At 40.9% G+C, this 60,948-nt stretch overlaps 1 protein-coding gene across 3 annotated transcripts; it reads left to right on the forward strand.

The window, feature by feature from the left end:
• Positions 1-18,361: 18,361 nt before the first annotated feature.
• On the forward strand, positions 18,362-58,060 carry klhdc8a (kelch domain containing 8A). Of its 3 annotated transcripts, none has more exons than XM_047581884.1 (9): positions 18,362-18,849; positions 21,593-21,642; positions 39,572-39,768; positions 40,234-40,444; positions 42,933-43,097; positions 43,207-43,425; positions 52,131-52,232; positions 53,002-53,150; positions 56,892-58,060. In XM_047581884.1, exons 3-9 carry the CDS (start codon positions 39,604-39,606, stop codon positions 56,943-56,945), a joined length of 1,065 nt encoding a protein of 354 aa, XP_047437840.1. In that variant the 5' UTR covers positions 18,362-18,849; positions 21,593-21,642; positions 39,572-39,603; the 3' UTR covers positions 56,946-58,060. The 3 variants fall into 3 exon arrangements, with proteins under 3 accessions (XP_047437840.1, XP_047437838.1, XP_047437839.1); XM_047581882.1 differs by having other exon boundaries at positions 18,364-18,849; positions 39,360-39,768; XM_047581883.1 differs by having other exon boundaries at positions 18,364-18,849; positions 39,446-39,768.
• Positions 58,061-60,948: the final 2,888 nt, after the last annotated feature.

Genomic DNA, 60,948 nt, shown 5'->3' on the forward strand with positions numbered 1-60,948 from the left:
GGCTGATTACAAGCGCTATACCGGCAGGATGTAAACACAGCAACCCGTGGCTGTCATATGGATCTCATTTAGTCTCATTTGCTCTTACTAAATTTCTAATTTAGTTTCACAAATCGCCTCACTCCGGCCCGGTGATGGGGATGGGCCTCGGTTTCAGATCCATAAAAGCCAGAGGTCGTTCATTTCGTCTCCACGGCCGTGGAGCTGTTGCTGTTTTGTGAGTGAAAGTCTAGTGAAAATTTCAAAATAATATCTCGGGGTTTAAGGGATTAAGTGATGACAACAACATATTTTGTCCTGACAAGCGACCTTGCGCTGCCTCATGAGTAATGGCCGCTGGAGTTAAAAGTCACAGGGTAGGGGGGTTTAGAAAGGGGACGACTTCAGCACCGGAGACAGCGGTCAAGTGTTCGTTTTTATAGCAAAACAACCGGTCACAGTCATGTGAGCGCATAAGAAACCAACGATGGAGCAATATATTACAATATCTTATGTTTTACTTTTGAGTACGACCGAAGGTGATACATTCCAACAGCGAGCAGATACGGAACAACATTATCACTCATTTGCAGATGTGTTTCTGTTCACGGGGTGAAGAGCCCACAGTGGAGAAGAAAATCAAAAGAATTAGCTGAAAGGTGCTAAAAAAAAACTGAGGAACTGCAGAGTTAGGTGAGAATTCTCAATGGGGTTCATAAGCATGCATCTTTCACTTTCATTAACAATTAACATTTCATCTGTCGTTACTATGAAAAAAAAACGATAGCAGCTTTAAACAAGCTTGCACGTGTCTTAGTCCTAGTGATAATGTAGGTGTGCCAGATTTTGCCAGTTGAAGTAAAACCTGCCGCCTCCTTGATGCTGAAGCACTGTAGAGAAGCTTCTGAACATTCACAAGACCGAACACTTTTGCACTCTACCCATGGAGAGGAAAGAAGAATAAATCAAAGAGAGAGCTTCTGGTTCTCATTTAAACATCCACTCCATTCACCTGTTCCCCAGGCGTACTGGGGGCAGGGAAGAGAAAACCTCATCAACAGAGTCCACAGACGTGGATGTTACTGGTGGAGCAGGGACACCTAACGGCAGTTTGCAGTACTACAGCTGCCTCAGACATCACACACTGACTTTGACGGTGATGTAGTTTGGGGCGGCTTTAAGGTCTCGGTGACTCAGGTCAGACAAATACAAGCGCCAAATAAAACTTTTCCGTGTCGTGATGCAATCAACGCGCCGTTATCAAATTTCGGATCAGCTCTGTTCGGCTGTCGGTGCCCGAGCTTCTTCAGCTGTTATCAGAAGTCTGATTCCAGCCCAGGCTGCCTCTGTTCTCCACAGGCTGCGTCAGCCGCTTGGGATTCGGAGCAGACAGTGTGGTTACATAGATATCCAGACATCGGGGCAGTGGGTGTTTCCCTCAGGAGATAAGGGAGCTCGATGGGTGACTATATCACAGCGTGGCAGGGGCTGCTTTCCAGCCTGGGATAAGGTGCCGGGCAGCAAATCGTTTTTCATCGGCGAAGCTGAAGGTCAAAAACAAAAGTTGTCTGGTACCTTTTGAGAGAGGTTTTAATCAAAACGTGATGGACGTGCACAAATTAAAAGCAGCTTGGTGGAATTTCTGTTTGAAAAGACACATTGATCAAGTCTGTGCACGCATCTTATTATAATAGTCAGCAGGCTGAAATGATTGGTGTTTGGAAGCCAGATTTCTATTTACATAAAGCAATATGTTCAATGGGAGGAACGATATGATGAATATGCAGCAGAGTATGACATGAATCTAACTTCTATTTATAGCCACACTAGCTATAGGGCCAGAGTTTCCAGTTGGATCATCACTGTGGTCCAGACTGAAATGCACCGGGACCCATAGTGAAACTGTGCACAAGCATTCACAATCCTCAGAGGACGAGACCCTCTAAATTCAATGATTGCCGTGGTTCCACCGAGAGAATAGGATTAGCGGTTTTAAATAAAATGTCAATCGAAAAACGTCAATCGATCGCCATCAGATTTGATGAAGACGTCCTTGTTTCCGTGGGGACGAGTCAATAACTTCAGTGATCCCTTTTCTTCTGACACCATCATCGGAATAGTTATTTATGGCAAATATTAGCATGGTAGCAAAGAGCATTAGCATTAGCTGAACAAAAACACAAACAAAACATGGCCAGCTCGTTACATACACTTGCATTAATGTAAATTTGAACTGTGTCGCCGATCAATTTTGTGCATGTGCATACAGAACGTTCATACATCCCCAGACGAGGCCGATACTCGGATCTTATGGCACTGATTCTCTGAGCACCGCGCCGGCTAGATTTATTGGAATGTTTCACCACTCGTTACACTGCGGATTCACACTTCCAAGGACATAAAAAGACTGAAATGGTAATGATACATCCCTTGTCTCCCAGCGAGCAGACAGGAAGGGGATTTCACTGTCTTTCCAATTCTGATGCAATGTCTTATTCATTACAAGCCTATTGCAGCTCTCGCGTAGCCTCTCATTTCATTCTATTGCTTCGACTCCTCTGGGAAACAAACGCACATCAGATATCGACTGGAAATGGAATATATAAATATATATATATATTTTTTTTTATTTTTTTTTGTGAGTGTGTTGGTGTGTTGTGACGTAGCCCCCACCTTTAATGCACTAAAATGGCAAAGCTCCCTTTGGAAGTAGGTGTGCGCCGCTAGAAACAATTCCCCGGTGTTCCCCTCATGCCTGCTGTTTGACTTTCTCTTGTTTTTCACTCTTTAATCCTCCCACTCTGGTACATGGTGTGTACCCCATTCTTCCACCCTCATCTCTGTTTGTTCTGATAACGAGCATAGAGGCACACATGGCCTGCCCACAGAGAGAGCGACAGAGAGTGAAAGGGAGAGTTGGAGTGGAGCGCGAACGCTGTTTTCATACGAGACTCCTTGTGTTCCACTTTTGCCATAATGGCCTATTTGTGTACGACGATCTCGCTTCAACACCTTGCCTCTGATGCCTGGTTTATTTTAAACGAGGCAGCCGATGCTTCCCCAGACATAATTATTGTGCGCTTGTGTGCGCACACGTGCCCGCGTGTGTCTTTTTTTCCGACCGTGTGGGAGGCCGACTCCCGCGCCTCTCATCTGTCAGCTCAGCGGGGTTGCCATGGGAACGACGGAGGGGCCAACAGAAGTAATGAAGATGCTCTGAATTGTTGGCGAGGTGACCTTGAAAAAGCCGGAGCAGCGGGTCTGCAGGTAACGGGGCGCGAGACGCAACGTTGTTTATCACGCTCGCTAATGCGCCGCCACAAGTGCCTCTCGCGCTTCGCCTAGTTTATACCCCAGGACTTTTATTTATTTTATTTTTTTTTTGAAATGCTAAAACCTTCTCTTCACAGTCAGCAGATGCTTTCTTTAAATCATAGGTCTTCAACGGGGGTACTGCAGGGGGGTCGCAAACTCTTTGGTTGATTAGATATTTTTTATATATATATATTTTTTTAATGTTCCCCCACAAATTTAAATTCCTTTAATCACACATTTACATAAATACAACATATTTTAGTAAAGGGGTAAATGGAAGCAGAAGACGTTATATTTCAGTCAGCACTTCACTCATTCAGCGATACAGGAGCTGTCTCAACAGAGCAACATTTCACACAGAGCGCCACACTCGACCTGTCAATCTAAGCCTCCTATGGAAGAGAGTAGCAAACTAGGCCACACCCACATTTGGTTAAAAAACGAACCACTAGCTGGAAAGACAAATCCTCCTGTAGTCAGTGTTTATTTTGTGTTGCTAGCATTCAGCGTCTGGAAAATAAGGGCACTGTGTCCATCTAGCCTACTGACCAGGAACTGGGTGAACGACTCCACTCAGTGTTCGGAGGTGTTACACTGGACATTTATTCTTTTACCTCACTGAATCTCCAGGTTATGTGTGACATCTGTCATCAGTTCATAATCATTCCATGATGTTACATTAATTAATCATGACATAAATACAGCATAAAGCTTAGGCAATGTTAACCCTTTTCTCATATATATATATATATGTATATATATATATATATATATATTAAAAAAATCGTAGGTCAATGGATCCAGAGACTGAAAAATGTTTACATGATGGAGCAAATGACGGCAAGTTTGCACCTGACAATGGACACTTTTGTGCTAAGATGGACTTGTATGTCAAGGTACGTGGGTGTCAGATGGATGGGATGATGTGATGCTGTACTGTTGGGAGGAGACGCCCTGAATTCCTCTGAATTCCTCTTTGTAAGGTGAGATGCCTTAATTTAGATGTATGTTTGTCGGTATAAGTATAGGAAGGTATGTGTATGTGTACGTTTATTCGGTTTTTAACCCTCTCTCTTAAGGGGAGCAGAGAAAATCTGAGAGTTTTATCTTTTAAATGGTTTGAAGAACGATACACAACACAGCAACTTCTCCTTTGTTTTCACCGATAAGGGGGCGTGGCCTTTTCAGTGACTAGACTTTGTTACTAGAACTAAAAATACAAACAAAAGAACAAATATTTAAACCTGTGTATTATTTGAATAGCTTAATATTGAATACTGACTTATAAAAATAATGTATATTTATAATTTGCACTAGGCTGAGTTTAATAGAGAACACATATAGTAGGTAGGGGGTCTCTACTTAATCTCTCCATCAGTCTGGAAGTCCTTGGCCTGAAAAACGCTGAAGACCCCTGCTTTAAATGATCAAAATCTTCCTTCTATCTCGTTCCAAGGCGCTGCTTTACACCACACAGGAGTGCCCGCAGATCACCGGAGTGCTGGTATTAGCATTCAGCTTTTAATCAGAGGCTGATGGAGTGGCATGGCAGCCAGGTGGAGGCTCTTTCTAGGAAATTAGTGCCATTAACTGATCAAGTTAAGTAGCCGAAATGCACGACAGCAGCAGCTGTACTCCCTAATGGAGAGAAACTGCTAATAACCGTGTGTGAGCGTGCATGTGAGTGTGTGTGTGTGTACGTGGTGTGTTCATGCTCACGTGAGACTGGAAAACAGTACACAGTGACAAATGTGCTTGTGTGTGTCCGTGTGTGTGTAGTTATATCTTCATGCATGTGTGCACTAGCAGGGGAAATGAGGAATTGAGGTCGCAGGAGGTACAGACCTACTTTGAGAGAGTCCTGTTCGTTTGTTAATGTCAGGCAACCACCATTTAACACTGATTCCACCTCCTCATCGTCTTGTTCAGATTGACCCCTTTGACCCCGCATGTGCGTGCGGGCGCGCGAGTGCCACCCCCACCCCAATCAGCCACAGCGGCTGCTTTATTGATTGCGCCACACCACGCTCACCTTTCCACTTGTTTACTTGTTTTAGTGATTAGCCTGGCAGCCAACAAGCCCAGGCTCATCACCACTACTTTCCAATGTAAATGGGGGAGGAAGCGCTCCGTGCGGGAAGGTCAGGGGAGATGTGATCAAAAGCGAGGAGGCAAAAAAAAGGGGGAGTGAGAGGGAGCGAGAAGGACAGGAAATGAGGAGCTGAAGGAAGGAGGCGTGAAATCCCATGATGGGTTCTGCTCAGCATCCTGAGGATTACAGCGACGTTCAGATCCACCAGCGCAGTGGAAGGGAGTGTTCCTGGTGCACAGACCAGCGCTTTTCAAAATGAAATATCCACCACTGGAAAGAAAAGAAGAAAGAAAAGACCAGTGCATTACTGGACTGTTCTGCACATGCACACGGTAAACAAAACTAGTGCAATCTCAGAATTGCACTAGTTTCTATTCTGTATTTTTGTCCTTTAGTGTAAATTGTGTTATAGTTTCTGTTTATAGTCTACTCACATTTAATGCACAAATCCACGTGTATAATATGTTCATAGTACCTCAGTCAGCGTTAATGTATATCTTGCTCCCTCATCTGTATATATGGTCTCACCTGTACATATGTTTCCACTTGTAAATATTGTCCATATACTATAAAAACAACCTGTACCATGTCTCTTATGTATCTACACGCTATTTATGCTGCTTTATTCACTTACTGCTTATTACACTAGTTAGATGCTAAACCGCATTTCGTTGCTCTGTACCTGTACATGTGAAATGACAATAAAGTCGAATCTAATCTAATCTAAAACAGAGGCTTTCTTTTATAAAAATGATGAATGTAGACAAAGGTTTTGTGGGTTTTTCTGCACACAAGGGCTACAAGACAGCATACAGGAAGAGAAAGGTAAAAACAAATAGTACTATTTTGGTGTTTGAAGTTCTTATTGCTTCTGGTAACCAGGCCGAAGTGTTATTGATTTCTCTTAGAAAATATTAACAGTTTGAACACTTCCACTAGTACCCGGGAAAAGTATTCCAATTTGATAACATCAGATGGAATAAGAGAATCAAAATGAAAACCACAACAACCAAAAAAGAAAAACAACAACATATTGGAATGTAGTTTTAATTAATCAACTGTTAATTATAAAAAGTCTTTTTTAAATTAAATTGCTCAAATTAGATACATCAATCCCAAACTGTGAAATCCTAACAAATATGCATCTCAAAACAACAGAAAATAATTGTGTTCATGCTAGAAAATGCTACATATTGTGTCTTTTTTTCCTGTTCGAGCACTGTTTAACTGTACTTGTACTTCATCTTGTGGGCCGACAGGAGACCTGAAACTCTTCTTTGCGAGGTGAAGGCTATTTTAATCTTTCCTTATCCACCTTTAGCAGAGACTGTGGCTACAGAGATGTTAAATTACAACGTGCAAGAAAGAGTGAGACAAGAAACGCAGGATAACACTGTCATTTTTGAGAAAACTGGGGCCTCTGACACAACAAGAGAGGCTAACTAATCAGCAACACTACATCAAGCTGTTTCCGCGTGGAGTGTACTCACTGATGGCTTCGGGGCTGATTAGGATGTATGATGAATCATCTTGGTTATTTTTTAGTACCCTTGATTATGTCTGCACGCTTTGAACATGTGTGCGCTTCGCAGGCCGGCTTCTGATTGATACTGGTGTACGCGCACAAACAGCTGCATGCATTAGATCCTCGGGTTAGGCAGCAGGTAGTCACTGACTTTATGGGCACATGGATGAAACCTCTGTGACGTGTTGACTCTGACAGTTGCCATCTTGACATTAACCTAACGTCCATGGGTAAATTAATTCTAAAGACCCAAACACTTTTTATTAGATGCCAGGTTGTAAACTATTTCTGCAGTAAAGATGCTTTAACATGGGTTCTATGGGAATCAGCTCTTTTTGAGCTAATACAAGCCGCAGATGTGACACACCCCCCAGTAGCACCTATGACTAAGTTATTATACATAAACTTAACTAATATATATTCATACCAATGAATCCGAGCTAAAACAAAGCCACAAAGTCATGCAAACTTTTAATTTTAATGATTTCAATAACCGCCTGCACCTTCTTAACAATGATTTGGTCTACAGTTCATTCTTCCTCATGACATGAATTAAGTGAATGCGAGCAGGCGAGCGAACGAGCAGGCAGGCAGAAAGGATCAATCAATCAATTAACATGATGCCCCCCCCAAAAAACACAAATCTGAACACCAGGAAAGACTTGAGAGGGAGGCCAGGAGTAGGAGCAGCAGAGCAGAGACCCAGGACATCAGAGCCCAGTCATCATCGGGTGAGAGGTGGGCTACAGCTGACTGTATGTTTCACACATATTATCTCTGTCGACAGTACGTATTACCAGTCTGAAAATACCTCAGGATTGCTTGCAAAGTGCAAACTATAAAAGTACAAATCCAAACTCAACTAGGAAATGCCAGTGTTTTAAGAGCTCCATCACTTTAAAGGTCTAAACCGCAGCTACACCTCTGTTCATTGGATCATTTTGTCAGCAAAATCGGACGATGAAGAAGACATGGTCCTGATGTGACCATATTTTTGAAGTGGCATGTCACTTGAGGGCAGCAGAAACAAGATGTGACACAGGTTACCTTTCTAAAGCTAAAAAGGTACATACCTGCTTATACACACATCAGCGAACACTGGCCAACAATAGGAGCTGGGTCTCTGGTCTGGTCCAGTATTCACTGTCCTGTCAGCTCTGTTTGTGTTTCCAACACCTCCTGAGGGAAATATGTTTGTTTGCTTTTCAGCTGATAAATAATTTGCTGACTTTGTCTCTCTGTTATTTGGTGTTTGGCAGGTAGTGCATAGTAGGTTTATCTCTTTATGTCTTTTTTTTTTTTTTTTTTGCTGAAAACAGCAGTCTACTGCGGTCAAAAGTAACACTGTAAGTTAAAGCAGTGACATTCAACCTAAAACAATAAAGTTATGGGCTGCACGACCAAAACAATGATGCAAGACTATATTTGAAATATAAAATTATAATATTGAGAAAAGCATTTTTTTAATACAGAATCTTTTCTATTTTTGCAGTCAAAAGGACAAAATAAAAAACGATTACCACAGTGCATTTAATTTCCTCTCCTCACCCGTTCCAGAGGCTGAGGTATTTGTTGCCTCTCCTCATTGTTGCTCAGTTTTGTTTCATGTCAGATCAGCAAGACTACATATGTCGTACACATGCATAAAATACATTACCTAAACTATGTAAAGTGTTGACATATTATAAACGTGTCCACAAATATTATTATTTAATATTATTTGGTTACATTGCAATAGTCATGCAGGAAATTGCAATATAACTTTAAAATGCCGTTTCCACTGCCTCCATGTGGCCAAAAACGATCTATTGATGCTGCAGTCTGAACTGTGTTTTTGTGGCTCTATATTATCATGGAGATTCCAGCTTCTTTTCCAAGGCACTGGTGAGAGAAGATGAAATCTCTTCATACGATATGTGAAATAAGTGTAGACACCCAGGGGCTTCTGTGTAATGGAGGGCATCAGAACTGTGCCTGCTGTGTCTGTCAGTCCTCACAGGGAAACTCAGAGCAGTCTCAACTGTCAAATTACTTTCCCAAGTCAGATCGGAACAAAAGCTGTTTGACTCAAACTTGAAGGTCATAACTGAGGAATTTATTCATTGTTTCATCTCTGCCTGGGCCAGAACAATTACTTCTGTATATTCTAATCTTGCCATGCATCCATGTACACTTCTGGCAAACTTCAAAGGGGTTCTTTGAAAAACACCCTCCCCCTCTCCCCACCTCCATAACAAATTACCATACAAAAGTCTCCCAGCACACGAAGCTACACTACACTGAATCTCTTCACAGGCACAGCTCCGCAGGATGATTGAAGTCGAGCTCTCCTGAATTTCCTCAGCTCGCTTCTGTGATCAAAGTGGATGAAGGCAGGCGGTTAGCACGACGGCCCCAGAAGTGAAGCTCTGCCTGGGGCTTACTCTGGTCTTTGCATGGAGAAAGACTTCTCTGCCTTGTACCGTCTACTCTGCAGAGAATGTATTGTCTTGAGCTCACATGGGATGGGGCATGCGTTATCCTCTCGCTGTTACTGGTTGCAATGCTGTGCATAGTTGAACTTTTAATGTAAAATATTAAATATCGTATGTTTCTATCGATATATTTGCAGGGTTCTGAATATTATTAATTATTAGAAAAGTCTAAAATGTGGAAAGTGTCAGTGAGGTGGATGCTCCTGTTCAGTACTCACCCCGTCTTTACATCTCTTCCATTAAATATACCTTATATTGTTATTCTTAGTATTGCACTACGTAGCCAAAAAAAAATATTGCATCTATATGTAATCCTTTAAGGTCTCTTCCCAAAATATATTGCTTTTTGATTTTAAAAACTGGCTGAAGAGATTTGCTCCCATTCAGATTAATGAGGCAGAGGAAAAATATGTGTTCCACTTCAGCCCAAAGGTGTTGAAAGGAGGAGTTTTGAAAAGGACTTTGAACAGCACAGAGTCCCTAAACTTGGAAACTAATTCACTATTAAGTAGGAGGCACGCTACACTCTAAAAAATGATTCATGGGGTCAGTAAGTATGGCTCAAAATCAAGAGCTTTTTCTGCATTAGAAAAAAAAAAAAAAGTTTGTGTACGTGTATGCATTATAATGAGTTGATAATTTAATTTAACACGTTGGTCTAAATTAAAATAAGCAAATTATTCATGAATTTTCAATAGATATTTCCGCCTTAATTCAACATAGAGGTGTATTCAGTTAACACAACTTGAAATTTATTCTGATAAGTTATGTACTAAACTAAATAAGGTAACAATTTCCTTAAACATTTTTTAAGTATAATGAAAGGAAATGAAATAAGTTAGAATAGCTAGAAGGAGTAATTTGCTCCTTTCTCTGATGAAATCAGGGTACCAGTCACAAGGTAATAAAGCGCTATATAAAATTATTATTTTAAGCCAATTAAAATGAAGTTTGTTTAACTTAAATGAGCTTGTAGAGGAAAAGGCAAATCGTGTTGCTTGTACTAAAGTAATTGAGTTGGCCTAAATAGAAAAGTCTTGAAAGTCTTGACTTTTACAACTTTTGCTTGACTTTATCCTGTAGATCTAACAAAAGCAGTCTTTGTTGAACATTAATTCTGTAAGTAAAGTCAATTTACTATCACAGATGATGTTATTTTTTACAAGTTGACTTTACTCATAAAAGTGAGTTGAAAAACTTACTTTTGTGATGGAGCGCCTTATTTTTATCAGTGCATGGCTGACTTACAGCTAAAACGCCTTGCTAACGGTGTTAGCTCCGTAAGCTAACGTTACATAGAGGAAAAAACACATCTCTGCTTACTTCAAAATACAGTCATTTGCAAACGCTGGCTTGAAATTAAATATGAATCAAGTATTTTAAAACAACTTACTAACATTAGTTTCACATAAAAAAGTCTTTTGAAGCCACTTGCTATTGTTAATTCCAAATTACATCAACAGTCCCCAGTTATTTAACTTATTAATAGAAGACCTGAAAAACTGCAGTAATTAACCAACTTTTTTCTTCTGTTGTGGAGCTGGTTGGCCTTAGTTGGAGTAAATACAACAAGCAAACTCTTTGTTATGTGTTTCTTCATAAGAAGATTTGTTGAGCCACTTACATGCAGCTTGTTAATGAAAAAAATCTAAACGACTCATATTGTGAACAAATGTAGACAAAACATAATATATTCATGTCAAGAGACAAACTTTGTTTTTTATTGTTATTATCACAGGCTTAATTATGTTAAAATTACATTTTCTTAGATTGACAATTTTCAGTGTAAGGAGGCAATTAGCTTCGGGCACAAAGATGGAGGTTGTCTAGAATTAACTGAAAGATCAGTTCACCCTCACACAGTAAACACTGACATCACTACCGGGTGCATAGTGTTACTAAATAGTCATGTCAAGATATTATTGCTAATTATCTGTTATCACTTGTTCTCTGGAGGGTTGCAGCGTGACAGAGGTACGCTCTGTACAGGTTGCCAGTGTACTTACAGGGCTAACACAGAAAGACCAACTACCATTAAACAGTTAACCTGACTAGCATGTCTTTGCACTGTGGGAGGAAGATAGAGCAGAAAACCCACGCAGGCACAGGAAGAACATTCAGACTCTACACAGAAATGTCCCAGTTGATCAACTTTACTGTAGCTGCAAATGTAAAAAAGTGAAAATTAAAAAAGCAGTTGCCAGTGAAGGACATCATGGGTAGATCGTGTTGTTCAGTGCTGTCTCAGTGAGTGAATGTATAGACTTCTATAATGGGGAAACAAAAAACACATGGCTCAACACAGGAGAAGCAGCTCTTCAGGTCAGGATTCAGCTGTCCACCTACACCTGAAGGACAAGGGGGACACTTTTAAAGACAGCAACCTACACATTTTAGACAGAGAAGACAGATGGTGTGAAAGAAAGCCATCTACGTAAAATTGCAAAATCTCTTGATAAACTCGTGAGGTGGGCTGAGATATAATCTGCCGTCAGTTTGCAACAGTGTCTCGCATATTCACATAACTATTGACTAAGGAGGGAAAACGGGGTCAAAACAGAATCCAATCCTATTACATTTAGAAGTGAAGAAGCTGCTTAGATGATTGAGTCTTAAAGAAACTCAACAGAACCAGCTGAGTTTCTGGTTCACCTTATCTTCACATTATCTGAGTCTGATCATAGACAGTTTATGAGTCAATGTCACTTTTATTTATATAGCACATTTCAAAAGCCTATGGCCAGCCAAAGTGGTTAACAGGATAAAATAATCACCAACAATAAAGACAACAAAAGCAAAATAGTAAAATACATACAAATAAAAGATCAAAACAGGGGAATAGCAAGTGTGTGGAAACGTTAGTGGAACATATTTAACCCTTTAAAACCGAATGACTCGCCAGTGATCCGTTAGAGCATGCACTATTTGAATGACTGTAACTCACTGATTTGCGCTACTGACAATATTCACAATAAAAGTGCGGCTGAACACATGGGAAGTTGTGTCTGGAAGACCTTCGTGACATCTGAATTGGTAAAAACTGGTAAAAATTGTTGGTAAAAACAAATTCCTCCAACAACTCTCTTTTCCTGGTCTCCTCAGTCTTGCGTCACTTACGTCATCATTACCGTAATAGCAGCTTTTTTTTTCCAGAAAGCACAACTTGCCAGTGTTCAGACACTCTTTGAATTTTATCCATCTGTGAGTTACGGTAATTCAAATACCGCAAGCTTTTGTTCGTTTGTTTTTTATGTGTAGGCGGATGTTTAGGTCTTAAAGGGTTAACAGCTAATTTGTGTGAGAATGTCGCAAATTGATCAAAATGTGTTATTTACCCAAGACATTTGACTAAATATGCCTAGATACACTCTGTAAAAAATAAAATAAAAATAAAAAACTGGTGTTGGAAAGAAACTGCCCCATTTAGTTAGATGGGCCACTATACTGGATTGCACATCTTGCCTGTGATATGTGCTAAAATTTCTCTTTCCGTTGTCAGTTTTATCATGGGAACAGGTTCTATTAAAGAAACACAGGTGTAGACAGGTCTTATGGAGCTGACAGTCGCTCAGCGCTGGGCCCGGCAATCATCAGGGACAGGTGGATCCTCCTGGAGCTTGAGTCAGCCTGTAACAGGTAAGAATACCCACAGAGTGCTCTCCTATGGCTAAGGCTTCGTTAGATTACTTTGCACAGTCTGAAAAATGAAATCTTAGTCTCACAATTAGTGCTCATGTGGACCTTCACATGAAACAAAACCCTGCAGCCCCGTTTCTTGGTGAGACTCAGCCATGTGCCAAGTACTGTAAGTTCCAAGTTTTGCCAAGTAAAAAGTGCTGGCTGTAGACAGTTTGAGTCTCAGTTGAATTATAGATGTAGCCGTGCATTCCTTTCCCCCAGACCCGTGTTCTGCTCCAATGCCAACATCAGTAGAAGCGAGTGACACGTCGGCAAGCCAATTATGTGACTGACCAGCTGTCATCCGCAACAATATCTCCACAGTTGATCTCTGTCTCACACTCCGAGGCTTAAGAGGGCCTGAAGACACGGTGACAGGAGACCACGCAAAATCCGAGCTGCTTTAGAAAATAATAATGCAGTTGAAAAGGCATATTCAATGAGCTGCAAAGTACACATGTGCATCGAGAGAGTGGTGCCGTAACGCTTCTGTGTGTGTGTGTGTGTGTCCAGAACTAAAAGAAAGAAAATGGTGGCGCTGTAATCAGGCTAGGTCCCCGGAGGGGGGACAGCAGTGCTGACAGTGAATTGGTACCCATCTTCAGTGCTGGATTTCTGGGCCACAGTCCTGTCTGGCTTTTTTTTTTCTTTCTTTCTTTCTGCAGGCCAGAAGATGTGGAGGCACAGATGGAAATAAATAAATAAATAAATAAAAAAAAAAAAAAAAAACAGAGCATAGAAAATAGGCTTGATTTTCTAGAGGCACTGACAACAACACAAAAGCTGGGACATCTTTCTGATAGAATTACACAGGCCTCGCAGACGAAGATGAATGTGGATTATTTATTGTGGCCCAGAGCGTGGTGACGACAGAAACAACAGTGAGCCTTTTAGGCTTTCATTAATGCATGGGTAACGTTTAAATATAAATCCTGGCTCTTATGGGGAAGATTAATACTGAAATAAAATCATATATATCTAATGTAATTTATGAAATCATTCACAAACATCTTTATGATATCTACTTAAAAGATGGAAGGCATGGAAAGCCAAACTAACTTCCCAGCACACAATTTCTTTTGTGATGAAAACACTGGACTGGACCCCCTCCGTTGGGGATGGATTATGCTCCGGCAAAGATCTGAAAGGCCAATCAAATAATAATTTGTAATAATGGACTGAAAGGTAACATCCTCTGAGCACCATGGAGCAGAAGCTGTTGACACCATTGAGACTCTGGTTGGTTGTAAGACTATTCAATGGCACCCAGCGCTGTATTGGTTGAATCCAGACAGAGTAGAACTTGCATTCTGATAAGAACTGCGTGCGGCTACGCTAAGCTAATGTCATATACGCCTGTTGCACGAGCTGTAACTGCTCATACGGTGATGATAATGCATCTGTTTTTATATAGCGCTCAAAGACGCTTTATATTGGATACATTATTCATTTGCTCACGCAGTCACACGCTGGTGGTGGTAAACTACCCCGGTAGTAACAGCTGCCCTGGGGCAGGAGGACGGAAACTAAACTACCAATCCGCACCTACGGACACAACGGACAGACTAGGGATAGGACAGTTATTGGATGGCCGGTCTTCCTCCAGAGCTTCTGCCGCCCACACATGATTTAATTTTCCTTTTTTTTTTTATTTCTTTGGCACCTTTTAAAATACGTTAAACTACGACAACAATAATGGAAGTACAATAACAATAAGCATTGACTTTATTCATTTATTTATTCTTTTTAAATGTCAGGGAAACCCCAAAAAACCCTCAGGCGGCTCCCAAAAAGTAAACAGTTAGCCTTTAAAGCAATCACGAAAAGAAATCAAGACAGAAAACAGAAGCAGAACAGAAGACAAAACCTATATGAAGAAAAGAAAAGAAAACAAAAAGTGATGGATTATTCACAAAGCAATCATTTTTTTTTATAGAATTTTTAAGTGAGCTTGGAGAAAGTTTAACCAAGTGAGGAGGAAGTGAATTTCATATCCTGGGACCTAAATCGTGATGACGTGGCTGGTGATGGGGGAGGCGAAGCTCAAGAGCTGTCGGGTTGGATAATTATGAAATTGATTATTGCATATAAAGAAGATGAAGAAGAAAGAAAATGGGGCAAGTGTTTCATTTAATGAACCAAATACAAATTGAGCAATTTGGAGTTTGTTGATTTGATAAATATTAAGTTTGCCAAGTTTGTGAAAAAATGGTAATGAATGACTTGTTGGAGCAGAGAAGGAAATAATCCTTTTTTTGCAAGAAAAGAACTGCTTCCAGTTTAGTTGGGTGGCCCAGACAATATTGGAACAACTAATAAAAGCATAAACCATTGAATAATATAGATTTGGCGAGACTTTAGAATTTAGAAGATGATCTTTGATGTAATGAAGGGGATATGTTCATAAGTATTCATGCTGTGAAGAGCTGCTGGCTCAGGTACTCATGCTAGCTACAATATCAGTTGTGAAGAAGTATTTAAAAGTCAAAGATCTCACCGATCCTTTTCCACATTCCTGCAGCTTGATGTTTGAAGCAACTAATCAAGATTTTTCAGTGTAGCAAGCACAGAGGACAAACAATATGTCTTTGGATCATTAATACTAATTTAATTGCGGTGGTATTCTTGAGGTTTTATTTTGTACTGCTGGTTAACATTAACACGTAAAGCCAGATAACTGTGCACCTCATTCCGAGTTTGAATCGGTAAACTCAAAATAAGATAAATGGTGCAGCTCCCTCACTCGTCAATGTTCAGTCATTATGAGAAAGACGACTGATAGTCAACCTGTGTAACTAACAGAGTCATAATGCCAAGAAGCGTGACAAGTGGCTTTTATTTTAAAATTTGGCAAATTTGTGTTGTCGTCGTTTGATTTGCTTTCATTTTGTCCATTTGTGTGTTGGCGATATGTGTTGTCTCAATTTGTTGCGTGATGCACAAAAAATTATGTAACAATGACCTACATACATTTTATTTACCTTTATTATCCTGAATTCTCCACAGGATTAGGTAATGTTCGTGTAGCTGTTCTGTGAGCAGATTTCTCCTCCGGGGACACGTTTTCTCACACATGATCAAAACAGGATAAGTCACAAAACCAGTTAGTCTGCACTTAAATGTGCTTATATCAAGTTCAGGCAGATATTGCAATTATTTGCTCACACAGCGGTACGCAGATTATACAGAGATACGAGTTACTGGGTTGTTACGTAACAAAGATATGAATATGGATGGGATGTGGATGAATAAGTGAGCACGTACAGAGAGACCTTAGTGGATCATGAATGAATACCAGGCCCAAAGATGGTTAATGTTATTCACTTCTACTGTCAGTGGTCATAATGTTATGCCTGATCGGTGTGTACCTTTCTGAAAAGTGTATGTGTAAGTGTGGCTGCTTTACTTACATAGTGTTTTACTTCTGAATTTTATATTTTCTCGATTTGTGATGGAGGTCAGCTGCCATTAAAGCAGGAGTAGGAGAAGCAGAGTTTGGAGCTACAGAGGTTCGATAATTAAAAAAAAAAAAAAAAAAAAAAAAGAAGCCTGCTGGATCAGCCTGGATATTGATCTCTTGATATTGATCTCCCGATGGCGATCAGGACACCCCTGGTAATTATAATAAATTAGAATGAAAGGATAATTCCTGTGCGGTCTGTTCTAAAGCACAGGAAAAATGTTCAGACTATAACCGTAGGCCGTGCCAGAAACAGAATAGAATAAATAGAAATAGAAATTCCCAACACCTTACTTCTATAAGCACAGACCTGGACCAGGGGTGATTCTAGGGTCAGAGCTTTAGGGGCGCTTTAATGTCAAAAAGAAAATATATTGCATTTAAATGAGAAGATGAAGTAAGAATAATAAGTGCAAAACAAACTTAACCTTGTGTGTGGTCAAATCTGATCGATCTACAAGTTTCTTTCATCTGTTTGTCATGTATACACCCATGGTTAAAAATGACCAGTCATTAGAAATGAATGGGTAAAACTACAACTAGTGTATAAGTTAGAGTTGAAACACAAACACCAAGTCACACCCCAACAACTCTGGTATATGAAGGTTTTGGGGGCTCACAGTTCATTAACTAGGCCTGTTCATTTCAGCTAATACTAATAATGTTCAAATCTGACCAGAGACATTGTGTTTGATTATAAGGTTTTTTATCAGCTTCAGCTCTTGTGAAAGGTTTTGAAATTCTTCGTTGGCCCAATTTATTTTACAACGGAGTCTGTAAAGAACAGGACTTTATGGCATAGGTCTTCAACAGGGGGTCTGCGACCCCTAGGGGGTCTGCGGAGGTACTGCAGGGGGGCTCGCAAAACCTCTGGTTGATTAGACTTTTTTTTGTTGTTTTAATCTTCCCCCACAAGTTTAAATATCTTTCTATATTTTTTATTAAAGGGATAAATGGAGACAGAAGATGCTTTTTTTTAGTCAACACTTCACTTACCTGTCAATCTAGGCCTCCTGCACACAGTAGGCCCCGCCCCTATCACTGCTGAGCCAATCACGAGTCCACATATTACCTGCTGGCTCTGTTCAGGTTTCTCAATTGGCCAAGAGCCTATATTCAGCCTCCAGGTGAGATCCCAAAGGCACGCTGCAATATTAGCAGAAGAGAAGCTAACAGTATGATTAGTTAGGTTTATTGTACGGCCACTTACTGTTGCACATTGAATATTTGAACATGTGTATTATTTAAATAGCTTAATATGGAATGCAAAATGATAATAACAATGTAAAGAAATAGCACCTGGTAGCAAATACCCATTTTTAGGCTAATAGGTGACCATAGATGAACAATGGATTTGTCTTGTTTGTTATTGTTGATACTGAGGAGTTGGTAATGTTGGTAACGGGAACAGAAAAAATGTTATTTTGTGCAGCTATTTAAAAAAAATTAAATGTTAAACATTGCGATAAAGTACTCTGTGATAAATAGGACAATATGTTTCATCTGATAAGTAGCTATGGTAAAAAAAAAAACAACAACAACAAAAAACGAGTTGTATGAGCTGAAGTAAATTGGACCTACAAGGACATACATGGACAATAGAACTTCAAAACTTGAGGTGGTAATGTGTGTATTATTGTGAATTCATAATCAAATACAGTGTCCAACACAACACAATAAAGAGGTCAATAAAGATGCATACTTTCTACTATTGTGCCGAATTAATCATAGACAAACCTTTTTAAAAAAAACTATTTTTAGGGGTGGTACACACGCCCATGGGTCCTGAACTATATATATATATATATACCTATAACCTATTTATGTCACATGTTCCCTAATAAATCAGTAAACAACTTAAGTTCAGAACCTGCCCTACAATCCAAACGCTCGTGTGAGTGGGCTTCCCTTTACCAAATATAGGACAGCCAGCCAGGCTCTGCAGCCGCTCTCTCTCTGGATTGCACCATCGCAGGGAATGAGTCTGAACTTGCGATGAAAGCCGGAGATGAATTCTTCATCTGTGACCCACATAATGGCGGTATATCTGGGTGGGTGAGCGGAGCCCCGCCGCGTTTCCAGCCCGCTCCTCCGCCGGTGCTGCTGGAGCTTTAAGCGGCGCACCTCACCTCGCCTCGCCTCGCCTCGCGTCGACTCGCCTCGTCTCCCATCTTCCTCCGCCTGGATCCGACTCTCCTCCTCCTCCTCCTCCTCCTCCTCCTTCTCCTCTCTCCATCTCGCTTCCAGAAGGAGGAGAGGAGCGGGAAGCAGAAGAGCCGCGCGTCGAGGAGGAAAAAAAAGGGGCCGACGGACGGAGACGGGAAAAGTAAGTAGCTCGACGGGAATGGAGATGTTGTCGCTGTTGCTGAAGAGGACATCACTTCTGGAGTAAAGCCAGTACTTTAGCGGCTGCCAGTGTTTCCGTTACTCGTTACATTATTTAGGCTACTCGATGGAAGTTACTATTACCTATACTCAGCTTCACAATGAGGCAAATACAGTTGAGCTAGTGGTTCTAAAAGTGTTTGGTGTTGTTGCTTGCTCTAGTTTGAACTGTTTTATCTATTTTTACACAAAAGATTCCTCTTCCACTACATTTACAGTTCAAGATACATTTTCAATGTAAATGCTGTTCCCACATGTTAAAACACACCTGTCAACAGTAATTTGGCACAAAAACCATAAATTCAATAAGTTAAATTAAATCGATCATTTAAATCATCTTGACATAATGAGTTCAGAAATTTAATTTAATGAGAACTTATTGGTATTCCAATATGTGGGCTTAAGCCAGTTGAGTGAAATGGAAATTTCAACGTGTCAACCTAATCTGACAATGAGTTTTACAATGGATCCCTCAAAGTTTCTAATTTCTTCGAGGTATTTGAGATTAGTCGGACCTAAGTATGTATAAAAACTAAGCATAATCTTTAAACAGGAAGTAGTAGTTTTTGATAATGTGGACGCTGGGATTATTTCATTATTTAGTTTATTTTACCTGAACATGGCTGAGTAATGACAGAATTGCAAACAAAACCCAACGTCCTCAGTTTGCTAATTAGCAAAAAGTGCTAATTTGTTAAATTTGCGTGTCATATCAAACTAGAAACCTTTGCTACCACTACATGGCAGAGTAAAGTGTCCACTAAAGAGGACAATGGGTTTAAATGAAGCAGAATGAGCTGCAATAAAACCTGAAACGTAACGTCCCCATACGAGGACGTGGGGTCTCAGGAAGTTAAACCAACCTGAAATTTATTACAGTGCACCATTTTTCAGAATTAAATACAAATTAAATTAATAATGTTTGTAATAATCCAACAAAGAATAGTGCAAAGTAGCTGCAAAGGAATTGTGTGCCAGAATATTTAAGTATCATAATGCAGAGTGGGAATGGCAAAATAGCACGAGCTGGAGGGTCACTGAAGATAATACAGTGTACACAACACTTACCTACACAGTCCAGTTAAATATCCATAAAATGTCATGAAGATGTATTTCTAACAGTCACTGAGGACAAAATATTAACAAACCCTCTTAATACCTCGTAATATCACACATTTAATAGAATGTTATAAATATCCAAAACCATTCATGCAGGTATGAGGTCAGCTTACATTAGTCCTATTAGTCCTGCTTTGAATAGATTTGAATTGTTTACATCATTTATCATACTTAACTCACTTTTTTTAAACCCCTCTCCATCAACGATGATTGATGATGATGGATCTATTGTTACAGTGTCCCTGACAGTGATGACAGTGAATATGAAAACCTCCCAGGCCTTATCTGAAAGGTCACTTATTCAATATTCACCGCGCTTGTCTGTCTCCTCGCTCTGTCTAGGTTCCAGCTCAGCAAAGAAGTAAAAGAGGAAGAATGACATTTTCGTTCCCTTCCCTTCTCCCTTGGGGATGTTGTCACTCTCCTCTGCCTTCACATTCTGCGCTAAAGTTCTCAGCTCAACTTAAAATTGCATAATATATGCAGAAAAGCCCATGGAGGAATAAAAAAAACAGATCCCAAACTTTGCTAATTGTACACTGCTGCTTCGAGTGTAACAGATGTTACGTGGTACAATTTGATGAGCTACGTGACATTTCATCTTTTAAAGCTGCACAAATGAATTTCTGGCCACTAGGGGGCAGATTAACTACAAAACAAGCAGAGCCATATATTAGACAGAGTATGGCCAATTTAAATCATGGGCGCCATGTTTGCTACATCGGAGGGAAGATTCTACAGTGTAACCCTTTTGGGCAGACATAAAACTACATGAACATAAATGACATGAACACATGGGTTTCACAGTATATATGATGGTTTTTCTAAGCCTTTAGTCTAGATAACTAGCTACCATAAGACTAGCATAAGGCTTGGTTAACTTCGTAAAGCGGTGTTGAGCGTTTTCAGATCAAGGTGCACATTAATGATGATACGACTTTATTTGTCCTATATAAAAATATATAAAAACTTCAAAGAAAGACATTGACATTTACCTCACTTAATAGGGACAAATCATCTGACATCCAGTTCTTCCTTTTAATCTTCTGCTCCCATAACTTTGTCCGTTTTTGTTCACTGGGGAAACGGTGGAGTTTCTCCTGTGCTGGAGCGGTAGCCTGAGCTCTATGGTATGTTTTAGCTTTTAATCCAAGTTAGTCTCTGTTATTGCCACTTCTGCGAATGAATATTGGTTAAATGTAGCAAACATGGCGCCCAAAAAACACGTGACCAGCTCAGAACCAATCAACACAGAGGGATGGATCAGACGGTCTATTCCTTAGTTGGTTAGACTCTCTCTAATATACAGCTCTGAAAACAAGCTCACTTACACAGAGCCAGTTGTTGTGGCTAAAATGTTAGCAGTGCTTGTCTAATCTTCACTTTTTGTTGGTCTCCACCAGATCTTGAGAGATTATTGCCTTATTTTACAAGCCAAGAGTAAAAAAGTGTATGAGATTACTGTCATACACTTGTCAAATAATGCAGTTTTGAACAAGTAGGTATCATTGAAATGTGAGACAGTGTGATGTGGAGTTTAAATTGCCGTCTTCTTGACTTCGCAGGTAAGGCTGAGAAATTACCCAAGGTTTTCTGCGTGGGATTCAAGCTGAAGGTATAGTGGTGCTATTGTTTCTCTTCTAGTTGTAGAGCCTCACCTCAGGCACCTTTGCTTTCATTCATTGATTACTTTCTTCCACACAGGCTCGTCAATAACAGTTCAGTCAGCTGCTGTGCCGTGTGTGCGGGCGTGTATTATGTTAAATCAATGCCGTCCTGCTCATTTGCTCGTCCTTCCTGTCAAAATTAGGAGGAAATTTGAAACTGAGGTGCTGTATGTTTGTCAGTCATCGCTGTTGGGACGGTGGGCCCATCTCCTCCCCCTGACAAGGCGAGTGACACATGAGAATTTTTAACTGACAGCAGCGCTCTAAAGCCACAGCTTTATTTGACAGCCGGTGGCTCATGCTGTGGATCATTTCATCATAATACAGAAACCTGAATAGTAACTAAACTGAAGCGCTCAGTTTATATTTGTGCATCCGTTTTACAGCAGTGGAAAGTGCTGGCCGGTGCCTCAGTTATAATAAACCGTAGAAGCTAATGTTCTTCTTTTTATGAATGGTATCCAAAATTTATGGTTGTCCACCATGAGGCAAATGAGGCTTTATAAACTTAAACTGAGCTCAGACCAGTCGAGCTTCGAGGTGATTTATTCATCAGTTCTCTCCTCTCAATCAAAGTTTGACCCAGACCGTTTGGTTTCATTCTTTTCAACACATTATGTTTTCATTTTGACAAACTGTATTAACACATTGGACCTAAACTAACACTAAAACCATAAAGTCTGAGTAGGAAAAGGTTGGATTTTTCACTGTTAAAACCACAAACATGTTTAACCACAAACCATTTTAGCAATGACAGAAATTAGACCACAAAGATAGAGAGCAGCTGTTTTGTCAAACATATTCTAGTCTAGAGGCTACGTTAGCAGACTGCTTTTGACAGATATTTTGACAGATGTTAAAACCGACTGTTAAAATCTTGGCTCCCCTTCCTGCTGAAAAATCGCCACCCTGTGTTGACCCCATCTCCCCAAACATTTTCTCAGCCCGACTCTTTAAACTTTCTGCTATTTTTTATTTTTTTTTGCTGTAAAGTTACAGCAAGTTGTTGCACCGAAGTCTCCTTTGTCCTCTTTGTGCTCATATCTGCTTCCCTGTGAGGTCATCTGAGATGGTGCATTCACCACTTTTCCATCTGGCTCTACAATCCAAAAAAATAATAAAAAGAAATAATGCAGTGTTCTATTTTCCAGTTCTTTGTAAGAGCTGATATTGATCAGTCGAGTCTTTGGATCAGTTTTTTAAACACATACCATTTTCTCCATCGTTAGAAACCTCTTTTGAGACGGCACAATGAGATTAGTCCGTCTCTGAGGGAGATCCAGAACATGACAGAAGCTACAGCTCTGAGAGTAGCAGCCTGAAAGATGACGAAGAGCAGCACAAAAGTAAAGCAACACCCAACTAGAGGTCAAATATTGCGGAGCGTTCATAAATCTCTGGAACCAATGAAAGCCTTATGTAGTTTTAAGATTTAAAATTGTTTCAAAATTAAAATATCTCCAAATGAATGGATATTGAATCAAATCCGGACCCTGTGAATCCATAGTGTGCAAGTTTAAACAAGAATATCTATGATGTTTTGATGACCTGATTTCAGAATTTAATCTGGTCAATCTGAGTCCAGATTGACCATATTATCAGGTTGAAGATAGTAATACAATATAATTGCTTAAATTAGGGCTGGTTGAGATTTTTAGTTATTTTTCTTGGAAAAAAAATGTTTCATGGTTCCAACTTCACCAGCGTGAGGATTTCCTGATTTCCCTCTCAGTTAGTTAAATAAATAATACATTGTAGGTTTACACTGTTACTTCAAACTGTTGCCATGTTCAACACCTGCTTTGCCAGTTGTGCTTGTCCACTGGATCGAAATCATTCTGACTTATACTTAACATTTTTCCACAAGCGGCTGCTGTCACTACTAATGCGTGTCTGTTCCCACGTTGTTGTTTGATGCAAAGCGTGGATTTCTTTATAATATATATGAGTCATGTTTTTGTAGGTACCTCTGCAGCAAAAAAACTGCAGTACCTCTATCCTCAGAGGCAAGGTTTAAAAATATATACATTATGCTGCTTATATATATATAAACACACACACATCTATGTTGAATTATTAACAAATCCCAGAAAAAGAATCTACTCGGTTTACCCTTTACAGACTGTTCACTTCACTAAAAACTAAAAACAGAAAGGCTGAATGCTATTTCTGCATCACTGCATTAGTACATCCGCTGACTTGGTAATTTATAGCTGCTATATAGAAAACCTGTGGCATCACTATGAGTTAATATCATAAAATTTTGCAAGGTAATTCTTGGTACAGAAGTTCATTTTAGGGGCAACAAAGGCATTTTTTAAAAAAGACCAGATCAGATTGTGCTCATAGCCAAAAAACGATTGTTTGTATGAACTTGTCTGCTGCATGGAAGTACTTTACCCTATGAGGCCGATGGGCGACACCCATAGTGGTAGACAGTGAAAGAGAGAAGAGAAAAAAAAATCCATATTCCCATATCTATCCAACACCATGTAGCGTGTGCTTGGTTTATATTGCATTTTAACGTGTTGATACAGCTAACTTGACTCACCTGCTACAAACGGGGTGTTGCAGTGTTTCTGTCTGGACATCTTTCAGTTCAAGCATTGCCACTTTTAACACGTCCATATAATGTGGAAAGTACAGGACAGACCATGGACTGAACGGTCCAGCAGGTGGACTCTGAAAAAGTGGCATTGGTGTACAATAGCCACACTGACACCAGGTAGTGCTGCCAACACACTCTTCTCTCCAAACCACTGGTTTCACCACTTCATCCACTCTCAGTTGCACCACTTCTCAGTTTCCACACATTATCAGTTCAAAAGCATAACCAATAGGATTTATACCGGCAGTACTAGATCAGAGTAGAGATCGATGTTTGCATTTTTTTCTGGTATCGACATCAACCGTTAAGCGTGTGCATTTGCTGACACATATATATATTTTTTTCCCATCTGCGGACCGTGCAGCCCATACATTGCCCCTCCCCCACTAACAGAGTGCGTGCAGCTGGAAGTTTTGGACGCCTCCCAACAGCAGAATTAAGTGCACTGAACCCTTTTCTGATTTAAACGTGTATTAAGTTCAACAACGATGATGCTGCAACACTACTTATGTTCAAATATGTTCAAAGAAATTACCTGCAGGAGAACTAAGTGTGTTTTTGACAGTTTCCATTACTTGTGCTCTACCTCTGGAATATCAGCTGCAAATATCAGAAAAATCAGTAGCACACAGCGACCATTGGCCAAGGCTGTTGTAGAAAATATCAGAATCACATCTACCCTAAAAAATCTGTATCAGTCGATCTCTAGTTCAGAGGGATCCAACCAACTCTGTGAAATAATGAAAAATAAATGTCTTAAATCTTTGATTTTAGCAACTTTTTTTAACATTTGACCTTAGAAAAAGTGTTATTTCAAACACAGTTTGCAGTACAAGGAGGAACACATGTACGTTTCCCCTTTAAGTGGAGGGCAGGACACCATATGCAGCTTAAACTCAATGCACGGCTTGGGATTTTTATGGTTACTCAGCAGGTCCATAACTAGATCAGCTGTAATAAATAACTGCATTCCTTCAGCTCAGCCTTAGTTTGGATTGGAAGAACATCCTGCTGGGAGTCAACACCCCGCATGCGAAATTATTAGTATGCAGCACCGGAGCCAGTGATCCACAGGGACACATAATGTCGGGGTTTATCTTCTTCTGCTTAACAATGCGAATGTTTCCGTACCAGACTGCAGACGCGCAGCTCGGTCACTGTGTATCTGTAGGACAGGTAGATGAAAGCCAGCCTGCTTGCTGTGTTAAAGGCCCAGAATACACTGTCCAGACCTCACGCTGTTTTGTAATCGACACACACAGAGGAGGGGGACACACACTCTCTCTGTGTTATATATTTGTGTGTCCATAAACACGTCTCCGAACCTAAACACTCTGTAGAAGTGAAGCTGGAAGAAAAGGCCCCTTAACGCGCAAATGCTCTTTCTCTGAAAGTCAATCACTCAGATCCTGAAAGGCTAGAAGTGCAGAAAACACGCTCTCTCTTTCTCTTTCTCTTTCTCTTTCACACACACACACGCGCACACATAAATGCATGGTGCAGTGAAGGAACCATTAGGGAGTTAATTCCAATTCTGCTGACAGTAGATAGGTTTCCCCATTCTCTCTCTCTATCACGTAGTAATTACTTATAAGGCCACGGGGATTATGATGTCCCTAACTCCCCTCTGTAATAGAGCCTGTGCTCCATATAACCCTTTAGCTTTGCTATCCAGTCTCTATCACCCCCCCACCCCCCAATTAAGCCGTCCCTCCCCCTCATTATCCCTCCATGTAATATCCTCCATCCATTAATGTAGCCCACTTCTCCCACTCCTCGCCATTACTTCGCCCTCTTCTTTCTACCTCTCCTCCGTCTTTCCCGTGCTCTTCTTCCCCCTCTGCTCTTTTCTTCGCCCGAGCCTCCGTAACACTGGATCAGCGCGCTATTAATTTCACTCCTACACAGCCGCAGAAGCAGAACCACTATGCCCTGAATGTGTGAGGATTTGAGCTGGGGGGGGGGGGGGGGGGGGGGGAGTGGGGGGGCAGTGCTTCAGGGACACAATACAGTGCAATTGTAGTTGAATGTACTATACTGTACCCGGGGCCTTACATAAGCAGGCAGGCATGGTCTTTGGTGCAGACGCAGCACGTCCAAGCACACATCCAGCTTCGGTTCCTTGGCTAATGTTTTCGCTTCCTTAGCGCCTGGGTCTATTTCCGTCTCGTCTCCATGGCTCCTGAGGCGGCAACATGCAAAATGCAGCAATGTCTTCTGATTAGCCTCCACAGCTTGCACAGATGAATCCTGTAATGTCAGATGAAAACTCTTGTTTGTGCATCTCAGTATCAAAGAGCAAGTCTGTGTGTGTTGTGTTAATTTGGGTCCGTATTTATTGCATAGCTGGCGGCTAGTCTTTTATGCAGTGGTCACAGTCCATCATCATCAGGAGATAACTACCCAGTAATACGATGAGGAGCCATTTCCATTTTTTCAAAGGCAGTAATTTACTCCTAATTTCTCCGTTGTGTTTTGATTTTCTAGTTTTTCCGGTGCATGTAGATGTAAATATATGCACCACCTCCTTTAGCTTCATGGAGTTTTCATGGTGATGGTTCCGTTGTGTCTAGGGATGCTGGACCAGCTCCTGTTTCTAAAAACTTTTCTGTAAGAAGTGGCCAGCTGAAACACCGAGAGACTATTTACAAGAGAGCAGAAAACCAGACCCACTGTCTGGTTTCCAACCGATTAACCTCCTGCTCTAGTTGGTGCCTTTTTTTATTCCTTCGTATCTCCTCACACTTCATTCCAACCACCACAGGACTCCATCTGTTACAGGACATAAAGCACACACCCATATGATGAATTCTGTAAATATAAGATTCTTTTACACCTAAGGTTGGAGACTGGGAGGGTTGATACCTCAGGCTGCAGACTGGACTTGAACAAATCTGGAACAAATGAACCAAGCTCAGGACGGCTGGAGAGGTTACTGTCGACTGCAGTCGCTCCCCTGAGCGGTTCATTTGCAGTGTTACACACAGTCGGATGCGGCATCACTTAAAATATAACACTGCTGCAAGTGATGTGAGGTGTCTGGCTGCACCCTGCTGCCCGTTTGGAGGTGGCAGCAGCAGCAGTGAGCCTCCTAAGCATCCGTAGCCAAACGCTTTCTCCACATGGCCCAGTGAAGCTTGATCGGACTCACCCTGTTGTTCGTATACAGACCTCAGACGCGAACCACAGAACAGCCGAAAGCGAATGCGAACTGAACCAACGTCGAGTGCAGCACTGTATTGTTTGTATTCAATTGGAACTGGAGTGAAATATGAGCATGAAAACACCTGTGGTCCGCTTAATGTGCGGACCATGTGGTGGTAGAAACTCTCATTTTTCAAGAAAAGCAATATAATGCCACCCTTGTGTTCTATTTACTTAAGAACATGACATGAACCAGTACAGCGAGGATTAGATTATTAACATCTAACCTATGGTACGTTTAGATGAGGCGTTTTTACCATCCATCACAGTGGGACTCGGGCTGATTGATGCTCGCTGTGTTCAGCGTTGATGGAGGACCAGAAATGCCACGATATGCGACAGAGGAAGAAGTAGGCTTCCCCATTCTTCTCCTCTTTAAAATGATGGAACAGTCGAGTTGCTACGGCGACAGTGTTGTCACTTTTACAGCATCTGCCAGCTGAACACACAGACACATGGCCGCGCGGAACGCAAACACCGCAGACACACAGAAACGTGTGCGGATCGGCAGAGGGAGGGGAACAGAGTGAGCTGTTTGCCTTTTAAAGGCAGATAAGAGCAACACCAACTGCTCCGCGACAGCCTCGGCCAACAATCAGCCACAACTGATTTAGTCTCGGCTCCCTCATTATAGAACCTGGACCTGGAGCTGCCAGATTTAGTCTGCTAATTCACTTCATCAGTACCAATACAGACACAGGAACAGCTGGGCTGGAGCGTTTTGCCATTTCAATCTTGTGTAAAATATGTAAATGATAACATCCACAGTGAGGTGGCCAGCAGCAGCAGCAGCAGCAGCAGAGCTGAAAGAAGCTCTGGTGACAACAGCAGGTAATAATGCTTCTCCCGGGGTTGCGCCTACATTATTGCGCCTCTTTGTTATTTCTCTCTATAGAGTCTCTTTGTCTGCTGAGAGCATTTATTAACGGTAGCACACAGCGTGTTGATCTGTGCACAGAGGGGACACTATTCACAGAAAGAGCAGCCATTTGCTCCGTGCACTCTGAGGAATGGCATCTCTCCTTGCGACCTATTGATCGAGAGGTCAGATCAGGCCCAGAGGAGAGTCTTGGTGGAGCAAACCTCTTTGCAGCCCACGGGCTTTCAGGCTTTATCTTTCGGCCCCCGTCTCTGTTGACGCAGCACATTCACCTAATCCTGCCTGGGCCATTATATCAGTTACAGCTGGACAGCCAGGTGATCCAGAGTTTCACCTAATCGTCCGGGCCGACCCACGGCAGGACGTCTGCTGCAGCGGCGGTGGTGATACTGGCTTACTGAGAGGAGCTGTGGGTCCGTCACGCTGACGTGAGGCTGATGCTTCACTCTGGAATGTGTCTATGTTCACATTAGAGCACCTCGAGCCATCGCAGCTAAGCGGCCCTATAAATGTCCCGCACCATTTACTGCGCTCAGCTGAAGCAAAGGAGACTAAAGGCTTGCCGCACTGAAAAAAGTTAATTTTAGCTCTGTCCCTAGTGCTCAACTGTCTTTATTGTGGCTTTTCTGCTCTATGGACGTCACCTGTCAATGAAGCAGTGTAGGTTATACTGCTTTTCTTAACATGGATCTCAGCTCCCACTGGTTTTTCTTTTCTCTTTTAGTGGTAGCTCTCACAACCAGTTCTTGTACTTTTCAGTAGAAAGCTGCTAGAGACATAAATAAGCCACTGAAATAATACTATATGTGCAGGAGCTTTAACAATTTACCAAAGTGAGAACTATGTATCTACATATCACAGGATGGGGTCATTCCCCCGGCAATCGACCTGGGATTTTATCTGCTCAGCATTGATGTGAACAGGAATACCATGACATTGATGTACCTTCCTCTCACATTCTGATTTTGTCACTGGACGGACTGTGTCAATGTAGAAGCTCCAGGGCTGTGAGCAGCTCAAAAGCAGAGCAAAGTTTTGGTCTAAACCCATAAGAAACCGATGAAGAGTTTTTTTTTTCTTTTTCCATTTTGTCAGTCAAACAAATCAAATGTGTTGTTACATCTTTGTTCAAATCAAATCACAATTTATTTATATTGCACTTTTCATGCAAAAAAAGAAAATGCAACACAAAGTGCTTCTCAAATAAAAACAAAACATTACAGGAGACAAATCAAGAACCCCCAGAGGGTTTTAAAGAAATCCTCTGCTTTGCAGAGATTGGTTGTACAATTACAATCCTTTTCTTTTGCGTGTTTGTTCAGAGGTCTGTTAGGCAAATGTGACTTGAACATGTGATGGACCAACATGTTACAACCGTCACAGTTGCAGACATGATTGGGTGGCAGGTTTCACATTAGCCAAAGTGAATTTTCACTGTGTCTGGCAATCTGTACTGTTTTCCCCATTAGACAGATTAATCTGGGGACATTAGCGATCACTGTAGCTCCATTAAAGCCATTCTGTTCCTGCTCGTGCCTTTCACATGCCTTAAGTCTAAGGTAACCGGGCACTTTGCTTAAAATCAATAGATTAATGATGTAATGCAATTGGGTTTCAGCTTTGTCTTTATGTGTCTTTAAAGATAACTCTGATCCGTGTTATGTTCTGTCTCTGCAGCCGTCCACCCTGAGATTTACTGCAGCCAAATTCACAAAACTGTTGTTCTCATTTCCATATATTCCTTTGTTTCTGTGGTCAGGCAGCAGAAAGAGAAATGGAGCCAGAAATGCGATTGAACCTCATAAATACCGTGTTGACCAGCCGACAATAACAAGCTGCTTAGCTGTAGAAAAAGTGATCAATCGTGACAGTGAGTTTCTCGTTTAAAGCAACAAAAGATTTTCTTGTTCAGCTCAGCCTTTTACTGGGAAACGTTGTTTAGGCTTAAAGTAACGAATAACTTATTTACTTGTTTACCAGATCTGTTGCATAGGACTAGATGTTAGTATCTCTTATTGCATACTTGAAATACCGCTAAGACTCTGTGGGATGTCAAGTGAGTGACAGCATCCTTTGGGTTATCGAGTGCCCTCCTTCTCAGGTGTTTCACTGATAGCCATCAACTCACTTGCAGGCCCAGGTGGAGTCCTTTCTCTTCATCCACAGCCACTGACTCCCCTTCCCCGTAGCTCTGGAGAGGTCCTTGTCTGCCAGCCGGGGGGCTTTCCCTCGCGCTCCCATGTCCAGCGTGACCTAGATGTTGAGGTGGCTACAAACCCTCTGCAGCCTCCTCCAACTGGTCGGACCCTCACCTAAACGGGCTGTTTTCTAAACTCCATCAAGTACGAATTAGATCCATGTTTTCGTGTTTCATTCGTGTTTTCACAGCAGATAACTCAAGAGGTTGAAACTTCTGCACACTTTAGTTGTTGAGCCGATTATTTGGATGGATTTTTGACTTTCGTCTCAGTGTCTTAGCGTCGTTGTTGCATGTGACACAGACTTTTTGAGCAGTTTGTTTCTGCACATACAGACATATTAAACTCGATAAAGTAGATTTGGATTAACCTTCTGCTCCAAGTAGGTGCAGTTATTGGTTATTTACACCGATCAGGCATATCATATCAAGGATAACTTTAAATTAAAGACTTTAGCAGTGAAACAAATGAAACCATTTTTTTTACATAGGAGTTCTTTTTTGTTTGTTTGGTTCTGAAAGTTAAACAGATGTGTATCAATAGCAGTTCACTGCTACAAAGTAGTTGGCTTGGGCTGAACTTTACCAGATAAAGGTTGTTTCAGCCAAAATTGTCCTGATTGTATCAGACCGTGGGCTGGGAAACTGCTGGTGGACAAATTCTGCTTTGTTAAAACCTAGCCAGTGTGAAAAGCTGTTAGTGTGATAAAGCCCCCCCCCCCCCACACACACACACACACACACACACACACACACACACACACACACACACACACACACACACGTAGCTAACACTAACAGATTTTGGCAACTTTGGCAATGTACTGAGGTCAGCTACAGACTGCGGCACAGATGTGCTATTTGAATACTGCAGACTAATTAAATACAACTCAATAAATGATCCCTTGCTGAAATGCCTGCGCCCACAGAACTAGAGAGTGGGCACACAGAGGGCAGGTTGTAGACTAAAATCAAGCACTGTGGGCGTTTCACTTGACCTGTTAATAATGGAAAATAGGGTGCTGTGCTAAAAACAAACCAGAGTAGGAGGGTATTAAGGCCTCTTCCTATATCACAGCCTAACCTGTAAAAGACTCTCGAAAGGGGTTATTAAAGGAGAGACTCACATATGGTGGTTTTTCAAAACACTCCAGCCGTAGCAGGTGGAAGATTGGTGCTGCATCCAAAAAGTTGTTGGTGCAGTCGCACAACATTATGGTCAAACTTGAGTGTATTCTTGAGCCCGTGATTTCCATAAATCGTTTTTTGTCAATGTGCAGCGTTTGCCTTTGCAGGTTATCCAATAAAAAAATAAGCTGTGACACATGTGTTAAGTTAGAGCAGTGCAATGTCGACATACTCTACACACCTCACCACCGTTTATTAAATTATATTCTGAAGAATTTCCATCAATCTCAAAGCCTTTTTAGTGTTTTTCGTAAGTAGTCCATATTTAAGGCGTCTAACTTCAACCTACTGTCGACCATCTTCGTTTGGATCTGTTGCCAGATGGCAAACCAGCATGTGCACCCCCAGGTGTGTTACTCTAAAGATTGTGTCAGCATCAAAGTATTTTTAACAGCAAAAATCAGGATATGACACCTATGTGTGCTGAGGACTTCAACCAATGTGTCAGGTTTATGGAAATTACAACTATGAGACTCTCTGCAAATGTTCTTTTTTGATTCGATTGTATAGGACTACCCCTCCGGATTGTTACGTGTGATCACGTCAGATTTGTTTGTTATGTAACTATATTCATTGGTTGCTGTGGCAACAACCTAGATCTGTGTCTGTGTGTGTGTGTGTGTGTGTGTGTGTGTGTGTGTGTTAGCAGTATCTTGTCCCAGTCAAGGAGAATCGTACAGAAGAAACAGAAGAGAATGAGAATTATGAGCTAATGTCACTCTGAATGGTCTGTGGTTTATGTATTTTTAGATGCACAGAAAAAAGGCCAGACTCAATGCGCTTTTTTCAGCTTATTTTTCAACTTATTCAGCTTTTTACCAACTTGTTTGGTTCAGTTTGGTGTGCTTGCCTGTTTAGAGCATAGACTGTATAACAATGGACTAAAACTTGTCACTTTTCTTGGGACTTTGGAGTCAGAGTCTGATCAGTACGGTCTGAGAGTGCCATGAACGGCCGCGATGTCCATGACCCGACCACACTTCCACCAGACTCACTCACATTTTCGTGAAGGAAAGGAAGGAATGAAATGTTGGATTATATACACGGCACTTGATTTGCAGCTCTCACAGTGTTCAGTTTTCGGTCATCCAGGTCATGGTTAATCCAAAAAGGCGTTTGAAAAAAGGCAACTGGACTTAGTTTTTTTCCTCGTGCTCACAGTTTCTGGAATTCACTAACCAAGGATTTATTGATGCAAGAAAGTTTATTGGTAGACAGGACGTGAGAGAAATGGATGAGGGTCGAAGGGATAGATGACATGAGGTGGTACCCAGCTCACTACAGGTCAAGGGGTTGAACATTAAAAAGAACCAGGTTTGAGAATTGGATGGTGATTGTATAATGAGAGCTGATTTAAACAAAAGAAGAGCATAAATAAAGAGGGAAGCTTGCAGAATTCATAACTAATAAAATGTGAACTTAAGACGAGTAGCATTGCTAAACGTAGCGGTTCACAATATGAAACTGATACGTGTAAGCAAGAGGTGAAGTATAAAAAAAAACAAAAACAGACAAAACTTAAACCTTGTCCTAGCTCCTATTCAAAATTACTTTAATCCTGACAAAGGTGGTACAGAAGCTCTACTCAAAAACATGAAAAGAAACATCAAGATTTAAACAACAAACTGAGGCACGCTGCTGTCCATGAGGACAACAGTCTGAGTGGTCGCACTTGGACACCGGACGAATTGTTGGAAATGAAGGTGAATCAGGGGAGAAACCTGGAGGGATCCTGACTTTGTCCAGGCCAGATAATTTACAGCAAATCACTCATACGCAGAAATGCTCTGACAAGGATGATAATAAAGGAACCCAGGGAGTGAAGACTCAGGAAGCTTTGGCTCCTTGTCCTCCCAGGTTCTTATAATGAAAATGGAAGAGGAAGAAAAGACAGGAGAGGGATGAGGAGGGTGGGCGTTAAGAACTGAGATGAACAGAGAGTAGGACGTTCAGTTGTGTTACGCCGGTGGAATGTTATGGAGCCTTGAACCTCAGGCCGAAGCTGCAGGCATGTTGCTTTCCAGGGGATTCAGTAGGCTAAGGCACTCCTTGACAACTAAGACTCCCATATTGTTCCTCAAGGCTCCCATGGTCTCCCTTTCTTTCTGTCCATGCTTCAGTTATTTCAAGGCTTAAATATCATACGACAGTTATATAGTATTCAATGAATGAACCAAGGATACATACGTAAGTCTCATTTTAACATTTCCAGTGGTTTCCATTAAGGGTTTACACTACAGCTAATAGAGGTGATTCAGGCCGACATGAAGAGGCTGAACATGACTGTGATGATGATTTGGTGCTTGTGGGAGACAATGGGGTGACTGTGGCTCAGTAGGTAGAGAGGTTAGCGGTTCAATCCCCAGAAAGGGCCACACGCCAAAGTGTCCTTGATCAAGACACTGAACCTCTGTGACTGAAAAGAGCTTTAAGTACCAATAAGTAGAAAAGGGCTATATAAAAGCAAGTCAGTTTACCATTATTAATCACAGACCTAACGAATGCTAATTAAGACAAATCCTAACATGAGAGAACCTGACTGCAGATGTCCCACTACGAATGTAGCGTAACAGAATAATCTCAAAAGATATTTGCTGCCTCCACGACCCAGTTAAGGTAAAAAAAAAAAAATAAAAATCTATTCGACAAAAATAATGATGCAGTTAAGTCGTGTTTCGTCTCCTGAACTCCTGAACTCCTGAACGTCACTCAGTCCGGGCAGACGCACAAATATTCACTGAGGTCACATGACAAAAGGCAGCTTTTTTTATGTTAATATATGAAATAAGTATTTATAAAAAACAAAAACAACACAAAAACGAGAATTTGCGAGTGTAAATTTGCTGAAAACGCCCATCAACAGCGTTAACTGTGTCTGTACTATCGATACAAGGCTCAAACTGATGCTACGTCAAATGACTTCACACACTTTACGACATGTTTTCTCATACCAAGTAGTAGAACCAATAGAAACACTTGAAAATTGACATCGTTGATTGTGGAGGCGGCACGGAGTTAGACTTTGTTCTGACTCGCTCTGCATAATAATAACTGAAACCCATGCGCTCAGCTGAGGGTTTGTTGCATCTGAAGTAGAAACTCCATTCACAGGTTAACCTTCAAATTCCTATTCAAATACTTATTTCCTATTCTCTTCAATATTTGTGGAACGTGGCGCACTGTGTAAAAGTTAACAATTGTGTGACAAATAAATGAACGTGAGAGCATAAAAGTAAATTCTGTCAGACTCCCTCATGTGTGCTTTTTCCCGAGCTGGATTTCTGTCTTGATTAATAAGGGATTAACTCACATGAAAGTGCAGTTGGATCCAGTTTAGTCATCTCAAGTGTTCCAATTTGCTGTATCAACTGGTATTACTGGCTGAATCTGTGCCTTGGCTTCCGGTTACCTTTTGCAATCACGGTATTTGCATATTTCCGTGTGTGAGATGTGCGAGCAGAGCATCCGAGGGCTCAGTTCAGACCTTCCTCCTCCGCTACGACGTGTTCCTCATAAATTATGTTTATTGTCATTATCGAAGGTTGATAAGATACTAATCAATGGTATGACACGATATGACATTAACGTGCACTTCATTATCCTTCATTTAATGAATGAAGCTTTCAGTGGCGGTCCCTTTACAGAAAGAGGGGAGAGAGGGGAGCTATGCAACCTAATTAAAAGTTTCAAGTTGGAGGCATGCTGATTGTAAATGACTTGAGATGATGCTAGTGGGCTTACTGTTGATCTCAAGCTGTTCAAGCAGTTAATTAAAAAAAAAAAAAAAAAAAAAAAAAACGATGTGGTGCACCAAATTGGTTACAGATTGCAATTAATGCACTCTGTGAGCCGGGCCGTGCAAAAGCTACCCTGTCTCGTTAGCAAGCGTCGCCTGCTGGGGTCAGCCTACAGGAAAGCACCCACTTCCATTTGTTTTTTCATCCTTTTTTCATAAGCCGTTATTAACAGCAAACCAAGCGATAAGCAATCACGTGCGAAACAAAAGCTGTGCCTCCTGATGACAGCGTGACTGTTGCTATGGCAACCCGTCCTCGCGCGCTAAAACGGATGGGGGGGGTTGGGTTTATTCTGAAAGACAGCCCTCTTTATCTTCACCCTCCCTCCTTTATTCCTCCCTCTTTGAGGTGATCAAAGGTGTGACAGGTAGATAAAGCGCGGCAGTAAAATGGACAGAGACGAGGGGAGGTGGGGGGCGTTTTCCGAGGGGAGGGGGCATGTGTTTAAAAAGAGATGTGAAGGTTTAAAGGATAAACTTCTGAGAGACTGCGTTAAATCACAGCTGGATAGTTTAACGGCAGCCACATTTATACTTAAATCTCCTTTCTGTGAACTCCAAACACAACGGACTTTGGCTGCAACGACTTCTGTTATTCCCCCTTTCGTGGCACAGAGATTTGTGGCACCGGGTGCATTTGAGGTGATGGAGTCCGTGATGTAGACGGAATTAGCCTCCCGGTGCATCGTGGGCTTATTTCTGATGCGCCCTCCCACGCCACTGACAGACTTCCTCCCCTGTTCCTCGCTCGAAAAAAAACGTACGTAGGCAGAAGTGGGTTACATGCAGGAAAAAGAGAACTCCTGAGGGATGACACAGGAAAAAGCAACACATCAACACAGCGACAGGGAAAGAAACTTACACCCGAGGCACGCCGCCTCAGTTCAGTTCAGACTGCAGCCGCTGTGCACCCCAGAAAAGCACTTGGGTTCACAGTAAAGATGGGATTTATGTGTCTTTGAAGGAGCCGGATCTTACGGATCCGTTCCTTTCAAAGAGCCGTTCAAGACTTTGATATTCATCGCTTTTTAAGGCGAGACGCTACAGGTGAACAGGGTAAAAGTTTTAACTAACAGATATCACCATGAAACGTCTCCTGTTGATTACTTACATGAATACAATATTTTTTTGTATTACAAGTTCTCTGTGAATTTGTATTTAAATATGCAAATGTAACTTAAATGTGCAATAATTTGCATACATTTCCAGACCACAAATCTGAATAATGGCTAAAGTGAGGTTCAAAATTGTTGTTTCATTTTGTCAACACATTCGATTTCTAGGTATTTACAGAGGGAATTTGGATATCTCTTTTTATCACTCCATAAATCACAAAATACTGTCAACAGTCCAAAAATGCTATATAAATTATGCAAATTTTGCAAAATGTTATATAAAAAAAGGCTCTGAACAATATATAAAAAATCCCCTCTGTAAATACCTGCAGAATGTAGTTAGGAATAAATCTGTTAAGTTTGGTTTGTGTAAGTGCTACTGAAGTGGATATTTCTGGCTCAGAGTATGAAGAAAAACTAATTTTGAGAAAACGGCCTTTGTAAGTTTTACATTACAAAATTTAGGTATATTTTCCTGTTCCATCATCTCCATCCTTCCCCCCGGCAACATCATTCGCCACCACGGTCTCAACTTTCACTGTTACGCTGACGACGTTCAACTATAAATCTCCACCGAATCCATCACCTCCTCCACACTCTCAACCTGCCTCTCAGAAATAAACACATGGATGAAAACCAACTAACTTCAACTGAACTGCAATAAGTCCGACTTCCTAATCATCGGCCCCAAACACCTCACCCAGTCAGCTCAACACGCCTGCCCTTAAATTGGATTCATCTTTGACACTCAGCTCACCTTCAAACAGCACATCAAACAGGTCACAAAAACAGCTTTCCTCCACCTCAGAAACATTCCCCATCAATGCCCATCTCCCCCCCCCACTGAAGCTCAAACGCTCATCCACTCCTTCATCACCTTCAGACTGGACTACTGCAGTAGCCTCCTCTATGGTCTACCTTTCAAACTTCCCAACAAACTCCAAATCGCCTCCTCACCCACACCCTTTCCTGTGACCACATCACCCCTGTCCTCCAACATCTCCACTGGCTTCCTGTTAAACACAGAATCAACTTTAAGATCCTCCTACTCACCCTCAAAGCCCTCCACCACGCCAATCATATCAACATATATAATATCAAAATATCAGAATCAATTTTCAGTTAATTCAAGTGTGAAAAGGATATGACCATATTTGGACTCAACAGACTTCTGTAGGACAAAAAGAGCTTCACAACGTAAGCACAAGATTTGAATCAGAATCGTTTAAATATTCTCTTGGTGGGATATCTGAGATTATCTATGATGTGTATTCTCGATAGACAGATACTCACCACTACAACATCTCAAAGAAACAGGAGCTTATTTGTGCAAATGTGTGAAACGGCTCAAAAAAAAAAGTAAAAAAATAAGAACGACTCCTTACTGCAACTCGGTTCCCGTCGTTCATTTGAAAGAGCTGGTCTGTAGTTTCGATTCGGTTCAGTTCACATTCAAACACTTGTAGTTGCAAAAAGCTGCAAAAGTAATTTATAATCAGGAGAATTTGTGTCATGGACAAGACAATTCGGTGTGTGCACTACACTAATTAGCATTATCCTCTGTGTAAAAAGATCAGAGAGGATGAATGTTAAGGAGATACTGTACATGACTCTGGTAAAACAAATGAACTGACTAGTATTTGAAAGAATTCTTGTATCTCCATGCATGTGAATTGAGGTTTCTTCATGTTTATTTATATTAATGATAATAAGGTAGATTACATGCTTGCATCAGAACATTTAGTGTGTTCACTTTTTTAGTTATGTCAGTTGTACTCATAGGGCCTATGTCTGTGAATGGTCTCAGTTTTCCAGACCTCCAGAAATTGTAAAAAAAAGGCAACAGGACTTGTAGACTTTCTTGAAGACTTTTCAACATTTTTCCAATAGCTTCTTCCGTTCTAAAAAAAAAAAAAGAATTTATATAGAAGCAAATGGGCAGAGAACTAGTACTGTACATATCTCAAGTGGTCCAGAAGGCCTGAAATCCATTCTTCAAAATGGAATATTAATTAAATTGAGACTAGGAATGGGAAGAGGATTTTTTATTCTTACGGATCTTGATGCCGTAAGCCAGAAAAAATATGGAATTACCAATAAAACTGTATGTTTTTTGTATGTGAATAGTAAAAGATTAAAAGCTGGTTGCACGTTTAGTTAAAACCAAATAAACAATCATTAAAAGAGGTCCTATTCCTAGCTGGATGGAGAATTCCCTTGATTAACAGATTAACAATGCTAAACTAGTTCCCTAAATATCAGCCTCTGTCTAGACATCAATCCTATCACAACTAATTATAAAATAATTTGTCCAAAACTGCTTTTAATCACCTGTTGCCATGAATGATTTGATGCTTGTTAGTTTTCTTGTGTTGTCCACTTTTTCATTTTTAACTGTGTGTACTTGCGTAGGAAGGCCCAGCATTAGAGACTAGCTGAAGCCATAGGTGATAATAGATGGTACTGGTGCACGCTGTATGCCCTGCTCAATAAAAGATAACAACCATATTTTTACACACCGCTTCATATGCTGTAAAAAGTACCACATCGCCCCCTGCGATGTAGTAAACTGCCCAATGTTGTAACTCAGCAGAAAATGCACACGCTGCATGAAATGGAACCGCACTGTGCCCTGCATTACTAAATTCATTCTCACCTCACGCTGTATTATCTTCAGGGCTCAGCGTGAAGCGGCTGACCACACAGAGGAGGGGAGGCTTCAGCCCGGCCTTTATCTGACCTGACACTTCCATCTCTTACCAGCACCACCTTCTCCTCACTCTGGGGCCCCGACTCTTACTCCACCAACTCGTTTCTCACCTGCCCATCCCCCCGCCTCCCCCCCGATCGATCCGCACCTGAACCTCCTCCGTCCTCCCTCTCCCCCAGCCTCGGCGACTCTACCCCGAGCTGCTGAGGCCATGGCCGTGCCCGGGGTCCACGAGTTTCACTGGCAGAGCCTGGCCCGGTTGCCCAGCGGCCGTGTCTACCACACCCTGTGTGATGTGGGGGGGCAGATGTTCATGCTGGGTGGCTGCGATGCTGCTGCAAGGCCTTGTCCAACCGTTGAACTCTACTCCCCGGAGGTATGAAATAAAAGGCACCCGGACACTGGATGCACACATGCGTCATTGTTTATTGAGTCGCAGTCGACGGCATAAAACTAGCAAATTTGATGAAACACGTTTTTATAGTGTGTTCTTGCGATCGATAGCGCATTGAATACTCTGAAAGGGTAAATCAATCTGGAATATTAAGCATATAAATCCCTGTGCAAATCAAGAGAAAGGTGTTATCTGGGTGTGCAAACTGTAACATTAATGTAACATCATTTATTTAAGCATAAATTATGGATGCAGATAAACAGAATAAATAGAAGTAGTAGAAATTCAACCTGAAGGTGAAATCACAAATCAGCTTATTTAAATGTATAATAAACCAGCGGTGAACAAAAAGCACAGAAAAGTTACACTAAATAAGCAGAAAGTGAGAAGAAATGTTATGAACGGTGAGTTAAATATGATACTGTGAAACCTGCTGCCTGTTGACAGGGCGACCGGTGGATCAGCCTGGCCCCCATGCCCACCCCTCGTGCTGGGGCGGCCGTGGCAGTGCTCGGAAAGCAGATCCTGGTGGTGGGAGGAGTGGGAGAGGACCAGAGCCCCCTAAAGGTGGTGGAGATGTACAACACGGACGAAGGGAGGTGGAGGAAGAGGAGCGCTCTGCGGGAGGCACTGATGGGTGTGTCAATCACTGTCAAAGGTATGGATGATGACATACTGACATGGTAATCAACATCTGTGAGTGCTGCAAAGAAAAAAAAGGGGTAGCTCAGTTGTCTCTGCAAAGTAATACTGGAACGAAAGCGAATCTCTTTAACAGGATTTATCTGTCAGGTCACAGTTGACCACTAATTTGACCTGAAAATGTCGCCTCAAGTGGGTAAAAAACCACAGGCATGCACACGCAATTTAAAATGTGTGTAGAAATATGGTTCCTTGCCTCTTAAAGTGTTTTTTACTTCTCCTCATTCTGGTACAGGTTGAGCTTGGCTTAATAAGACCTAGGAGTGCTAATCAATTAAAATATGGCATATAAGTCTAATCTGGTCTTTTTATTCACTGTTTGACCCTTGCAGCAATGACTCTATTGATTTTGTGACATCTTCTCTTACATATTGATATGTCTACCTCCTGTACAGTACTTTGAAAGGATGCTGTGAAGGTGATGCTTTTTTTTTTCTTTAAAATGGAAATGACCCTGAGCTCATGATGATCAGAACGTATTAAACTTGTTCTAGCTGCTTCTAATTATCCTGCTACTCTCCGATTGATTGGTTTTGTTTTTGCATCTTAAACGTTTCAAATGCCCTAAAAGCTAATTTGAAAATATCGCTTATTAGCTAATATTCTCTAAATGCAAACTCACTCGGAATCAATTCCAGACAATTTATGCGCTTCACTGATTAAGACAAAAAGAATTAACATCCCATATCTGAAATAGAACCGTTTTCTGGGCGCTTGTCCAGTCCATCTTAAGCGTCTGATAGTAGGGACTGTATATACAGTGTAAGTGGTTGTAATTTGGAGGTGAACGCCCTTGAATTAAAGCTGAGAATCAGCGCTTTAAAGCAACCGTAATTCAGTTATTTTTTTGAGTGTGGTTTGCCAAGCAGCTAAAATAACAAAAACAAATGCAAATTGCATGGTTAAGTCACATTAACACAAATGAATTTTTAAAATGTTCCTGGAAGGGATATTTTTCAAGTTACTGTTATGAACAATCTCAGCTGCTCAGTTCATACCTCAGTTCACAATGACCGGAAATCCAAATAACTTTAGCCCTATATTCGTTCGCACGGGGTTAGTTCTACCTGAGGACGTCCTGTGATTCAGATATTACCTCTAACGTCTGAGTTTCATGTGGTTCATTCACACGGGATAAACAAACTCTGTGTTTTACTCAAACTTACATTGTGTTGCTATGGCTCTGCTACTTTCCGCCTCACTTCACTGCGTGTCAGACGCCGGTTCAATTACTTGGCAAATTATAATGGATGATAAAAATATATTTCTGATACTATTTATACTGGGGAAGAAATCTTCAGAAACAAAACTTTGTTTCCCAAGACGATATCAACTCACGGGAAAATGGAAAAAAAAAATAAAAAATATGTGAACGCATGGCCACTTAGGGCTTCCGTACCTAATAACAGAACATACGTGAATAATCACTTGGTTAAAAAAGACTTCCCCTTTGGTATAAAGGGGCACATATGAAAAAGCTATACGTAAAAAGTACTGCACTCCACTGTGAACTTCAGATGAACACTTGATTCCACAAAGCCTGGTGCGTTTTCCTGCCTGATATCAATTGAGTCATTTTCGGGCTCTGATTCATCCTCATTTTGCAGTGAGTATTAACTGTCTTTTCAGAGAGCTACTTTTGTGTCTCGGATGAGCTTGAGTTCAGCGGCACATCTGTCAGTGTCTGCTGGAACATGCTGGAGATAGATGCTGCATACACAGACTTATTGGTTGTGTATAGGCTTCGTCGTGCCGCTCTCTCCATCTCCCTGACCAGTCTTCGATCTTCGGGGCCCTTCACTCGCGGTTTTATTTTTAAACCCATCCCCAGCAGCCGCAAAAAGAGACAAATAGGCTGACAAAATGATCAATAGAGCCAAATTAAAACAAATATGACATTTTGGAATGGGTAGTCAGTCAGTGAATTGACTAACTAATGCTATTTTATTGACATTTGTAGGATCATTATTTCCACATATTAGGTAATGAACTGCAGGTAATGAGCTATTCTTTTCCTCGCGATGAATATAAAGTATTTTGGAAACTTTTGTTGTTTATGGTAGTAATGGGAGGGCATTGAGTTTAGAATTTGAAGTAAGTGGCTTTTTATTGAAACACTTGGAACAATGAATAAAGTAAACATAATGGAAATGTGCACTGTTTCCCTGCAGCTCTTTTCCTCCTTCGTGGTTCTCATGCATAATGCTGCATTTTCTCTTGTTCCATTCTTATGCTGGAGGTGTCATGCCAAAGTGCCATTGTTATTCTGCTGCTGAACTCCCCGTCCTTCTTGTGTCTGTCAAGAACTTCTCACCCAGCAGATTTTTTAGCACTTCATAAACTAAAAGTGGGATCAGCTGGACTGACAGAAACTGGTGGCCTCGCTTTTTCAAACCGGCTATTACGACATGCCTGAAAACCCTGTGTGTGTGTCTGTGTTTTAGATGGACGGGCTCTGGCTTTAGGGGGAATGGGTGCTGACCTGCTCCCTCGTAACATCCTGCAGCAGTACGACCTCCGAAAGGACGTGTGGGGGCTGCTTCCCCCGATGCCGACTCCACGCTACGATGCCAACGCCCATCTGCTGGGCGGCAAACTCTATGTGGCAGGTACCAAGAGACCAAGCTGATTGTACTCACTGTACACCCGGTTCTTTTTTTTATCTTTCACTATTTTTAAACTTCTAAAAATAAATTGTGTGATATTTATTACTGAAAGGCGGCCGTCAGTGTAAACGTCCGGTGAAGGCCTTCGAGATGTACGACACAGAGACGCGCACTTGGACTACACTACCCATAATGCCGTGTAAACGTTCATACGGGGGCGTCATATGGGATCCGGCCGGGAGGCTGTGTCTGCTAGGAGGACTGAGGCAGGGGGGAGGACACCAGAGCTCCAAGTTCACCAAGAACGTCAACATTTTTGACACCAACCAAGGTACAGCAACATCCTTTTTATATTGTGTTGCTCTCCTCGTGTTAATTTTATTCGTCCTACACATGCACACACAGGACACCGTACTGGGTGTCCAAGCTTTGAGAAAAATCTCTAAACTTAAATTTAAATTCTAACTTTCAGAAGATGCCAAATACTGAATGTCACCAATAATCACACTGATCCCACCGATACAGAAAACGTCATCTTGAGCTTGAACATTTTACTCATTTTAAACAGTGTGTGACTTCAGTGTGGCGCTGGAACAAAGAGAAAATGTCAAGATGTAAAGGCATATATGCATAATGTTGCTTTACATGCAGCTTTCTACCCAAACTTCTAAACGTGAGGATTTATTAACTCATTAAAGTTTCCATTCTCATAGAAGAAGAAGGCCTTAGTTGCGACTCCCTCTCCTCCTCATTTCCTGCCATCACTCCACTATGCCTGCATAATAAAGACCCAAAGACTAATTAAAACGAAAAGCTTTTCTTATCACTCTCACCTCTGTTGAATGACTTGTGTATGATGTAAAAATTACTGTTTGTAATATTAAGGGGAAACATATCTCCACAAACAGTAGTTTATAGTAAGCACACTGCACGTTGCCAGTGGCACTCAGTGGGCACATGTCATGGTTTGGCCTTTGTAGAAACCTGTCAGCCTCGCTCTGAAAACATGACGGCAAAGATTGCACACAGTGATTGTACCTTTCTGTTTGCCCAGAAGTGCTTCAACACCTCACTCCCTGCTGTCCCATTTATTTGAGTTTAACGTGTAAGATACTCAACACTAAAGTTCGAACCCTACACGCTAGGCTGCTACAGCTCCTCTAAAGAGAAGCCAAAGCAAGTAGAGCTCCCCCTGGTGTCTGGCTGCAATATAGGTCGTAAGCTCCACCTCCTCCATGTTAGTGGGTGGGGCCAAACTAAAACACTAAAATACACATCAAATATTTTTTTAAGGGTGTTTTTTAACATTTTAGGTAGTTAATATAAAACTGATGCATACTCAAGTTTTATCATTCATTATTTGATGCTGTAGAAACAGGATGTGATCCCATTATGACTACCAGTTGCTATGCCAACGCGGTCCTGTAGGACCATGAGAGTTGTCGAAAAATCAGTTTGGACAATGCAAGGAAGTGGGGATGCATTGTGCATATTTATATACAGTCTATGCTCTATACAGGTGTGGAATAGCACAGCTGCAAATGGGGACAATGTCTCAAAAACTTAATCTAATCTTAGATGATCCCATTCAAGTTAATATGGTAACGCCCACACAAGCAAACCCACCCTGCCATCTGAAACATAAACATTTGAATTGGAATTTGACCTTTAAGGGTAAAACATTCTGACTCAACCGATGCAAAATTATTTGTGTGACCGTCTCTTATGTCTGTTGTTGTTGTTGTCCTCCTCCATGGTGCAGTGTACAAATAGGTGCATAACCTCCATGATGGTGTGGTCTTACGGTCGCACGGTTTATTAAAACCTTTAAAAGAGCATCAGCACGTTGGAAAATTACATTAAAAGTTTTGTAAGTGTCTCATGCAAGTTTCTCACTGTAGATGATCTTCGGTTGAGGTAGTGACTCAAAGATTCAGTAGCTTTAAATGTTTATTGGTGCCTTGAAGCTTTTTGCTGCTAAGCTAAGTCCTGAGCTTAACATAAATTTATCACGACTGATCTTGATCTTTTTGTATCACATTACTTCTCCATTACTTTTACATATGTCTAGCAAATCTGGAAGGAACTGACTGCATCCATCTTCATTTTGACTGTGCTGTCATATAAAACACTCTTTAACACCAACCCTACCATGAAGAGCGTTTTTTTTTTTTTTCCTCAAAGAGGTTCTGTCCTCTCTTAATTCTGTGCACATTCAGTGTCCCACAATGCAGCAAGATGATTTATCCTCCTATCCGACAAAGACTCCCCAGAGTAACAGGTGAACAAATTGAGGAGGGACAGGAAGGAGAAATGGGACGGCAAAAAAAAATCAATAAGTCATTTTAGACAGCTGGATATGCGGTCACACTTCGGGATCGGCCGAATGAAAGCCAAATAAAGCAGAACGTGGTGTTGATAATATTAATGTATGATAATGCAGAGAAAGTTTGCCTTGTGTGCGAGGGACAGAGGGGAAAGAAAACGCCTTCGGGCTCTCGCGAGCGCACATACTCACACATGTGGGGAAAGGCAGTCATGCTCCTCTCTCCAATCTAATTTTGGTGGAGATGAGATGGGAGATGAGCTGCTGAGGGAGGGACGGGGATGAGGAGCGCTTTAAATTACAAGATCCAGAAACAGATTGCTTTATTATCCATCTGCAATATCTCTCCACACAAACACGCAGTCATGCAATCTGCTGTCACACAGTCATATTCTATTACTCTTCCATTCCATATCGCCGGTATTAAGATGCACGCCTGTTAGCGCATGTTGGGTCATAGGCAAGATGCAACAAGTGCACGGGAAAAAAACACAAAGAGCAGAGTTGTGAAAAGAAAATGACCAGAGAATGACACATTTTGGCTTTGCTAAAGAAATATTTTCTCCATTTCCTGTATTCGCATATTGCCGGGTTGATAGTTTATGAGGCTTTTTTTTTTTTTTTTAAAGAAAGTTGTGTTTCAAGTTGTGGAGGCGGCAGAAAATTCACATCTTAAAACCGGGACGAACGAAACTGTGCAGTGTTTGTGCAGCCCCATTTCCGCCACAGTGACTTTTCAAGGGATCCAACAACTATTACAGGAAAAAACAAAGGTCACACACTCTAATATTTTGTTGGACAACTTTTAGTTTTGATTACAGCAGCATTCTCTGTGGCATTGTTTCGATAAGAAACTTCTGCACAAGATGTCACAAGATTTATTTCCATCCAGTGTTACATTCATTTTCCACCAGGATTTTGTATTGATGATGGGAGAGTCTGACCACTGTGCAAAGACGTCTCCAGCACATCCCAAAGATTCTCAATGGGGTTCAGGTCTAGACTCTAGTGGCCGATCCATGTGTGAAAATGATGTCTTGTTGCAAGCGCTACCGTCTTGTGATAACGAGGTGTTTAGATCCAGTACAAGACTCGTGCTGTTGTTATATTTATATGTTTTATTTATAATCAGCTTTAAACCAAATGTGTGCGGCAAATCAAGTCCCACACAAGCATGTAGCAGTAAGACATGTCTCGAACGTACTACATTGTATTGTCCACGGTGTCATTGAAGCTTTGAGTGATTAACCTTTTTTTCAAATCACGTGTTGAAGATTCAACAAGGCGTGATTGGCCGTCACTAAGAAAAAGTCCATTGACAGAATAACCTGGTCATTCAGTACATTCAGGTTGTCAGCTGACCTCAATCTTTGGGCAGAATGTTGCTGAACCTAAACCTGACCAACTTCTACCAACATCTTTCCTCCGACCAGGATGTGTCTTCTTTTCCACGTGGTTGTTTAAGAAATGAGAAGCTTGTCGTTCCATCAGTTGGGGTTAAATAACTTGTTGCCAGCTGAAAGATAATCACCCACGCAGTAATTATTCAATAGGAGGACTCGTACCTATTTGCTGAGTTAAATCCAGGCAGTATAATTTGATATCTGACCTGAGAAATCATGGTATGAAATTGAGTTCATGTGACCTTATGCATAGACATTCACAGGGCCAGTGGCACAATGGAGAACACGCCTGACTACGGATCAGAAGTAATTTCTGATGAGAAATGTTGCTGAACTTAAATGAGGAGTGGAAACATAATACACTAAACTGATAAAAACATACTCAGTAAGTGCCTTCCCCTCTAAAAACATAGGTTCTGCCTCCAGTGCTCTCTACATCCATTCATAATGTCAGCTCAGACACAATAATGACTCCTTTTAATGTCTCAAATCAAGCTAAAGTCATTCGTTCTATTTCATGCAGAATGACAGCATCATACCTTCATCTCTTGTATATTTTTCCTGCACTTACTTTGACTTTTTTCTCTAAACTTATCACCTGATGCCCTTAACTTCTTTCTTCATGGTGTTTATGTGTCAGTACAGAGCTACATTACCCGTCAGTCCAGAGTCAGGACTAAACCAGTTCACCTTGATGGAGTACACACTGCTTTAGCATTAATGTCATTATGTAACGCAACTCGGAACAATCTGTCTGTGGCATAAAAGGTCTATAGACCACTTCATGGAATACGTCATAGTGACGTCACGGCGTTAGCTGGAGTTTTATCACATACCAGCCACTGCCAGTCATAGACAACTTTGGTTTGGCTTTGGCGATTGAAAGAAAGGATTGGAGTGAGACAATCATCAACAACGTGCACATTTCTGATCAGATAAGATTAATATGTAATGTATCATCAGTTTAAGCCTGGATAACGTTATGGGTTAGAATAAATCGTGACTGAAATTGTGATAAGTTAATCATAATTTAGTCAATGTTAATGCTAACCGCTAACTGCTAACTAGTGCAACATTAGCTGCATGTTTCAGGGGTGTCCAAGCAGAAGTTGCATTTACTACGTAACCCTCCACAGTGGTTCCACTTACTTCTTGTAATATATTTGTTGGAGAGACTTCACTTGATAAAGACAGACCAGACTTCGTCCCCTCTGTGTCCTCCTTTGGTCTAATCATCTGTCCAGTGAGTGAGAGTGTAGGGGTCGGTGAATATGGTCCCATCAGTCAACCCTTTAAAATAACACTCAAAGTGAGTGTATGAGTATATTCTCTAAAATATGCATTTTCCTTGTCCATTCTTGTCAAAACAGTCCATTGAACTATACTAACCAGTGTTTACCAGATTTAGTCTATGAGATGTTTTGCCTCCAGTTAAGCCCCGCCCCTCAAAAAACCTCACCCTGTTTACAAACTGTGAAGGGGTCTATACTAACAGTAGAATGAATTAATTTATTTGTGTTTTATTTAGCAGCATTTTGTAGTGTCCTGAGAACGCAGTCTACTGTAATGTAACTGTAAACTTTAATTAATTTAATATTTAATACTTTGCCCTACGTTCTCTCACTGAGAACTCACAGTGGATCACACAGTAATGTAACAAATGTTCAGATTTTATTCATCTTTTTATTGACAATACGCCGCAGAGGGTGTCTGCCCACCTAAATCCTCCTCTGTCTGACTAAAAGGGAAAGCTAAATAAAAGCTGTGAGCCCAAGGCGATTGTAAGTTGGTCTCTAGGTTTCAATTAAAAATTTCTAATTCATTTGCTGTTCTGTAACAAATCCTCCACCACAACAATTCATTCCTCTTCTTCTGCTGCGGCGCCTTAACAAGGCAACACTTGCAGTAGTTCCAGCTCAGGCAACACCGACAACAACCACAAACGATGCCGTCCCCCGTGAGGCCGGCTTGTGATGAACAAATTCTCATATCGTACATTTGATTCATGTCCTGCTTGAGATGGTTAATAAGGACTAAAACAGGAGAAAGCTGATAGAATGAAGCAGAAACGAGGACAGAGTAAAAGCGCTTTGCCTTCTCCGGTCAGGATGTAATTATCAAAAATGCCACAACATCATCAACATAGTGGGACGCGTTCTGTCCGGAGGGGTTACCTCTGTGATCCGCTGCGTCTTAGATTTCACACGTGACAGACGCGATTCATCAAAGGACGAGAACCAATCACCATCCTTTTCTAGTTTTAATCATGAGGGACAATTACAGATGAGAGCTGTGGCTGAAATTACCACCGCAGACGCTTCAAAGCCCAGTCTTCAGAGAATCGCCTCATCTCTTCCCTTCTATTGTGTCTCCGTCTCCCTGCCTCGCTGTATTCCCCCTCTCTATGTTTTCTCTTTGTCTATGGCTCTTTATTCTCCTCTGTTGTCTCCCACCAGAGTAAAATAATGCATGCTGGTGTTTTTTTTTTTTTTTTTCTACGTTCTACAATGGAAAAACTTGCCGCGAACACTTGTGTAATCCACCCAAAGCAAACGGGAATGAGGCCTGCATTTGCATCTCAGCCTTAGAGGATAGAAGCGTGAGTCTGTACGGTGATGTATTGTTGACACAGCTGCAATTTAAAGACAAAAAAAAATAAAAAAAATCCAGCCCGTAACTCTGTAAGCACTGTTTTGGAATAGCTCAAACCTTTTAGCGTTCTTTGTGGATCGATGCACAGGATGGTTTTCTATCAAAGCCCAACAATTACCACATGATCCACTGCAGTGACGAAGGATATATATCATTTTCTGGTGGCTTTACACGTCAAAAACTCAGACTAACTGAGATTAAATATCTTAAATACTGACTAAAATATGCTTGTTTTTTGTCTTAAGATTTTCTTACGCTGCAGTTTTTGTAGTAGAGCATTTGCCTCGGTTTAAGGGTTCCTTAGTTATCCTAATAAGCTTTCTCAGTTAATGCTTAAACTGAGAACCACAACAAATTTAAAGTGCAAAACTACGCTGTCAAAGTTAAGATGTCTCATTTCAGGCGTCTCATCTTTTTTATCTCTGAACTTATTAAAAATAGGCAAAGACGAATCTTATCCATTGCTTTATTGTCCGTCCTGCAACCTGACGTAGCAAGTACACATCCCCATAGATGAACTACAGTCGAGAGCAACGACAGTAATTAAAGTCACAACTGTTATTAAACTGATTATTAAACTATTTTTTTGCATATTAATAATATTTCGGGAAGATTCAGTCTCATTTTGGTCATCAGCGGGGTTTGCTTTATCCGTTCAGTCGTGTTCATCAGCTCAAGCTGATGAGAAATGAGTCCGACTCGTAGGTAAAGTCTCACTTACCAGGTACAAGAGTGAGAGAATCCAGATTTAAGTGTCTTGAACTTGAGTTTCTGAGTTCATTACATGAATTTCCAGCTCCCCTGGGTTAGATCAAACTCAGCTTTACTACATTTAATGGTCTCTTATGTCTCTTTTTAACAAGTCTCACATCCCATCCAATCCCAGCTCAAAGTACTGCACAGATCCTTGTTTCTGCCTGGATACCCCCGGGTCCAGCCCTGTTCCAGGTGACCCGTTTCAGTGTCTTTGCCTTTAAATGCAAATGTGCTGGATCCGCGGATACTGGCGCAAGAGAGGTCATATATGGCCGGGCATGAAACGAGAAAGAAAAAGTTCAATTTCACACGCGTGAGCCAGAGTTGTTCAGTGCTCATCTTCGTGACGTGCTGAGGGGCTGTGAACCTGAGACCTTAGAAAGATTAGAGGGGAATATCTGTGAAGTTTCACCTTTAGAGCGTGATGCAACCTGATTTTCAAACCGGGGAGGCTTTTAAAAGTCCTGTAGTTCTTAAAGGGAGATCTGTACCAAATTCCAATGCAACGTCGATTCCAAACGGTGAAATATTGTAGTCTGGATCAAAGGGGCGGACTGACCAAGCACCAGATGGTCTTTAGTTTAAATTTAGCCACAGTACTAGAAGGTTTATACATTTCGCTACAAGAATGAAATACACAAATACAAGCGAGTGCTTCCGATGCGGAGAAAAATAACCGGAGTGGACGGCCAGCTGTGATCTCTCCTCTGTTTTCTTCGGTTTGACTTAACCAGGCAGGAAAGGGAAACACAGCTCTTCATTACACACTGCTGCAGCACAAAGGAAGACTCGCCATCTGGCTTCTTATCTCCGTTTCATTGTCTCAACCTCGCTGCTTCTTCCTCTTGTTTAAGAAAACCCCTCGAGACTGCATCAAATAGACAGGGAGACATGGCAAAAAAGAGGAAGAGGGAGGGAGGAAAGGACAACAACAAGGAGGCAAAGGCAGAAAACAATTATGAAGAATGGCGTGAAAGCATGAGAGGATTGTGGGGGAAGACTGTGTTTTTCTTTTAGTTCTGTCTCTGGCTTTCTGATTCTCTCTTCTTGGCTACAACAAAGCCTGAAAACGTAAAGAAAACCAACCTTTTCGATGGCCACGTTCTCATTTACGACCGCTTCACTTGTCGCCTCCACTTCAGCCGCATTCAACAGGTTCGTAGGAGGCACCATCAGCGACACAGAATTAAGGAGATTATATTCAAATTGTGAAATGTTCCACACCTGCGGCTCCGCTGATTATATTTAATGCTGTTTCCAATACTTTGAGATGAAAAAACAACAACAACAATAAAAAAAAAAAATATGCCGATAGCTATTTCAACTTTTCCACTTTGAAAAACTATAAATAAAAAAAAAAGGTGCACTGTGTGAAAGACTATTCATAGGCACAAACAAAGCCGCCCACATTATATCACTGTGCTGCCTACGTTTGTGCCACATTTCGGAAGCAAAGGATCTGACGTGCAAAGCGTGCTGATCAACACTCAGGTTGTTTTTAGAGCCATTTGAACTGATCTTTTCATTGCGTGCTCTTCAATCATGTTTTGAGTTCGTTCTTGATGTTCAAACCCGCCGACGAACACAACATTTCTTCGTTCCCAGTGGGAGCTCGACCTTCCCGTTCCCCTCCATTTTTCTCCATCAGTACTCTGAGTGTGTTCTAACCTTTTGTGCGTCCTTGCCAGGTGTGTGTCTGTGCTGTGCGTGTCCTGGCTGCAGCTGTCTTGCGGGTCACCCGTTTGTGTGCAGCAGGTCACACTCTGAAAACTCAGCAGCAGTCCTGTCCGGCTGAAGGTGGATTAACGCGCAACACTGGACTTCACCTCCACTGCTTCATGAGTTTTGCTCGCTGCAGATGATCTTTTGCTGCTCTTCTTCTTCTTCTTCTCTCTACAGGTGCGTGGCTCAGGTCGGAGGAGACGGTGGCCATGAAAACCAAGAGGGCCGACTTTGCTGCTGCCTTTCTGCGCGGCCGCATGGTGGTGGCAGGAGGGCTAGGTAGGAGGCTGGGGCTAATTTGAGCTAATTCACTTCTTTAAAGACTTTTTTTGCATGTATTTACATAATGCATATATAAAATAGTGTTAATTGTTAATTACTTAGCATATAGTATATTTATGTGTATATATTAAGAATGTTTATAGTATGTGTGTGGGTATGTATATGTATATAAGTCTAATCTCTCCATCAGTTTGGGTACACCCTGCTTTATACTATATATAATTATATGGATACAGTATGTATGTAGTATATTTAAAATTGTATATATATATTTAAGTAATGTGTATTATGTTAGATTTATATGAACATTTACATAGAATAAATGTTGTAGAAACTGAGGAATAGTTAAAAATATTTAGGAATTTAAAAAAAACGTATTTATTTTTTCCTTTTTCAAACAAATGGGCTGTGTTTCTGTCATTTTACATATTTTATGTTTGAAATGTTCAAAAGTTTATACCTTCTCAGTAAACTGAATGTCCAAACTTTTGTATATATAATATTATTTACACATTTGTTTCTATACAGTCTGGCTGGATTGGAATGAATTTCATTATTGGGCGTTTTTCAGCAAATACAAAGAAATAAAACACTCAAATGGATCATCCTCCAACCAGTCAAAGCCACTTTGTTGTAAATTATTTCAGCTCCACGGTGCTGGGGTGATGCAGCAGAGAGACTCTGAGAACATTTCGTGGCTGGGGGAGGTTTTGGGGGGCTGGCCTTCAGGCTTTTTTAGTTTATATGTTTTTTCTAAACTCTTTAGGTCACGAGCCCTCAGCTCTAGACACGGCGGAGGCCTTTCATCCTCAGAGGAAGAAGTGGGAGAGGCTGGCACCCATGACGTCCCCCAGATGCTCCACCTCTTCCATCGTCATCAGAGACCGCCTTCTGGTGGTGGGAGGGGTCAACCAGGTACACGCTTAATGGTCACACAGGACAACGGAGCTGAATTAAAGTAGTTTCACAACCAACCAGCAGTTTACCTGTTTCAGTCATGAGTTGTACCTGAACCCCTCACGTACACGCTGCTACTGTCCATCACCTTTAAACTGACTGCGTGTCGTTCCCTTTGTTATCAACACTATTTCACCTCGGATTCATCATGAATGATCTAAAAGCTAATAGCTAATAGTCCACTCCATCTCATTTTTAATAGCCCCGCTGCTCCACTGCACTCACAGCGCCCTGAGTGAAAATATAAATGCACTTTAATAGTTTAGAGTTTAAATAGTGCATCGTATCCTGGTTCACACTGACTGGAAAACCCTCCCCACCTCTTACCCAGCGCCCACAGGGATAGTTCTTCTCCGCCTCTTCAACACAGGTGCCAAATATAGGGCCCGCGGGCCGAAAGGGGCCCAACACATTGATTTGAAAGTGCAAAAATGACATAGAAGACTGCTCAATCCACTGTTTTCATCAGAGAAGTGGACAGAACACAACACTGAGGCACAAATGTCACTTCTTTTTCATAAGACGTTTCATTTTTTTAAAGGATATTATTATTTATTAAATGCAAACTTTCTCCTCATTTACATGTTTTTCTTTGCACTGAAACAAATGCAAATCTGGAATTGTCATTGCTTGTAGGTTGTTATGACGTGAACGAGGTCAAACTGGCACTAAAACGAGTCTGACGCTCTAAAGATACGTGGTAATAGATAATATATGGCCTACAATAGATATTCTAGTCCAGATCTTGCTGATATCTTCTTGGGAAATAAGCATTTATTTCTCTAAGTCCTAGTCTTAAAGACTCACCCTACTCTAAATCCATCACAGTCGAAATCCGAAATCAAAGCAAATGCACCGATCAGTTAAAATGGAAATGCTGCCAAAAGAAATGGAATTTCTGTGCAGAGCTTCAGCCAGTTTATCGTATCTTGTTCGAGGAAGATTTCATCTGGTCAGTAATCATTTTCACACTTGTGCTCATTACAGCAGCTGGATTGCTTTCAACCAGACCTAAAACTGTTTCAGAAGTTCCAGACCTGAAGTTCTGGTCTAAACTGCACCACCTCACGACAAGCTGAGCTAAATCAGCAGCAGTTCATACACAGAAACTCTGTGATTTGAACAACCATGTGTTTGCACATTTATTCTTTCCATGCACAAACTTGCACAATTCATGCTGCTCTGTTACAGTTTTTATTTATTTTTCTACTTTATTTATCTTGTTCGTTTACATCTATACTGTTTACTTAGTATCTATAGTTACTATGAGTAACAACCTGAGTGCATCATTTTATTCCAAAATGCTTCTGTGTGGTTGTGAATGACAACTAAAAATCCTTGAATCCTTAAGCATTTGAACTACAAACTTACCTGTGGAATAAAAATCCTGAAGCATCATTCTGCTGATGAAGAGGGCACTAGACCGTCACAAGTTCCACATCGATTCCTGTAAAGCGTTTTCCACGTCAAAGTATTTCTTTAGTACAGTATCAGTATTTCAAGGCTGAAAACGTAGAGCACTTATTTAGCATTTTAATCCCAGTTTGTGTTTTTGAAAAGGAACACGTTTCCCACCTCAGAATTTACTTATCACTCCTAAAATAGCTTCAAATCCTAGAGGCGGCCTATTTTTCTTTTATTTATGCCCGCGTCGTGTGTATAACGATTCGCTTGAAAACAACTAGTGTTGCTTTTCTATTTTTATACCAGCCTACATCAACTGGTGAGATGTTAGCTCCTCTGAACTCTGCAGCAGGTGAAAACAGCAACAGCTGTGCCTCAGCTAAGGAGCTAGCGCTATTTATTCCTGTAAACAACCAGTAAATAGTTTCTCTGTCAGTCGCGCACATGTAATTTTAAATGTGTTATTAAGGGAGATCACAACACGTTTAGATGGCCAGGAGGATATGTGACAGCACAGAAAGTAAGAGTGAGGGTGTGATAGAGATAAATATCATTTCTCTTACCTTTAACTTAAAATCTGTTAAACTTCTGGCTCAGCTTTAATGTTCTGCATCAGTGGTCCCAACTTTTTACAGGGTTCTGGACCCACTACATGGTTTTGATCTACTATCCACTATCCTCAGCGTATTAAAATTAGCTTAGCTTAATTTCATGTGCTAACCTGAACATGCACGTTAACACCTTCCTGCAAATGTTTCACAATAAGAGCATTATTAAGAAATGAATGGTGTTTGTCCACTGAAACAGTAGAGGCCTCATAATTTGAAACAGATACAGATCAGGTTAAGTTTGCATTAACAGCATCATGTAGTAACTTTGAACAATGTAACCAGGCGCACTCCCCTCTGTAGTTTAGGTAGTATAATATAATTCTCTTTCTATAAATGTCATATGATCTTTTTTAAAGGATCTTTTATTTTTACAGAGCCGTTGCAATTACACCACCAACCACTAGGGGTCCCGGTTGAGAATCACTGATCTACATGTTACTTAGCAAGGGGGCAACACCAGTAACACAATAGTGCATCAACCTATAAATAATGAAAAATGTTTCCCTTTGTTTAATTGCAAAGAAGCACCTTATGAAAGTGTCAACATTTAATGAACTGCACTATTACGACGCATAAGATTTCCAAAGAAAAATAATTTCTGTGTAGTTCTAGGCCTCAGTGTTTCCTTATGTTTACATCTCAATAAATCTGTGTGAACCCAGGGAATAAAAGTTGTAGCTGGGTTTACATGGAGCCAAATACTGATTATCATTGGTTTAGAAGCTCAAACCGAATGAAAATGCTCCACATAAACGCCTCAACTGGAATAAAGTTTCTCAGGGGTAGAATATTCCTTTTCCCAAATCGATCTAAAGTCAGAATGAAGTCAGGCTCCGTTCTGTCTGAGCGTGCTCTGTGTTGACGTAAATGCGCAGTGACGTTTCCTTAACTGGTCTGCGGCTCCGTGGAGAGTTTGTTTTTAATAACAACTCTGAAAGAACTAGACGTTATCGCACGCTTAGATGTCGGACAAAATAGAAACAATGAACTGTTTAAAAAGGTAAATTTAATTGACCGGCTACTAAAAGGCTAACGCAATAGCGACAGTGGATATGACGCCACAAACTGTCCAAATCAAGCTGTTGCTTTAATTATAAAAGTGTAAAAGTCAATAGCACATGATGTTTCCATCGATCTGCGCACGTCACACGTGTGTAAAGCGGCCGTCCTGATTAAAAGTAGAGGTACATGTAAACAGAAGATCACAGTAGATCACCTCACATGTAAACAGTCGACCTGAAACCATCAATCAGAATGAGAAAAAAAGTCTCCATGTAAACCTGGTTAATGTCGTCAATGTACTTTTAACCCTAACTCCTTGCAGATTCATCCCATGGGCCAGATTGGAGCCTCTGGCAGGACGTTTTTGGCCTTAGATAACAGCATTATTTTGCTTTAGGCACCTAATTCATGGTTAGAATACTGTGTGATAAAACCCAACAGTAATATTACTAAGAATTAAACCACGGAAATGACTAAACACCTTTATGAAATGTGGTCAGCAGAAGTCGTTTTACACGTTGGAGTGTAATTAAAACATGACACAGAGGTGGTTTAAAACAGGGGTTGTAGTGTTTTCATCTCTTTAATTTGTCAGTATCACTTCCAGTGTGTCAATATTTCCATATGTAAGTATCTGAAGCCTCTGACGGCCGCTTCCTTTCTCCATTCCTTCCTGTTTCAGGTCCCCAGCTCTGCCCACGAGATCCTGTACATCAAAGAAGAAGAGTACCTGTAGCCCGTGGTTCCCTGACTAGATCCAGATGAATGCAGCAGCGCGTCGGTGACTCCGCTTTCTCCGCTCTTGAAGAGTTCCCTCCCGATTTAGACTGTAGTGCAATATTTAGTCGAACACAGTGGGAAGGGAAATGGGTAAAAGTCTGGCTGTCTCGTGTAATGCGATGGAACACTGCCCCCTGCTGGACCGACCCGACGCTGAGCCCCCACATGTCAGCACACGTCCTGTACTGTACGCACACCGGAGGAGCTGGCTCTTTCTTTTTACCGAGTTGTTCCTCGACACTTAAAAAAAAAAAAAAAAAAAAATGATGTGACACTTCTGCATTGTACGTTGTAGTGCATACTGGGAGAAGGAACTATTTTGTAGCTGTCGTGTCCACGGCTGTAGACAGATGATATACAGACAACCTACGTTATTTTATTGCATATTTATATTTCGTGTCTTTTTTGTCTTTATTTATGTGCAGCTTGTGAACAAGTGTGCAGTTGTAGATGTAGAGAGAACTATGACGACACGACTGCAATAATCGGATATTATTTTGGGGTTTGGGAAAGGAAACTCTTTAATGTTGGGTTTATAAACTGCTCTGTTACAGACTTTGCACTAAAGCAACTGGGGTTTATGCCATTGATTTTTTTTTTTCCAGTGGTGATGTGTAGTAGTAATTAATAATTACTCTAAAGATACTGTAATATCAGTCCTCTCTGCTGTTCACATTTGTGCTATTAGTCATTCACATGATGTAATAGCTGCAGCGTGTTAAATGATAATACAGGATGATTGTGCACATTTCATCCACATCTCCTTTGGTGTAACGCGTGCTTGTTTAGTAACAGTCATCCCTTAATATCTCTCTCAGGCTGTGATCTAGTCAACAAATGGATTTGTCTCTAAATATCCTGCAGGGTGGTGGTTTGCTGTCTTCGTAGCCGACGCTCTCTTTGGCTCAGGCTCGTATGTAACAGATGAATAACTTGTAGACTTTTGTTTTGTTTCGTTTTTTAATGAGTGTGTTGGTAATTCATAATTCATTTCATTTCACCCATGCGCGTCATGTATTATTAAGGATATGAAAAGTCATATTCAGTGAAATAAACTGAACCTCTAGCCTGTATTGCCTTTGTTTTTCCACAAGATGGCGCAGGCTACACGCACTATTTCAATAGTGAATTATATATTATTATTTCGTCTAAGTCGGCAGGTGCATAATTAGAAATCACAAACATGCATTTAAAGGTTGCTCTCTCTGACCATATTATAGGAACCACAGGGGGGTGAGTGTACAATAGATAAGCAATACCAACATATGGAAAAAGGGGAAGAATAACTTAGATTGTTATATTCAAAAACAAGCTGTTTAATGGCCATTAATGGCTCAGTTTACTGGTGATATGAGCTAGAAATAGTTTTCTTGTTACCTGCAGGACCTGGAAGGATAATAATAACATATGATCCAAGGTTAGTATAATACTGTTAATTTGGTCTATAGAAACAATAGTAAGACATATTTGTTGATGACAGATTAACAAATGAATGCACCAGATATTGGCAGATGGTATCGTATGTGTTTCACTTTCTACTTTAAATTTTGTGTAATTTTTTTGTTGTTGTTTGTTTGTTTGCTTTGGTTTAAATTTAACCCTTTACCTGCGTTTAATGTCAAACCACAGGGGTCTTCAACGTTTTTCAGGCCAAGGACCCCAAAGCAGGGACCCCCTACCACCTACTATATATGTTCTATATTAAACTCAGCCTAGTTGAAATTATACATTATTATTATTATTATTATTATTATTATTTTGCATTCAATATTAAGCTATTCAAATAATACACAGGTTAGAATATTCATTCGTTATTTTAATCAGGTGCAAAAGTCGGATGCAAGAAAACTGGAGGGGAAAATTTAAAAAACAATTATTTAAAAAGATGTTTAATCAATTAAAGATTTTGTGCAGTACCTCCACAGACGCCCTGTTCATGACCTATATATATATGTATATGTATATATCTATTTAAAGGTGGAACGAAGCACATCAAGAATACATGAGTAGCATAAGACAAGCAACAGCAGAAAAAATAGTCTGCTTCATGTTCATACCTGAATGTTTCTGTTCTTTCACCTTGTCCAGCAGTAAATGATACACAGTTTTCAAATAGGAAAAATTACACAACAGTCTCTGTAAAAATGTTCTTTTCTCTCCAAATTCTTTTTATAAGACGTATCAATGAAACACTGGACTAAAATGATTAACATCTACTCAAGTTTTCAACCTGAACCTGATACAGAAAGAGATTTCACCTGCACGGACTCTTAGAATACAATTAGTGCAGGGACACACAATGCATATAAAAAGACACACAACAGGGTTAAATGAATCTAAGATAAATCATGTCAGGCCATATTAAACCTTTATTTGATTTATATTTTAAATAATCATATACCAGTGTATGTATGTATGTATGTATGTACTGTATGTATGTATGTATACGTCCTTTAACTACTGCTTAGTTTAAGGCGTGACACCACATGTGAATCGGGTAAAACTTTTAACTAACAGATGTCACCATGAAACGTCTCCAGTTGATTTCTTACATAAATACAATATTTTTTTTGTATAACAAGTTTTCTGTGAGTTTATATTTAAATATGCAAATGCAGAGTTATCTGTTTATATATTATCTACTTATATGTGCTAATTTGCATACATTTCAAGAACAGAAATTCTTGTTTCATTTTGTTACCATATTAGATTTCCAGGTATTTACAGGGGGAATTTTGGAAATGTCTTTTTATCACTCTATAAATCACAATATAATGTCAACAGTCCAAAAAAAATCCATTTTTGCCACGTTTTTAGGAGTGAAATGTTCTATAAATCAGGCTCTGAATGATATATGAAAAATCCCCTCTGCAAATACCTGCAGAGTGTAGTTAGGAATAAATCTGGAAAGTTTGGTTTGTGTAAGAGCTACTGAAGTGGAGATTTCTGGCTCAGAGTATAACGTCCTTTAATGATTTACGTTAAAAAATCCCGCTAAGAAGCAAAACCAAATCTCCTCAAATCCTTCAAAACATGTTGTATAATCGTATCAACACATTTAATATCAAAATATCAGATTAGATTTTCAGTACGTTCATTAAAGCCTTAAGCACCTTTGATTGTGTTAGTTTTGTTAGTCTTTGATGATCTGGCTGCAGTTTTATCAATTAATGCACGAGGTTTGTTTCTACACCGTGTATCTGTGTGTCCTATCAGTGACGTGTATTTGAACAATCAGCCATCCACACCACGAACGACTGGACTGTGGTTAATGGTGCAACAAATCAAATTAGCCCGAGTGTTTTGGAGGAACAAATACTGTAGCTCTCACCCTGAACGCCTAATAAATAATCACTATAAACCTATAACAACACACAGTCACACCACTACCCCCGACTTTAAATGAGAGTGATGGTGACGAGCTGATCCCGGTTACGCGTGGGAGAGTTGATCTGATTAGCGCAGCTGAGTAAATATGCTCGTCACAGCGAAGAAAGTGTTATTCCACATTTCCTGCAACACATTACACATAGCATGAATATATAGCTCTGAGGAATTAAGGTCGAATGTGATCTTAAGCTACTCCCCCCACACACTTTTGGAGCTTAAATGAGAAAAGAATAAGACGAAACCGCACCCTCACGACTCTGGTAACCAATTACAAGGAAGGACTGTTGGAAAACTAACACACATTTATTTCTGAATGAAGAATATGTCCCAACTAAGGCAGCGTTCATGCAGTCACCAGACGTATGTTTAATCTGGAAGTTACACTGTAAGCTAGAGACAGGACATGGAGCGGACATCATGATCCCACGCGTTTGGCAACTGTTTTTCTGTACGACAACTCCAGCTATAAATAATCTTCGTTTCAGGTTGAGAACCCGGTGACGGCGCACGTGAGAAAAAGAAAGGAAAAACCGTAGTGCTTAAATGTCAGAGAAGACAGAAATAACTGA

Source organism: Mugil cephalus, chromosome 4 (assembly GCF_022458985.1).
Source record: "Mugil cephalus isolate CIBA_MC_2020 chromosome 4, CIBA_Mcephalus_1.1, whole genome shotgun sequence".
Taxonomy (NCBI): Eukaryota; Metazoa; Chordata; class Actinopteri; order Mugiliformes; family Mugilidae; genus Mugil; species Mugil cephalus.

Excerpts from the sequence above, each read along its gene's own strand:
- klhdc8a (XM_047581884.1), top strand. The coding sequence starts at position 39,604 with ATGGCCGTGCCCGGGGTCCACGAGTTTCACTGGCAGAGCCTGGCCCGG. Across the intron at positions 43,098-43,206 it reads CGGCAAACTCTATGTGGCAG|GCGGCCGTCAGTGTAAACGT; the intron begins GTACCAAGAGAC and ends TATTACTGAAAG. Across the intron at positions 43,426-52,130 it reads CATTTTTGACACCAACCAAG|GTGCGTGGCTCAGGTCGGAG; the intron begins GTACAGCAACAT and ends TTCTCTCTACAG.